Source organism: Scyliorhinus torazame, chromosome 10 (genome assembly GCF_047496885.1).
Source record: "Scyliorhinus torazame isolate Kashiwa2021f chromosome 10, sScyTor2.1, whole genome shotgun sequence".
Taxonomy (NCBI): domain Eukaryota; kingdom Metazoa; phylum Chordata; class Chondrichthyes; order Carcharhiniformes; family Scyliorhinidae; genus Scyliorhinus; species Scyliorhinus torazame.
The window spans coordinates 39,447,425-39,508,372 of record NC_092716.1 but is presented as its reverse complement, the minus strand read 5'-3'; the positions used below and the strand labels follow the sequence as shown (position 1 = coordinate 39,508,372).

The window sequence follows — 60,948 nt, the reverse complement described above, 5'->3', positions numbered from 1 at the left end:
CCCTTCGCCATCCCCTGCTCTGACATGACCTCTACCTCCGTTATCAAGGCCCTGCACAGTCTTTTCACCCTGTTCGGGTTCCCCGCCTGCATCCACAGTGATCGGGGCTCCCCCTTTATGAGCGACGAGTTGCGTCACTTCCTGCTCAGCAAAGGCATCGCCTCCAGCAGGATGACCAGCTATGACCCCGGGGAAACGGACAGGTGGAGAGGGAGAACGTGACAGTCTGGAAGGCTATCCTTCTGGCCCTACCGTCAAAAAGTCTCCCAGTCTCCCGCTGGCAGGAGGCCCTCCCCGATGCGCTCCACTCCATCCGGTTGCTCCTATGTACAGCCACTAACGAGACTCCTCATGAATGTATGTTTGCCTTCCCCAGAAAATCCACCTCCGGGGTCTCGCTTCTGTCCTGGCTGACAGTACCGGGGCCCGTTCTTCTCTGGAAGCATGGAGGAGCCATAAAACCGACCCCCTCATCGAGTAGGTCCTGCTCCTCCATGCAAACCCCCAATAGGCCTTTGTGGCACACCAGGATGGGTGGCAGGACACGGTCTCCCTTCGGGATTTGGCACCTGCAGGTTCCCCGGCGACCATCACCACCACCCCCCACCCTACACTGTCTTCCCCCACCCCTGCCCACCTCCCTCACGAACTGACACCCACAGGCCCACTGGCAACAAGCACCACCACCTCCGTCCATACACCAACCCCTCCGCCGACTCAACATCTGGGTGAAGAAGAAGACGACTGCACGCTCCCGGACGTGCAGGTCTCGACGCCGGCGCCCACACCACAGCCGGTACTGAGGCGATCACGGCGGAAGATCAAGGCCCCCAACAGACTTGATCTTTAAGACCTCTTCATCCCCGGTGGACTCCTTTTTAAAAACAGGGGGTGAATGTGGTAAACCACGTTATTGCATTATATGTATTGTATTGTGCATGCCTGGACTTGTCCAGGCTGGCTCCGCCTGTGGCTCCTCCACTCGGCCTTGTGTATAAAGGTGGCAAGTCTCCGCCTCCGACCCAGTTCGGGTCCAGAGGCAAGAGGCTTGCTGTTTAGTGTATTAAAGCCTCAGTTACATTCATCACTCGTCGTGTGTTATTGATGGTGTATCAGCAGTCTTGAGAATGCAGGCTGAAGTTGCTAAGTTTGCCATATCTGTGCTGATTTGAAAGAAGGGATACAAGTAATAGGCCAACACCCTAATTCAACGACCAGCAGATATTACTTCCCCAATTCTCATGACCCTACCTGCTTATACCAGATGTGTAGGGTTCCTTGCTTGGCTTGTTTCTCTCTGGCATTCAGGTTTATTAGAGCAGTTATGTTTTTGTTCAAACAATAATTTGAAACGTAAAGTGCAGCATAATCACTGGCTTTTGATCCCCGCAACAATGACGTCTCTTTTGTTTTTTTAAAGGCTTTTTTCTTATTAACATGATCCACCAGAAAAGGTTGGGAGCTGCAAATGCTCTAACTTTGGTTCTCAAACCTTTTTTTTTTGCCTATTACACATTACACAAGGAAACAGAAGTAACGATGTACATAGTTATTTTGCATAATGTAACTATACAATATATTCCTCATAGTATATAACATGGGTGTATTTTATTTTGTATAATATTGTTATAAGTAATAATATCAAATTTAATTTAAAATCCGATGATTCTTTCAAAAATGAGATGGAGTTTATAAGAGTAATTCCAACCATATATATACTCCTTTGGTTGGTTTGCTTTTTGAAGTTTCACTGTGTCTCTTGCCAATGCAAGTTGGCCACAAAGATGACCACTGATATGTATCTGTGCTTGCACTGTTCCATGCATGTGCAGAAAGCCAATGACACTGCGGCCCTTAGCACGGCACCGAAGTCCCAGGTTCAATCCCGGCTCTGGGTCACTGTCTGTGTGGGGTTTGCATATTCAACCCGTGTTTGTGTGGGTTTCGCCCCCACAACCTCAATAAGGGGAAGTAGATTTAGGACTGAGCTTAGGAGGAACATCTTCACCCAGAGGGTTGTGAATCTATGGAATTCCTTGCCCAATGAAGCAGTTGAGGCTCTTTCATTAAATGTTTTTAAGATAAAGATAGATAGTTTTTTGAAGAATAAAGGGATTAAGAGTTATGGTGTTCGGGCTGGAAAGTGGAGCTGAGTCCAAAAAAGATCAGCCATGATCTCATTGAATGGCGGAGCAGGCTCGAGGGGCTTGATGGCCTACTCCTGCTCCGAGTTCTTATGTGCAAGGTAGGTGGATTGGCCACACGAAATTTACCCCCTAATTGGAATAAATGAATTGGGTCCTCCAAATTTAAAAAAAGACACTGCGGCCTGTGTGTGGCTTTGATTTGTGCCAATCGTGCGAGAAGCAGGAAGAGGAGCACTCAATTCACTGCATTTCCATATTCTGTAGTATCCCGAAAGGGAATTGCATGAACTTTTAAACCAAGATTAGAATTTAAAAGTTGAACAGTTGCAAGGACAACGCTTCACTGATAAACAGTGAAATCAGAACTGCGGCGCACACAGACATCGGCGAATGGCACACCGTCGCTCGCAATTACGTCACATCGGGACAGCCGCGCAGCGTTGGCAGCGAAAAAAAAAATGCCCTTCACAAGATGGTGGCCCATCGGCCTGCCTATCGCCCCAAAGCAGCACGGGCAGCGGGGCAGGACATTACTCTGGGGCGGCACCATTTTGTATGAGAAATGGCGGCATGTGAGGCGTCAAAGAGTGACTCGGAGGCACACCTCGGGCGAGTAGGTGGCGAGGCTGGAGTTGCCCCGGACCCCGAACGAGTGGTGAACGGTTGGATACTGGAGTTTAACTTGCACTGCGCACTCAAAGCGTTCAGGGCTGGGGCGTACGAGGAATTTTGCGCCATTCTCAACGTGATAACGGGTGAGACGAGAGACGGCGAATTGTAGGAACTGGATTAAAGATTGGAGACGAGCGATTTGTTTACAAATTAGTCCCAAGCATTGGCGGGATGCGCGGGGAAAGGTGGCCAGCATCGAACAGGATACGCAGAGTTAATCCATGCTGATAGAACTCTGCTGCGTTTTCCGACGAGTTCCTTATTGAGTTTTAGAATAAGAGTTGAACAGTTTTTAACTTGCACTGAGTTTTGGGGATAAAGGATGCTTAAGTAAATTACACGATGAGACAGGACATCCAGAAACGGTAACTTTTACAAATAAACATATACCTTTAACCTCCACAGTTGCAGATTCTGGAATGCCGCCTTTGGAATGATTCCTGCACCATTTGATTTTTAAAAATAAATTTAGAGTACCCCAATTCATTTCTTTCCAATTAAGGGGTAATTTAGTGTGGCCAACCCATGCACGTCTTTGGGTTGTGTGGGCAAAACTCACGCAAACACAGGGAGAATGTGCAAATTCCACACTGACAGTGACCCAGAGCTGGGGTGGACCCTGGGACCTCGGCTAGGTGAGGCAGCAATGTTTGTTATCAGTAATAATATAACAATTATCACTACATTTGTTAATTGGCTCAAAATAACAGCAAACAAAAAGATGTAGGGAAGATGGTTGTTTATGTTCAAGCTGAAAGTGATTTAAAATCTAGTGGGAATAGGACCATGAAGAGGCCGTTCGGCCCCTCCAGCATGCTCTGCTATTCAACCAGACCACGGTTGATCTTCAATCTCAGCTATTTTTCCACACTATCCCCATTTCACATGATGTCTTTAGTGCCTAAATCTATAGATCTCTGTTCTGAATAAACTGAATGACTGAACCTCCACAGCCCTCTGAGGCAGAGAATTTCCGAAGATTCACCTCTCTGAAGAAATCTCTCCACGTTGTAGCCTCTTATTTTGAGACTCTGTCCCCTAGTTCTGGACACCCCAGCCAAGGGAAACATAAAATTTACATTTACCGTGAAGCCCTGTAAGAATTTTGAATCTCAATAAGATAATCTTTTGTTCACTTTTTAAAATATTTTATTTCAAACACATACATTCGCAAACAGTAATTCAACTGGCAACAGGTTACAAACAGTTTGAGAAAAAAAATCCCCCTCCTTTTAAAAAAAACTCCTATTCTCCCACCCCACCTCCTATTCCCCCTCCCCCTACCTTTTTGTGATGCAAATTTCTTTAAACAGATAGAAAGAGCTTCCGTCACACACAGAATCCTTCTTCCAAACCAATGAGTGCATATTTAATTTTCGCTAACTTCAAGAACTTGATCAGTTCTCCCAGCCATGCCGAAACCGCTGGTGGCACTGTCAATCTCCAACTCATAGAATATGTTGCCTTGCAATCAGCGAGGTGCAGGCCACCATGTCAGCCCCCTCCCTTCCCAACAGCTCCAGCAACTCTGAAACCTCAAAGATTGCAATCAAAGAGCACGGTGCCAGCTTGACCCCCATTATTTCCGATATTGTGTTAAACACTGCAGCCCAGTAACTCATCAGCTTTGAGCACTCACAGAACATATGCAAATAGTACCCCCTCCCCCCTGAACTTTTTCACTCATCTTCTATCTCTGGGAAAAACCTGCTCATCCAGGCCTTCGTCATGTGAGTCCTGTGCACTACCTTGAACTGGATGAGGCTCATCCTAGCACAGGATGAAGTTGAGTTAATTAGGTACATGGGGGGCAATTCTCCCAAATGGAGCCCAAGTATTCGCGCCAGTGTGAACGCCGTCGTGTTTCACGACGGCAAGAACCGTGCCCGGATACGACCTATACCTGTGCATGCGCGGGAGACTTCTTTAGCGCACCGGCCCCGACTCAACATGGTGTCGGTGTTCAGGAGCCGTCCGCGCAGGGAAGTAGGCCCGGTGGGGGAAGAGGCTGACCCGGGGATCGGTGGGCCCTGATCGTGGGTCAGAGCCCCCCCCCCCCCCCCCCCCCCCCCCCCCCGGACCATTAGCGCAGAGTTCCCGCCGGCAATGACCAGGGGTGAACGGCGCCAGTGGGACTCTGTCGTATCCACTCGGCCTATCTAGGCCAGAGAATCGGCGGCCGGCGCGCGCCAGTGCAAATGGCGCCGATACTTTGCACTTCGGAGAATCGCGCGTCGGGGCGCGGTTGCGGCGATTCTCCGGCCCTGTGCAGGGCTCGGAGAATCGCCCCCATGATCTCATTCCAGAGCCCCCCCCCCCCCCCAGCTCAATTCCCAATCCTGCCGCTTCTTCATTTCTTCCATTGGCACATTATCAGTTCCCAGTATCCACCCAGAAATGTCTCCAATCTGCCCCTCCCCTGGTCATCCCGAGTCAACAACTTCTCCAGAGCGGCCGTTCAGCAGATGAGGAAATGAGGATAGTTTGTTGCAAAGTTCCAGACTTGAATGTATCTAAAGTTGCTCCTAGGCAACTCAAATTTCCCATGTAATTCCTCTAGTTTCACAAACCTTCCTTCAAGAAACAGGTTCTCCACCGTTCTACTCCTTCCCTGCACCACCTACCATACATTGCATCCATCTTTCCCGGCATAAACCAATGATTCCTACATAATGGGGCCAGTGCTGACATGCCTCTTAGTCCAAAGTGGCGGCTCAATTAGTTCCATATTCTGAGCAAAGACGCTATTTTCTGGGATTTCTAGTATATCTGCCCAGAGAGAACGGGAGTGGGGCCGTCAACAAGGAGGCCTTCTCCACCCAAACCCACTCTGATTCCTCTCTCCTCCCCCCGCCCCAATTCTAAAACTTGTCCTGACCCGTCTGAATGGTAAAACTCCCAGATTTGCACACTCTTCTAAACTCTTGAGAAAACATACCTAGTGCTCTCAATCACTGCTCATAGGACAATCGCACCATCCCAGGAAACAACCTTGGTTGAATCCCCTGTGCCCCCCCATGGCAAGTATATCCTTCCTTGGGTAAGGATACCAAAACTGTACATAAGACCCCAAGTGTGGTCTCACCAAAGTTCTCTACAATTGCAACAAGACTTCTTTACTCTTGTGCTCAAATCCTCATACAAGAAAGGCCGACACATGATTTGACCTCTGTAATTCTGTGACATCCTAATTTCTTTCTGCACATGCAAAATAGCTTTCTGTGCCTTATAAGCAAAGAAATCCAGGTCCCTTTGCACATCTACACTTCCCAAACTCTCACCATTTAAATACTCTGCATTTCTGTTTTTCTAAGCAAAGTGGACAACTTGATATTTTTCTACCTTGTATTCCCTTTGCCACGTTCTTCCCGACTCACATTGCCCGACTGAATCTTCTTTACGCCTCTGCATCCTCTTCACAACTCATTTCCACCTAGTTTTGTGTCATCAGTAAAATTGGAGCAAGCCTGACATCATCTGTGGGAAAAATACAGAGCTAATGTTTCGAGTCCGGATGACTTTGTCAAAGTTAGCTCTTGGGAGGGAGGGGGGGGCAGAGGGAGTCGGACTCTCGGGCTGGAGGTGTGGTGAGGTTCACGTCGGGACGGGGCAGTGGGTGATTAGGTTGACGATGGGGTGGAAACCCATGCAGGTGAGGGGGTGGGATGCTTAGTTCGGGGAGTCTCGTACGGGGCTCGGTCTGGGTCCTTAAAATAGCTATGCTGAACTATTGGGGGGACATGTGATATGTGCGCAAGCTGCTGTGTTTTTGCAAACTCTGGCTCTGCTCAGCTTTCAATCTTTTTTTTTATCCTTCTGCACATTTCTTTTTGTCTTGGTCGACATGGTTTGTGTAATATACCAAGAGTTGTTGGTAAGTGTTTCAGCTTTATTGAGTCAAGTAGGCTTTCATTCCAGTTGACTGGTGGAGTACAATTGATTCCGTCTTCAAGGCCTCTGGTTAGGGTGGCCTTCCAAACTCTGGTTCGATGTGGTCCTGTTCCAGATATCGGCCGAGAGGGGTCGTCTCAGCAGGCTGGAAGCGATGAAGGGCGTGTTCCGATCGTTGAAATCCGTAGAAGATCCTGGAAGATGCTTGCCGTTTTAGATCCTTTCACTATCCTTGATGCCGGCTTTCATTGTGTGCCAGTTGAGTGATCGTTTATCCTGATAACTATCTCATTTCTCCAGTTTTGATCCTGGACTTAACTCTCTGATAATCATGATGTTGTCTGTTAATGTGGTTATTTTTTTTGCTTGCGGGAAACTGAATTAATTGGGGGTGATGTCTTGCACCATCAATTATCCAATGTTAATCCGGTTGTATCATGTTGAGCTGGATTTTGTTTGTGGGAGTTGTGCACATTTTCTTTTATCATTTTGTATTCTTGTGGGAAGGGTGAGCATAGTTGGAGCAGGGTGAAGGGTGGCCGATGTAGGTGGTACAGGCAGTTTTGTCCTCGCCTATGCTTGAGGAAGGTCCCCCATAGTCAGACCCAATTTGGCTGCACTTAGTCTTCTCTGGGCCCAGGCAGACTGTGTTTTATCCTGTTGAGGTTTGGAGTTTGTTGAGCTCCCTTTGGGGAGGGGTTGGTCTATTGTCCGGAATATCATCTCTCTCTTTGACTGTTCTTACGCTATCTGAAACTTTGTGGCAAGCCCGGCCTTAATATCCTCTATTTTCTGTGGTGTATCTGGTGGGGTGATCACTCTTGGGAGGCCCCCTATAGATCCTGTGTTTCCCATGGGACCAGATGGGCCCAGCCTTGGGGTGGTGTTGAATGGAGGTTTATGGTAGTCTTAGGGGAGAGTTCCTTCATTTTATTTTTCTTGTGGCGGCGCTGAGCTATGCCAGGCTGGGTGTCGCAGTCATTATCCTGTTTCTTCCTGTGGCGGGGCTAAGCTAGGCCAAATGTCACAGTCATCATCCCAGTGCCCCTTGGGCGATGGCACCACCATGGAGGGTTTCCCCGAGGTGGGCATTCCACGCTTGAGAGGCTTTGAGTTTGAGTAGGCTGAGGGCGGGGACCAGGCGGCGATTCTTTATCCTTGGTTATTTCCTCCAGCGAGTTAGGTGGGCCCATGTTGTGATTGTTTGTCCGGTCTTTGTTTTGTCGTAATATAGTGGATGTGATTGCTCTTCTCTTCATTTTCTTCGAATCAGATGAGGTGTTAAAAGTGTCACCGTTATCCTCTTAGTTTTGATGTCCTCATGGGTTAGTGGTATTGAAAGTTGGACCTTGGTGGCACGGACAAACAGCGACTGATTTTTGTTGGTATTTCGAGCGGTCAAATCCTTTTCTTGGGAAGTGGGGGCGGAGGGTGAAGGCTGGGTGGTACCAACCCTTCCTTCCAGGGGGTGCTGATTTGGGGTCTGCTCTGACGGCCTTCCCAACGTAGTGTGGGTTTCTGACTGGGACCAGGCTAGCTTCTTCTATGTTTTGGGTCTTGATCCCGAGGTTGCTGTCTGCCCTTTGGGGGCAGTGTCGATGTTGACGGTTCGGTGCTCTGTTTTGTCCTGGAGTGGGGTTGTGGGGTCCGTTTCTTCATTCTTGGCTCTTGTTCTTGCTCTCTTCTTCCTTTCTCTGTGGGAAACCATGGATTATTGACATGGGGTTGGTTGTGCCCGGTGCTCTTTTTGAATTTGCCTTTGTCTGCTCAAATGTGAGAATGGAGTAAGGGTCTGGAGGAGAGTGCAAATTATGCTCTAAAAGTTCGCCGATTTCACTTGGTTCTGGGATTCTCGGGTATTACTTTCTTCTTCTGTCATTCTGTTTTGCGCTATAGTTATGATGTGGGCTAAATTGTTGCTTGTATCCTGTTCGTGAGCAGATGCAGATGAGTCTTATCTGTGGGGGAAGCCTCTTGGGGAAGATTTGGTCCCTGAGTCATTCCGTCTTGTTGTTCCTAATGTAATAACTGTTGTTCTCGGCTGTAATTGTTGTACATTGACACCTGCAGCTGACTTTTTGTTTGTACTTTATTTGTGGGAGGAAAAATTGAGAAACTCCAATAAACTGATGTTTAAAAGAAGTGCTTGTATTCCTTCTAACTCAGAGTAACTATGAATGTGAAACTGGCAGAACCATCCGTAGTTATCAGTTTAAATCGCTTTGTTGGATGGTTCCCAATGCAGCGCAATTTTCCAGGCTAAGTTAGTCCTTCTGGACAACTACTGGGTAAACACTTGCCTGGCAACTTCCAAGAAGGGTTCCCACGCAATTTTAGGGTACCCCCCAAATCCGACTGGGGAGCTAGGAAGTTAGAGGCCGTTTTGATTTTTGTCCTGCCATTGAATTGTCATGATTGATCTTGTGCGTCTTTACTGGAAGCATTCCAGAAGTTTGATTTGGTGCCTGTAGAAGACCCATACAGCAAGCCCATACAGCAGAGAAGATACGATCGGTGGTCTGGTACACTTTGATTCAACTTAATGCCATGATGCTTCCAGGAATAAAATCTTCAAATGTGAAACCAGCAGACAGATGAAACCCTAACCTGAATGGTAGTCGCAAAAATCTCTCACTAAAAGCAAGCAATTGAATTTGTGAAATAAAATTCTTTTTTTTTAATGGTAACTGAAGCTAAACAAGGAATTTCCCCATCAGATAAAAACACAACTATCGACTTGGGAGATCTGAGACTTGCATTCTTAAGATCAAATTGACACCTTTAAAATGCTAAATACAGCAAAGTGTGTCTTTTCCACATTTAATATTAGGGAATGTTTTAAATACTGAACAGCCTCCATCCTTCTACCCAGCAAATTTCAAGTAACATTCATGCCACTCAAGTGCCAGACAATGACCATCTCCAACAAAAGAGAATCTAACCGTCTCCCCTTGATGTTTAATGACATTACTTTTGCTGAAACCTCCACCATCAGCATCCTAGGGGGTTAACATTGATCAGAAACATAACTGGACCAGCCATACCAATACTGGGGTAACGAGTAGGTTAGAGGCTGGGAATTCTGTGGTGAGTAATTCGCCTCCTCAATTCCAAAGCCTGTCCACCATTTAAATCAGGAGTGTGATAGTGTTTTATAGCACGGAAGGAGACCCTTCGGCCTATCGGGTCTGCGCTGGCCATCAAGCACCTATCCTAATTCCATCTTGCAGCACTTGGTCTGTAACCTTATATACCGAGGCGTTTCAAGTGCTCATCTTTATTTATTTTTATTTTTAAAAATGATAATCTTTATTGTCACAAGTGGGCTTACATTAACGCTGCAATGAAGTTACTGTGAAAAGCCCCTAGTTGCCACACCGCGGCGCATGCTCGGGTACACAGAGGGAGAATTCAGAATGTCCAAATGACTAACAGCACGTCTTTTGGGACTTGTGGGAGGAAACCGGAGCACCCGGAGGAAAACCACGCAGACACAGGGAGAACGTGCAGACTCCGCACAGACAGTGAACCAAGCCGGGAATCGAACCTGGGACCCTGACGCTGTGAAGCAACAGTGCTAACCACAGTGCTACTGTGCCGCTCTTAAATGCTTGTTTAAATGTTGTGAAGTTTCCTGCCTAAATCACCCTTTCAGACAATAAGTTCCAGATTCCCACCACCCTCTGGATGAGAAAGCTTCTCCTCAAATCCCCTCTAAAATATCCTGCCCCTGGTTATTGACCCCTCTACTAAGGGGAAACATTCCTTCTAGTCTCTCCTATTTGTGTCCCTCATAATTTTGTCCAACTCAGTCAGGTCACCTCAGCCTTCTCTGCTCTAAGGAAACCAACCCTAGCCAAACCAGCCTGTCTTCATAGCTGAAATACTCCAGCACAGGCAACATCCTGGTGAATCTGCTCCACACCATCTCTAGTACAATCACATTGTTCCAATGATATGGTAACCAGAGCTGCACACGGTACTTTAACTGTTGGGGTATTAGTGATAACAACAGAAAGTGCTGGGGGAAAATGCAGCAGCCTCTAAGGCAAGGGAGGCAGAGAACCCCTAATGTTATTTATTAAACCCAAACTCCCTCCCCCAGGTCCCATTAGTCAGTCAGCACCCTCCCTGCCCGCCCTCCATCTTGACACCCTCCCCTCTGGTGACTGGGCGGACCGGCTGCGGCTGCTGCTTCTTCACCTCTATTTTGTTTTTCTTCTTTCTCTGAACATTTCAGCATACAGGACTTGGTGACCGAGTGTGATGAGATACTCCCCATGCTTGGATCAGTACAGCTCCTCAGCACTGAAGAGGCTCAACTCCATCCAGCAACCTGCTTGATTTTTCACCCCATTCAACACCTTAAACATTCACTATTTCCACTACCAGCAGACACAGACAGTAGTACATACTGTTTACAAGATGCACTGCAGCAACTTGCCTTTGACAGGATCACCCAAGCCCATGTCCTTTATCATCAAGAAGGACAAGGGCAGCAGACTCATGCAAACGTCATGACCACCTGCAAGTTCCTCTCCAAGCCACACACCATCCTGAATTGGAACAATATCACTGTTCCTTCACTGTTGTTGAGTCAAAAACATGGAACTCCCCAACAGTACTGTGGGTGTACCTAGACCACATAGACTGCAGTGGTTCAGAATGGCTGCTAACCACTGCCTCTAGGGCATTTAGGGATGGGCAACAAATGCTGGCCTTGCCCACGATGCTTGCAAGGTATTACTAATATATTTTTAAAAACTGACCTGGCTCTACTAATACGTATGTACAAGTGAACATTCTGGCCTTTATTTAACTGAAGTGCATTTTATTTCTCTTTTCCTTTCTATTTATAGCTGTCTTAAGTCGGCCATACGTCGACACAGAGGAGATTGGACAGAAACTTCTAACAATACAATTTCTCTCCAAATTTGGTAAGTTAATGCTATTTATGCAGACAAAATACTCACAATTTGGGCACCGCATGATGATTCTGGAGACTTTGAAGTTATAATCATAGAATTTACAGTGCAGAAGGAGACCATTCGGCCCATTGAGTCTACACCGGCCCTTGGATAGAGCACCCTACTTCAGCCCACATCTTCACCCTATCCCTGTAACCCAGTAACCCCACCTAACCTTTTTTGGACACGAAGGGCAAGTTAGCATTGTCAATCCACCTAACCCGCACATCTTGGGATGGTGAGAGGAAACCTGAGCACCCGGAGGAAACCCATGCAGACAAGGGGAGAACGTGCAGACTCCGACACTGACCCAAGCTGGGAATCGAACCTGGGACCCTGGAGCTGTGAAGCAACAGTGCTAACCACTGTGCAATCGTGCCACCCTAATAGTTTGAAAGTGTCTTTTTTTTTAGTTGTATGTGGTCAGTGTGCATTTAAATGCAAAAACTTTCATTTTCAGAGAGTGATGTCATGCCACTAGAATCTGTTATGGCGATTCTGGACCAGATGAAGGCAGAGTTCTCGCTGTGTGAGGATATTTTCCAAGAGGTCAGAGAAACAGTGGTGAAGCAGGTTCGTTATTGTTTAAATAAATTAAGAACTTAAACTGTTTGAAACATCAAACATTGCAGGAGCAATTATTCTGTTCTGGCCTGCTCCTTTATTTTCTCATTGTTTGGTAGTTTTATGCAACATGAGTCTACACAGGAGAACAACTGCTTGTACCCACCTTTTCTTTTAAAGTCCAAAGTAAAAGAAAGGACCATCAAGGTGGTTTCTTTCATAATTAATGCATCTGTAGCTCAAAATAGAGTTCAAAAGAATCTGACTGGTTTACAAGAATCCCGTTTCTGATCAGCCATCTCAGTTAAGACAAAATCAACTGTGTTAAGTTCTTTTTTTTCAGAATCTGTTAATGAGAGAAACAAACAATCTTTTTCCACAAACCAGTGAAGAGTTTATATTAATTGTGACATGTTATACATGTTAAAATTTAGATGAGAATATAACATCTTAATCACAGAAGAATCACAGAGCGCAAATATATTGTGGATAGGTTATAATACTCTCATGGGAGGACGCAGTCAAAACAAATAAAACTGAGCCCCATTTTTATCTTCTTCAACTTCCATTACCAAAATGAAGGAACTTGCTTTTAAATAGCGCTGTTGCTTCACAGCGCCAGCGTCCCAGGTTCCATTCCCGGCTTGGGTCACTGTGTGGAGTCTGCACGTTCTCCCTGCGTCTGCGTGGGTTTCCTCCGGGTGCTCAGGTTTCCTCCCAAAAGTCCCGAAAGACGTGCTGTTCGGTAATTTGGACATTCTGAACTCTCCCTCTGTGTACCCGAACAGGCGTCAGAATGTGGCAACTAGGGGCTTTTCACAGTAAATTCATTGCAGTGTTAATGTAAGCCTACTTGTGACAATAAAGATTATTATTATTAAAGTTAAAGCATATTCATTGTCAAGTATTATCTTCTAGCTTTGCACCAAAATACACCAATAATCTTGTCAAATTCCCCATTTTATCTTTACAAAAGACTCATTCGGGAAATTACACAGGAAAGCTTAATAGTGAAATTGAAAACGGGCATGGACAATTTTGAAAAACATATACTTTTATTAACATTTTTAACATCATATACATACAAAAATGTACAATATTCAAATCCCCTATTGGTGACAGTGACCAACTTCCTGAAATAGGAAATAAACGCTCCCATCTCAGGTAGAACCTTTCAGCCGACTCTCTCATTACATACTTGATTTTTCCCAAGTGCAAAAACTCCCATCGGGTCACATAATCATGCCATGGCACTGGGCAAGGTCGAAGATTTCCAACCAAATAAAACTCGTCTTTGGGCTGATAGGAAGCAAAGGCAAGAACCATCCGCCTTCGCCCTTGTCTGCAACTCCGGGAAATATGAGATCCACAAAATAGCCACCAAAGAGCATGGTTCCAAATGAACCCCAAGAATTCTCAACATTATGCTGAAGAAGGAGACCCAGCAGCTCACAAGCTTCGTGCAGGACCAGAACATCTGTATGATGTCTTGGGCCCCGATAGCACCGCTTGCACCTTTCCTCTACCTTGGCAATAAAATCCACTCACTTCGTTCTCATGTCAAATGTGCCCTATACACCACCTTGAATTGAATCCGGCTGAGCCTAGCATACAAGGAAGAGTTGTCTATATAGAGCCTTGCTCCAGATCCCTCCCTCAAACACCTGGCATTCTCCCACTTCCTTTTAATCTCGTTCAACAGGACCTGCTCTGTCGACACTGGCCAACCATAGATCTCCCAACACCCTCCTCTACGTCCACCCTGAGAGAACTCTGTCCATCAAGGGCAGGGGCCAAAGGGAAGGAAGCGACCTCCTTGCACACAAGGTTTTGCACCTGGTACTACTGAAACTATACTTCGAGGAAACTTGTACTTCTCCAGCCACTCCTCAAAACTAGTGAACTTATCACCTTCAAACAAGTCACAAAACCGCTCTCAACTCTCCTCCCTCCAAGCCCCAAAGGACGAATCCAAGACCATTGGTATAAAACGATGGTTTCCACAAATTGGGGCCAGCACCGCCATAGCACCCAGTTTAAAGTGCCATCTAAACTGTCCCCATATCTTCAAGGTGGCCGCCACTACCGGGTTAGCAGTCCATTTCATCGGGGAAAAAGGAAGGGGAGCCATGATCAAAGCTGTCAAATTGGTGCCTTTACAGTCATTCATCTCCATCCGCCCCCATATGGACTCCACCGCTCTATACTGCCCCCACACCTTTTCTATGTTCACCGTCCAATAGTAATATAAATGGTTAGGCAATGCTAGGCCCAGTGACTGCCCATCCCTTTGTAAAAAACACCCTACGGACCTGTGGGATCCTATCCGGCAAACAAAAGACAAGATCATCTTATTGACTCCCGCAAAGAAAGATTTCTGAAGGAGAAGTAGAAGGCACTGAAACAGAAATAGAAATCTTGGGAAGTTATTAATTTTGACTGACTGCACCTTCCCCGCCAAAGACAACAGAAGGTTATCCCAACACTTTAGGTCATCTTTCACCGCTTTAACTAGGGTCCTAAAATTTAATTTCCATAGTGAGGCCCAGTCACGGGCCACCCGGACTCCCAGATAACGAAAATTAGACCTGGCCAAGTGAAAAGGCAACTTCCCCAGGTTGGCTCTGGAAAGCATTCGCTTTTGCCCAGGTACACCGAGAAGGAGGCAAACCCCTCTATTAGCTTCATTATCTCCTCTACACATACAGCAACAGGTCGTTCACATGTAATGGCACCCTATGCCCCCCCCCCTCTCCCTGTTCCCCTCCACTTCGTGGATGACCTTAATGCTATGGCCAGGGGCTCAATTGCTGAGGAGATTAGTCAGTAAATTTTTAAATCACGCCTCATTAATGGGGAAATGTCTAACCAGGGTAACGAGTCCCTGAGATTGTTGGCCATGATTTGAATGAAAGTCAAGTTAGTAAATTATTTTTGTACATTCAAATCTCGAGCATATATAACATTTTGATCCTTGCTTTCTAAAGGCAGTGGCTGAATCTATTAAGAAAAACAAATTTCAAGAAGCCTCTAAGATCTTGGAACAATATTTCAACAAGGACACAAAAGATCAGGTTTGTCTGCAGCTGCTTTATCTGGACTGATAAAATCTGATATTTTAGTGCTGGGTAATTTTGTAGTATTCTTACATTCCTTGCAGTTCTCAAATTCTTGCTTAATATTACAATCTTTAAGCAATAATGAAGGCATTCAGTGGGAGGCAATCTTGTAGCTAGAAAAAAGCGATTTAACCATAATCACTGTTGTCTTCTTTAAATTAGAAATGAAATGTTGTTTTTCATTAATCTTTTGTGAAGTAAAATGCAGATGTACATGGTGCACTTTCAGAATGTTACAATGTTTTGAAAATAAATGTGATTGGATTTAATAATTACTACAATTTCTTTCCTGCATCTCGAAATGAGTATATTTAATACAGTTAGAATTATGACAAATACATGTCCTTTATGGAATGCACAGCACGATGGCACAGTGGTTAGCACTGCTGACTCACAGCTGCAGGGACCTGGGTTCAATTCCAGCCTTGGCTGACTGTTGTGTGGTGTGGAGTTTGCACTTTCTCCCCATGTCTACGTGGGTTTCCGCCAGATGCTCCTGTTTCCTCCCAGTCCAAAGATGTGCAAGTTAGGAGGATTGGCCATTTTCCCCTTAGTATCCAAAAGGTTAGGTGGGGTTATTGGGTTACGGGGATAGGGTGGAAGTGTGGGCTTAAGCAAGGTGCTCTTTCCGAGGGCCGGGGCAGACTCGCTGAGCCAAATGGCCTCCTTCTGCACTGTAAATTCTATGATTCTATGAAACCTGTGGAAACATTGTATAATGTTGTTTCTTAATTTTTTTAATGCTATGAGTGGTTAATATTACTTGAGTGGCGGGCAGCACGGTTGCGCAATGGGTTAGCCTTGCTGCCTCACGGCGCTGAGGTCCCAGGTTCGATCCCGGCTCTGCGTCACTGTCCGTGTGGAGTTTGCACATTCTCCCCGTGTTTGCGTGGGTTTCGCCCCCACAACCCAAAGATGTGCAGGGTAGGTGGATTGGCCATGCTAAATTGCCCCTTAATTGGAAAAAATGAATTAGGTACTCAAAATTTATTTTAAACAAATATAATTTGAGTGCGCAACAATCTAAATCAAGGTTTTGTTTTCAACTGTGGTATCTATATGAATAGTTGGTGACCAGATAATGGTTGCTTTTGTCCTCTAGCCATTCCTCTTATTGAGAGGAGTCAGTCTGAGGCTGAACCGAACTGTTGGTCCTTGTTGTTGTATTTGATGCTGAGATGAGCTATCGATCACACCGAGACTGCCTGTTTCCACCTCTAGCATTACCTTATGACCCTGCCTTAGCTGGTCTGCGAAAACATTCACACGTGCCTGGGAATAGCCAAAGCTATACTGAATAATGCACACCTGGCCGGCCTGTCATATATTACCCTCTGTACATTTGTGGCCATTCAAACCTCTGCACCCACGTTCTAACTCACACCACGTCTATTAATCCATCACCCTGTTCTCAGGCTGAGAATTTAAAAGTATACGGTGTTGGTTTAAATATAAGTATAGGTGTAAGGGCGGCACAATAGCACAGTAGTTAGCATGGTTGCTTCACAGCTCCAGGGTCCCAGGTTCGATTTCTGACTTGGGTCACTGTCTGTGCGGAATCTGCACGTTCTCCCCGTGTCTGCGTGGGTTTCCTCCGGGTGCTCCGGTTTCCTTCCACAGTCCAAAGATGTGCTTGTTAGGTGGATTGGTCATGTTAAATTGCTCTTAGTGTCCAAAAAGGTTAGGTGGGGTTACGGGGATACGGTGGAGGTGTGGGCTTAAGTTGGGTGCTCTTTCCAAGGGCTGGCGCAGACTCGATGGTCCGAATGGCCTCCTTCTGTACTGTAAATTCTATGAAGAAGCACCCTTAGTCATCATCACCACCATTTACACCCACTTTGTCCTTTTTACCCGACATTTCTCCCAATCTCCACCTATCACTGGCCATCTATTTAGCTCCACCCTCCCCCTACCCCCAACAGTTTGAGTATTTCCTATTCTAGTTTTCTCTGGCTTTGACAAAGAGTCATCCAGACTCAAAACGTTAGCGCCATTCTCTCTCCACTGATGCTGTCAGACTTGCTGAGATTGTCCAGCATCATCTTCTGTTTTTGAGTTAATTTAAAGGTATGTCGAACGGAGCAGGCAGCACGGTAGTTGTGTTACCAAAAGTTAGTTAGTGTCACTTTTGCCAAAGGGGGAGATGATCACTTTTGTAATGATTAGGCAGTCGATACTTATATGGTATCAAAGGTTACAATGGCGGGTGAAGGCTGCATTAGTAGGTGAGATTCCCAGTCTTTGAGGTTTCCCTGTCACCTATCTTCTATCAAAGTCTGTTGTACAATTGCATTAGATGTCCCACACCAGATGTCTAACTCGAGGACAGACACACACATGCACACTCTTGGGATACGATCCAGGAGAGCGTTTTGACAGCTTTCTTCCTTGAAAGAGCTAAGAACACCAGCATCGAGGCCATGGTCATCCAAAACCAACTCTACTGGGCCAGCCACCTGCTTAGGATACCAGAGTCTTGACTGCCGAAGCAAATCTTCACCCGGCTCCTGAACAAGAGGATGACCGAGGAAGTGCTCCCAAGACCCGCCCTGGAGCTTTCCTCAAGAAACGCAACATAGACATCAATGCCTGGGAGACCCTTGCTTAGAAAAGACCTACTTGGAGGACCTACTCCTGATAGAAGGGACACAATTTTTCGAGAACACCTGACAGTAAGAGGAGGTCCAGAGAAACCTGAGAAAGGTCTACCGCCTGGAAACAGCTGCCAAGTGAGCGGTCAGAGATACGGCTTTAGGATCGGGCTTCAGTCCCGCAAGAACCCATGACCAGTGACATGGAGTTTCTTGGGTGGACAAATCGTTAGCGAGTGATCATCAAAGAAGAAAATCATTTTAAAACTTGCTCATTGAAACTGGAGTGTAAGACACGAGAGAAGTAAGTACGGAAAATTACACCGTATAGGACAAAATGGTAATTTGATTCAGTACAATGCATCATAACAAATAATTTAACCTAATATTTGCATTTGTCTGAATAACCCGAAAGATCTGAAGTTATATAGCCTTTCATAACTTCATGATATCTTAAAGCACTGCAGCCAATGAGGTACTTTGAAGTGCATTCACATTGGAATGCATGCAACTCGACAACCAGTTTACTCAACTGCCCCCTAAATAGCGATGTGACGATGACTAGATAATCTGTTCCTGTGGTGTTGATTTTTTTTTTCAAAAAATATAAATTCGGAGTACCCAATTCTTTTTTTTTTTACCAATTAAGGGGCAATTTAGAGTGACCAATCCAACTAACCTACACATCTTTTTGGGTTGTGGGGGTGAGACCCACACAGACTAGGAGAAGGTACAAACTCCACATGGACAGTGATCCGGGGTTGGGATTGAACCAGCAGTGCTAACCACTGTGCCTCTGTGCTGCCCTTCCTGTGATGTTGATTAAGGGATTAATTTTGGCCAGGGCACCAGGGATAACTTCCCTGCTCGGCTTTGTAATAGTTCTGTTGGATTTTTAATGTCAGTTTAATGTCTCATCTTAAACCTACCACCTCTAATTGCAGCACTTCCTCAGTACTGCACTGGATAGTCAGCCAAGATTTTGGTGCTCAAGTCCTGGAATGAGACTCGAGGCCACAACCTTCTGAATTAGGTGTGAGTGCTGCCAATTGAACCATGACTGACATTCTAATTGTTAGTACTGTCTCTCTCGGAGTAGGTTTAATCTCAGTAGAGAGACAATCTACTTTTTGTTGGGAACGACTTTAAAATAAATTGAAATGAGAAAGTCTAAACTGTAACAGTACTGTGAGGAAACACTAAAATACTTGTCATATCGCATTTTTGAAAAGAAAAAAGCTGTAACAGTTGGATAGTGCTTTATGCCTTTATGATTCCAAACATTTATCCTTTTTTTGGTTTTAGAAATTGCTTTCAGCAGTTAAAGAGAAGAATTCAGCCCATCTTGATCTGCATCTATTTTCAAACAGCAACTTGAAAAGGAAAATGCTGCTTTTTGCAGAAAGCTTAATTGACAACTCAGAGCCACTTCTTCTTCATGTATGTATTCTGATTTAGCTCCTTTGCACACTGCATTTCAAAAGGACTTGTTCTACAATTGTGTCATAGAATCATTTACAGTGCAGGAGACCACTCGGCCCATCGAATCTGCACTTCACACTGTTTATAGTTTTGTTCATTCGTGCACGTTTACCTATGCCCCCTTCATCAGCCAGGGGTCTAATGGAAGGTGCATGTAAAATATTTTTCTACTTTGCACCCATGTCATCTTTTGCAGCTTTTCAAAAATATTAAACTATGTAAAGTACATAAAAAATAATGCAAAAGACAAAGGTTTGACTGAGGAAAATGTGTTTTCAGCATAACTGAGAATTTGTGTGGCATGTTCATTTATGTTCTCTTTCTCCCCCCCCCCGAGCTGTGCTAATGTTTATTAAGTTTATAGTGCATAAGCTATGTATTTGTTGCTAACTTGTAGTAAGCGCATATTTAGGATTGTATGCTTTTGGATCAAAATTGTCCAATGCTTTCAAACGATTGTTATCTGTGTTGCCACCAACCAATTTCTTTTCTCTGTGGCTTCTATTGGACAGCTATGCAAAGAGTGCTAAAGAAATAGTAGTAGGGAAGACCTGTTATCAACTTGTGTTGATTCAAAAGGGCAGATATGTTTTCTAATGGCTATGAAATATTCAGAAGTTTGCTCTTGGACTGACATTTGCTTGCAAAGTATAAACTACAGAACAACGATACACATGTCAAGCGGATTCTGAAGGGAGATTTCACAAAACAAAGCAACAAAAATAAATATTTGCGTTTCCCTTTTAGAGTGCAAAAAACTCCACTTCAAGATCAATAGCAGAAATCCAGGGTGAAAAACCGAGAATGGACTCTAATCAAAAGGTGCAGCAGGAGAGTCAGACATCAGATCGGAACAAATGCTCTTCAAAACCAACGGATAAATGTCATATATGTTCTAACAGGTGATTGGAAAATTTTAAATCAACTTCAGCTACATTTGATAATTACTGTATATGCAAATATTTTTTTAAATTATCCAATCTGTCCCAAATACTCATTTGAGAAAATGATCTAGAGTAAAGTTACAACACTTCAGTAAATAACATTTCCAACTTGATTACTTTCTGTTAACAACAAAAATCTTAAAAGAAAAATGAACTTATCTATTCTACATTTAAGTGTTGGAATTACATTTCAAGAAATATAGGTATTCCTTCCTAACTGAAGATCTGTAAAGCAGAAATAATATTTGATGCAATGCAGTTTTAAATCCCAAGTCCTCTTTTAAAATCCATTAATAACAATTCAAAATAGCCCGTCAACATTTTAGATATGCTGTTGGTTGTCTTCTGAGTGTTACTTTTGTGATGATTTAAAAAAATATAAATTTGGAGTACCCAATTATTTATTTTCCCATTAAGGGGCAATGTAGCATGGCTAATCCATCTACTTTGCATATCTTTGAGTTGTGGGGTGAGACCCACACAGACACGGGGGAGACTGTGCAAACTCCACACGGACAGTGACCCGAGGCCGGGATCGAACCCGGGTCCTCAGTGCCGTGAGGCAGCAGTGCTAACCACTACGCCACCATGTCGCTCTTTCTTTTGTGATGATGAAGGAATTTCAGAAATATTGAATATGTATTTGGTGCAATAAGGGTTAAAAACCTTGGGTAATTGTGTGTGACTGCTGCAGTGGTGTTTTTAAAAATCCTTGTTTACAAAACACCTTTTGGGTGCCTGGGTGCAATTAAAGCATTCTAAAGCATGGGCAAATGGATTTTTGTTTATATTAAGAAGGTTCCCTATGGAGTAGTTAATTAGATACATTGTGTGCAGTTCGTAAGTTGACGTAGTTACTGGGAGGAGTCAGAGTACCAGCCATTTTGCAGAAAAGCAGGCAGTTTAGGTTTTAGATTGGCATGTGAACCGAAGTCGATCATCTGCTCTGAATGCAGTTCAGTTAAAGATCTGTCTTTAGATGGACTAGTAGGGTGGGTTTCTCCGCTCCCGGGACTGAACGCCGTCGCGTTTCATGACGGCGCGAACAGGGCCCGGGCACGACCTATTCTGGCCCCACAAGGGGCCAGCACGGCGCTGGAGCGGTTCACGCCGCACCAGCGTCCATCGTGCCGCGTCAACCCGCGCATGCGCAGTTGGGGCAGCCCAATCCTACGCATGTGCAGTTGGGCCGCGCATCCTGCGCATGCGCGGGGAACTTCTTATGCGCGATGGCCCCTCACCAACATGGCACCGGTGTTCTGGGGCTGCACGCGGAAGGGGGTAGGCCCGGGAGGGGGGGGGAGAGACTGCCCTGCCGATCGGTGGGCCCCGATCGCAGTCCAGACCCCATCGGAGCCCCCCCCCCCCGGTGAAGGTGCCCCCCACAGGCCGCCCCCCCCCCCAGCGTTCCCGCAGAGTTCCCGCCGGCAGCGACCAGGGGTGGATGGCGTCGGCGAGAACCAGCTGCTAGGCCCGTCTGGGCTAGAGAATCGCCGCTCGCGGTTTGCGGCGATTCTCCGAGCGGCCCAGCGCGAATCGCCTGGCGCTGATTTCGGGGGAGGGAGAATCGGGTGCGGGAGTCGGGGCGGCGTGGTGCGATTCGCGCAGCGCCCCGGCGAATCTCCCACCCGGTGTGGGGGGGAGAATCTCGCCTGTAGTTTCTTCCTAAACAGTTCAGTTAGTTGGAAGATGGAAGTCAAACTATGAATACAGTTTCTGAAGATTTGAGCTAGAGATCCTGCATTGTTCTGACAGGGTCAGGTCTCTTTCATTAAAGCAGTGTCAAAAGATCTCCCTTGTTCAAAATGGAGTTTCAAGACATCTCTACAGCAAGTATTCCTGAGTGCTAACTGTATTTGAAAGTGGATTAGGACCCGAGATGGTTCTGTTGTTTGAGTAGAAGTAAAGATCACAGTTAAGGGTTATTGTGCCTCTGTATTGATTCGTATTGTTTCGGGGTAATTGTAAGCTATTTTCCGGTGTGATGTTGAAAATATTTTAATACCGTGTTCGTAATAAAGCTTGTTTTAATATACCATATTATGTGTCGAGTTTGCACTTTCTCCCCTGTCTGCATGGGTTTCGCCCGGGTGCTTTGGTTACTCCCCATAGTCCAAAGATGTGCAGGTTAGGTAGATTGGCCACGCCAAATTGCCCTTCATGTCCAAAGATTAGGTGGGGATACTGGGCTTAAGTAGGATGTTCTTTCAAGGGCTGGTGTAGACTCGATGGGCTGAATGGCCTCCTGCACTGTAAATTCTGTGATATCCCTATTTTGGGTGAATCACTCATGGAGTGAGGTATCCTTTCCTCAGTCTTAGAAAATTGAAGTAAAACATTGGGGGTTCTGTCCAGTATCCTAGCCACCGTTGCGGTCTGGTCCAGGATCGTAATACTTTGGCAAAGCCACATTTATAACCCATCACTAGTTGACCTAGAAATTGTTTCAGTCCTTGTGTTGATGGGTGTAAAGTCTGAAATTCCAGATATTCATCTAGCAATGTTGGAAAAATGATCTGGGTGTCCACGTCAGGTTGATATTTGACTTGAAAGGGAACTTGGAGATGGTCTAAAAAAGACTAGACTTAAAATAATGTATTTACAAAAGAGAAACCTTGTTTTCACAGTTAATATAGAATATTTCAACCTCCCTCTCAAGCCACCAATGCAATTCCTTATAAAATAAATCATAGTTTCTGCTTCAATAATGGTTTTGCAGAAATCTCTGCATTCTAACTACCCTCCCATGAATGTCTTTCGGCTTTTCCTTTTATTGTTTTTGTAATGATTTTGTATTTGTACTATCTTGTTCTACTGTTAACCAACCAATGAAATAGTCTACCTACCTTATAAATGTTGCAAATTAAAATACCATAAGGTCACCTATTAATTTCCCCGCATGGAACAGTATGTAATCTCGTTATGATCCTGATCGGAGGGCTTATTGATTAAATAATTATGCATGTTTGTGAAGTGGTTCACACTTTCAAGATTGGTAGGGAGAGTGAAACGGTACAGGGACTAGCTCCTCTTTTCTATTGGTGGTGTTTGGTTAGTTTCTTCTGTCCAGAACCGAACTCATGGTTGCCTCCTTCTTTGTCTGTATGGCATCAACCCACTTCCTATGCTGAGTGTTATGGGGCTTCTGAAAGGGGAAGTGTTTTAAATTTAGAATATGTAACATTGCTTAGGAGAGTTAAGGTATTTGAGGGGTGGACAGATGGGTCTTCTCTCATTGCTGACTTTATTTCTCCCCCCCCCCTAATGTTCGATGTAATCCAATTCTCGAAAGTGCATAATGGATAACGCCCATGAATTGTAAAACCCCTCCATCCTTCCCCTCAGTTCAAATTTGACCTTTTCATGTGTCAAGAATTCCAGCGGGTCCCCCCGCCAAGCCAGGGCACAGGGTGGAGAGGTTGATCTCCATCCTAACAGGATCGGCCTACAGGCGATCAACGAGGCGAAGGCTACAACATCTGCCTCCGTGTCCGTTTCCAACCCTGGCTGGTCCGACACGCCGAATATGGCCTCCCGAGGGCCCAGGTCCAATTTCACGTGCACCACTTTACAGATAACCCGAAAACCCTCCTTCCAGTAATCCTCCAGCTTTGGACAGGACCAAAACATATGAACGTGGTTTGCCAGTCTTAATTTGCAACTTGGGAAGGGTTAGGATGGTGTGTGACCCTAATTGCACCCTTATTAGCAATCTGAAGTTCAAATTAATGATTTCTGAATTAAAAATTTGTAGCCATAAATGTATTTAATTGAATGGAACTCAAAACTCCATGCTGTTTAAATTGTCGTTTCTTTAAAAATAGTTATGTCTTCATATTTTTTCCATGAGTTTGTTTTGTACCATACACAGTTTTATGGGGAAAGTTGTATGCTTTGTTTAGAAGTCCTTTTTTTAAAGGCTTGAAATTTCTGTAGAGGCAGAACTTCAATCCGTCTGACCATCCAAAGCAGCTGTGCCACTGTTGTGATATATATTTGTATTGACAAATCAAAGTGTAAGGCAGGCTGTTCCACAGGGTAATAGGACTTGGATTTGTGCTTATAAGTTCCCATAGAATCCGTTTCTGATCGCCGCTTTGCTATGATGTGGGAGGAAGAGTGCTGTGTACAATTTTGATTTCTTTAGTTGAGAAAAGACATAATAACATTAGAAGCAGTTCCGAGAAGGTTGACTTGACTGATTCTTGGAATGAGGGGTTATCTTATGAAGCAAGAGTGAGCCTGCATCAATGGTGTTTAGAAGAATAAGGGGTGACCTTATTGAAACATATGAGATCCTGAGGGAAATTGCCCTGGTTGATGCTGAGAGGATGTTTCCCCTTGTGGGAGAGACTAGAACTAGGAACAGTTTAAAATTGAGGGGCCTCCCATTTAAGATGGCGATGAGAATATTTTTCTCCGTGTCATTGGTCTGTGGAATTCTCTTCCAGAGAGCAGTGAAGGCAGGGTTAATTAATATTTTTCAGGCTGAGTGAGATTGATTTTTGATTGACAAGGGAGTCAGGGATAGACAGGAAAGTGGCGATGAGACCACAATCTGGTCAGCCATTATCTTATCAAATGGTGGAGCATACTCAAGGGACCAAACGACCTACACCTGGTCTTAATTATTATGTTGATATGTATGTATGTTTGTAAGAGGGGGAAATGAGATGGAAATACACCCCAGGTTAGCCTTTCTCACGTATGTTCAGGATTAAAGTCCAATCAGTCCTTTAAAGCCAATACGCATTGTGCGAACAAATTCTGGGGAAGGAAGAAATTTGCTTCAGGTACGCTTGTAATATGTTGATTGCTAATATAATTGAATCGCTGAAGATAAGCACTCTAACTTAATCAGCTTTTTAAAAAATAGATTTTTTTTTCTCTCAACTTACAAACCCCAGTGTAGCTTTGTAGCTTTCATGTTCACTGTTGGCAAATTATTTGACTGGCGAGGAGTACATGCACTCGTATGAGCACTTGGCAAGGATTACTGGATAGAATTCAGGAACTGAAATCTGAGCTGAACTATTCCACCCCCTTTTTTTTAATGCCGCAGTTGGGGATAAAAAATGTATTGTTTTTGTTGAAATCAACAATCCAGAGAAACAAATAATCCTATAATGACAGTTCTTTTTAATTATTTCTAGGGTGGAACCTCAGCCTGGCCTTATTAGTAGTTTTGTAGCCCTACAAACCGCATTCTGCATCCTCCATAAGTTAAAAGTGGATCCGTTGACATCTTTTAAAGAGATAGATGTATTGGATTTTGAATTGCTTGGAAACAGCAAATTACAACAGATGACAAGATACAAGAAGCAGAGGGCTGAGGCAAATACTATTCAAAAATCTGATAAGCCGGCTGCAAAATGCATACAGGCTGTTTCTCGGTTTATTATAGATCCAGATAGTCAGGATGAGGTAGAACATCTTGATACCATGGACAAGGCTGAAAGCAGACACGGATTTCAACAAGACAGAGCGAAACCCATACAGTCGCGGAAAAGAGATAGTTCTTGTAAAGAAACTTTGCATAAGGAAGACACCTTGCAGCTGCAACATGTCAAGAGGTGAGCACTGTTCAACTATATAGCCTTTAAGTTCATGTATTTTTTCCCCAAAAAAGTACTCAAAGGAACACTCACAGTAGGTTAAACAATACTTGAATACAAGTTGAATTCTGAGATTTTTTTTACTGCTTCCATTTTCTGCTACAGGGGGCACTGGCTTTAGTTGGAATGGATTTCTGCAGAGGAATATGAGCCATCTGGTATCTTGTTTAAAAAGGCAATTTTTAATTTATGAACTTGGACTGTGAGTTTCTGGATTATTTGACTGTGGAGGGGTGTTATGGATTTTTTTTCTCCCTTCCCATCTATATGCATGAACGTCATTGTAGGGCTCTCTAGATAACACCAGGGAGTGGGAGCCCAGTTAACATATTTCTCTCCTACTTCTTGCTTCCGGCCAGTTGTGCCACCTTTATTCCCAGAGCCACAGATTTTCTATAATATGTTCTAAATTATAACAGAGGAATTGGATAGTTAATCACTTGCCCTGAATTGTCTGAAAATTGCTGTAATAGCCCAAATTTTACTGTGTGGGAGACAACAGATTTACATTACAAACAGTAATTCAACTGACCATTTCAATCAAGGTTTATACTTCACCAATACATCTTAACCTGAATCGTAGTTACAGTTGTAACCTTGCTGTGAGAAGTACTTTTATCTTTTTTCAAAAGAAATTGGACTCTGATTTTGTTTTGGTAAAAAGAAGAGATGGTCACTTGTACTTTTCCAGTGTGTGGGGGAAAAACAATCAGACCATAACATTTGGCTGCAAACTATTCTGGAAGAACATATATTTAATCTTCAAAATACCAATGTAAGTTTTTCTACCAGATATTCATAGAATCACTGCAGTGCAGAAGGAGACCATTTAGCCCACCGAATCTGCACCAACCTGTTGAAAGAGCACCCTATCTTGGCCCACGCCCCCACCCGATCCCCTCACCTAACCTTTTGGACACTAAGGGGCAATTTAGCATGGCCAATCTACTTAACCTCATCTTTGGGCTGTGGGAGGACTCCGAAGCACCCAGAGGAAACCCATGTAAACAAGGGGAGAATGTACAAACTCCACATAGCCAGTCATCCAAGGCTGGAATTGAACCCAGGTCCGTGGCACTGTGAGGCAACAGTGCTAACCACTGTGCCACCGTGCCACAGAACTGTTCTGGCTGTGACTTTGTAGTATCGCTTCACAAAAGGAGTTATCTCAGTCTCCAGTTATGAGGAGTGTGACAGTAGTTTTAACAGTATTGCAATAAGTTTCATCAGCTCTTTATGGTATTGGTCTCATTTTGGGAAAAGTAATAAAATTACCTTTGTACATTGATAACATGTATCACTCCATTTTCGGAATATGACCGAAACAGATATCCGATCTGACAAATATCGTGGTTAAAATAGTCTTTGACATTTGCTATATAGTGGAAAGATCCAGTTTTCCAGACCATTTTTGTATTGTTTGGTTTCTAATTATTTTAAATGATCAATTAGGCGTAACTGCTTGAACGATCCTGGAATCACTGAGGACAAGGAAAAGTGGAGTGATGAAGAATTTCTTTTTGATGTGCAACAAGACATTTCCATCAGTGAGTAAAATAGCACAGCATCCAAAACATGAATATTGATTTGCACACTTTTTCCCAAATCTTCACCTGGATAACTACATAACTAACACCACTATCTGTTATTTAATAAACAATTTGGTCACCCTGGATGTGGATGATATTGGCTGTGTTTATTGCTGATAGGTTTTGGTAGACTTTCTCTTTGAACTACTGGAGGTCTTATTGGTAATGGTGTTAGATAAGGAATTTCAGGATTATGGCGCTTGACCCCTCCAAGGACACCAGGTATGCTTCCAAGTCAAGATGGCGTGTGACTTGGAGAGCTGAACTTTGTAGGAAGTGAAGAGGCAGTGAGCAGATCATAAGGTGAGCTGTTAGTTCCAGAATAGCCATCTCTATTCTTGTAATCGGTGTGTTGATATAGCTTATCCAATTATGAAAGTTTGGATGCTGAAATAGTACATTTGGCATGGTGGTGTTACTAAAGGATAGGGAAGTGATTTGAGTTGTTTTGGAGATCCAGGTACTTGCAAGGTCTGAACGTTATCTTCCATTTGACATGCTTTGCCAGACTTTTTAAAATATATATATTTACTCCACTTTTTAAATTTTATACATTGCAAAAACAATAGCAGGTACTAACATGCCCCAAACCCTCCCCCCCCTCTCTCTCTCTCCTCCCCCGCCCCCCCCAACAACTGCCGGTGAGCAGCTCTTCGGTTGAACTCTTCGATTGCAGCCCTGACTGTGCACATCACTTTCTCGAGATGCAGAAATTCCATAAGATCCCCTAGGCATACCGAGGCGCTGGAGCAGTTAAACTCCCAGCACTCGCCTTCGAGCAATCAGTGAGGCCAAGACCAGAACATCAGCCCTCACCCAGGTCTGTAGCTCGGCACGTCCGATACCCCGAATATGGCCCCGGGTGGACAAGGCTTCGGTTCAATTTGTAAGATTGCCGACATGGTGCCAAAGAAGGAGACCCAGTACCCCTTGGGACGTAACTAGAGTACATGTACATGGTTAGCCGGCCCCTCCCACTATGATCACACTCGTCCTCTAACCCCGCAAATAGCCTGCTCATCCTGGATTTGGTCAAATGGGCCCGAAACACTACCTTCAAGTGTATCAGCACTAACCTCGCACATGATGACTGCGTTCACCCTTCACACCACACCACTCCTCGAGCTCAGACCTCAACTCCTCCTCCAATTTGGCATTAACCCCCTCCAAGGATACTGCCTTCTCTGCTGTATGCCTCCCATAAACTCCCACGGTACTCCCCTCCTCCGTCCCTGCCAGTGACAAAACCCTCTCCCAACAACATTGGGAACGTCGCAAAGTTCTTTGCAAAGTCACGCACCTGTAAATATCTTAATGTATCTGCCCGTGAAAGTCCAAAGTTCTCCACCAATTCTCAAAGCTCGCAAACTGTCCCTCCAAAAAACAAATCCTTCATCACAGCCACCCCCTACTCCTCCCAGCCCCTGAACCTAACGTTCAACCTCTCTGACTTGAACATGTGGTTCGCATGTTCAATCCTGGGTCACCTGCACCTGTGAATATTAAAAATGGGAACCCGTAACATGAAACGGCAACAGCCCTAGATTGCTAGATTGACCCCCCCTGGCAGAGTTGATGGGAAACCCTCGCTTTTCTCCCAATTCAATTTAGACGTCGTGAAAGCCCCAAATTACATCAGTGCCGTGATATCATTCATTATGGGTATCGGATCCATTACATATAAAAGACCACCTCAGAACGCCTCAAACGCCCCATTATCCTTATCTGGCGCCGCCACTAACCTACCACCCAAATCTGTACAATCTCCCGGGAGGCCGTCTGCTGCCTCAGCTGACCAGCCAAAAACCTACTGGCCTTTTCCCCATACTCGTACTCTACCCCCCTCAAGGGACGCAACTGCCGCACTGCCTTCTCAGTGGATGGCAAATCAAATTGCATATGCAACTTCTTTCTGCGAGCCAGAATCTCTGACATTGGGTCACTTGATTACCTGCCATCCACCCCCAGGACCTCATCCACTAACCATTGGCGTCCCTCTCTTGTCTCCCTACCTTTTTGTGCCTTGTGCAAAATTATCTCCCCTCGCACCACCGCCTTCAGGCCATTCTATAGTACTGAGGGCGATACTTCTCCATTCCTGTTGAACCCCACATATTCATCAATCACCTAAGCCACCTTCACACAAAATCCCAAAACCGCTAACAGGCCCACATCCAAACACCATGCCGCCTACTGGGCCAGCCCCATCTCCAAACCACATCCACCAGATATGGAGCATAATCTGATATCACTATCGTGGCACTATCTTTATTCCTGGCAGCAGGGCTCTCCCTATCACAAAGAAGTCCATGCGCAAATACATATTATGCACCAGAGAGAAAAAGGAAAGCGCCTTGCATCCAGGGTGCAAAAACCACCATAGATCCGTTCCAGCCATCTCCTTCATGAATGCTGCTAGTACCTTCGCTGCCCCCAACGGTGCCAGCGACTTTGGCTTAGACTGATCTAACTTGGGGCTCAAAATGCAGTTCAAATCTGCCCCCCAATCTCAACTGGTGCATATCCATATCAGACATCACAGCCAGCGCCCTCTTCATGAACTCCACATCATCCCAATTTGAACAAAGAACAAAGAAAAGTACAGCACAGGAACAGGCCCTTCGGCCCTCCAAGCCCGTGCCGACCATGCTGCCCGTCTAAACTAAAATCTTCTGCATTTCCTGGGTCCGTATCCCTCTATTCCCATCCTATTCATGTATTTGTCCAGATGCCCCTTAAATGTCACTATCGTCCCTGCTTCCACCACCTCCTCCGGCAGCCGTTCGCGTTCGCGGGGCATACACGCTCACCTAAACCATCGACTTGGCCTCCAATGTCCTTAAACTGACTGGAAAGTTGCATAACAAGAAATAATGAATTTTATAAACTCAGGAAGTAGAAGCACAGATAACTAAAAGATTGAGGTGATTAGAGCTGGAAAAATACATCTGGTGGAGGATAATGGATTGAAAAAGTAATATCGCCATTGATTTGGTACATGTGCCAAATTGATAAGTGGTAATGAAAAGATTAGAACTGACAGTGGAAATGGCCATCATGATAGGTATTCTGTAAAGCAATTTATAAATTTAGCAAGTCAGTGCTTTTAATGAATCCCAACTTACCTGATTCCTGAGTGACGGCTGAAAGCTACATGTCCAACATGCCCTGGGAACTTCCACACATGTGGATTACATGCGCAGTCCAGTGTTTTAGTGATCTTTGGGCCAGGGACATAATAAACTTCATTAGTGTCACAAGTAGGCTTACATTAGCACTCCAACAAAGTTCCTGTGAAAAGCCCCTAGTCGTCACACTCCAGCGTCTGTTCGGATACACACGGAGAATTTAGTATGTCCAATTCACCTAACAAGCACGTCTTTCGGGACTTGTGGGAGGAAACCGGAGCACCCGGAGGAAGCCCAAGCAGACACGGGAGAACGTGCAGACTCCGCAAAGACAGTGACCCAAGCCGGGAATCAAACCCGGGTCCCTGGCACTGTGAGGCAACAGTGCTAACCACTGTGCTACCGTGACGCCCATGGACATGTGCCCAGTGTGCCTTTGTGAGGGATAAAATGGAGCAAAAACACAATCGGGGACCCAGGAGTGGGGCATCATAACCGAAGAGTCCCAGTACAGGGTACAGGGAGAGGTCCCAGACAGCGAGAGACAATCAAGGAAGGAGCCACTGCGGGGAGGAGACCACTGCTGTAAATTAGTAGGGAGAGGAGCAAAGAAGGAGGCTCCAAGCAGTAAATGTTATGCAGTTGGGAAGCTTCAAATAATGAGGGCTCGGGAGAAGCCTCAGAGAGTGAAACGGCAGCAAAGACACGAATGCTGCAGGCCACTGGGACACAAGTAACCCTTTGGAGCACTGGTATTCTGCTTGTCGTGGCTGAAGAGGTGAAGTTGTGCTTGTGAGTTGGAGCTGGACTGCAGAATCGGAGTCCAGGGGAACATAATCTCGACAAACCAGATTGAAACCCTGTGAGGTGCAGAGTTGTTGAAGCAGCCTTAGTCGGAGAAACCTTTGGAGGACTTCTGAATTTCAAGGCTTTATCCTTAAAAGGGAAGAGTGAAGACTTGCAGTCCTTCATAAGGGAGACGTTGTTTCAAGGAGATTGTTTGACATATCGTGGATGCTGACAACTGAGTAGGCTGCCGAGAAATCAGTGGGATCTGACCTGGTCACATCTGTCATTATGATGCAGTGTGGTGCATTCGACCGTAGGTTGCCTATTAATTCATATGTGCCTCATGTTCATTCTGAATGTTGGCGTACACAATGGCCATTTACTTTTCTGACTTTCCATAATGGAAGTTTATTTTGTTCATTCAGAAACTGGAATCTTGTGGCTTTAATCTCTTAGCAAATACCTGAATCTCAAACTTTGTTCATTTTCAACAAAAGGTTACTGGTCCTTAAGCGGATCCTACCAAAGAATTTGGCCATCTGGTCCAGGATTATAACAATGCCAACATGGTTTTGCAAACGGATGACTTTGCCTTGCACTGGCCTTGAAATTACTACTTGGCATGTGTGTTCTATTAAAAATGTACTGCATAAATCGATGATAGAGGCAATTGTGTACTGGATTCCCACAGCGGTGCATGGAGAGGAGGACTAGAAGTGCTCGCAAAGGCAGAAACAGACGGACAGAGAAGGCTTGGGCTAAAGCTGCAACAGGAGACAGCATGGCGGAGGACCGGACCACTGGCTTGTCGACCCAGCGGTCAACGGAGCAGCTGATGCAAGTTATCCAGGAGGGCTTCGCCAAGCAGAAGCGGGATTGTTGGGACTCGATTTTAAAGAGTCAATTGCGTGGCTGGAGCTTAGATTGGATGCCCAAGATCGGGCGATCCAGAAAGTAGAGAAGGCACTGGCTGATCAGGAGGAGCATCAAACTGCGGTGGAGTTGGAAGTGGGGATGCTGAGAGACCAGCAGAAAAGGCTCCTGGAGAAGGTGGAGGACCTAGAGAATAGGTCCCGCCGGCAGAACTGGAGGATCGTTGGGCTCCCGGAAGGGTCCGAAGGAGCGGACGCTGGGGATACATAGCGGGCATGTTCGAGAAGGGATGGGGCATTCTCCCGACCCCTGGAGGTGGACAAGGCTCACAGAGCGCTCGCGAGGAAGCCGCAAATGGAGGACCCCCCACCCTGAGGGCAATGGTGGTGGTGAGATTCCACAGGTATTTGGATAAGGAGCGTATTTTACAGTGGGCCAAGCAGACATGAAGCTGTAAATGGGAGAGCAGTATCCTGCGGATCTATCCGGACCTGAGTGCGGAGGTGGCCAGGAGAAGAGCGGGGTTTAACCAGATCAGATCAGGTCGACCCTTTTTAAGAAAAAGGTGACGTTCGGACTGCTGTATCCGGCCCGCCTCTGGGTCACGTACGAGGAGGAACATTTTTATTTTGAGTCGCCTGAGGAAGCACTGGACTTCGCGAAAAGGAAAGGACTGGCAGCGGACTGAGAACTTTTGAACTTTGCTGCAACGTTCATGTTTTTAAAAGTTTTTCGTTTTTCGTTTTGTGGACCCTATTTGTAATGCCTTCTGTATTGATTTGGGGCCAGGTGCAGAGCTGAGTGAGTTAAAGTTTACATTTGCACAGTTGGGGGATGGAGGTGTGTTTGTTTAGATGTTGGATCTCTTGCTTGATCTTTTCTTTGTTTAGCGGGGTATTTTTTCTGTCGGGCAATTGTGTTGGGATTGTTTGTCATCTGAATAGGTGGGAGAATGTCTGGCTCCAGGGATGGGGGCCACCAAGCTAGCTGGGCAGGCGAGCTCACGGATGCGAAGTGGGGGGTGAGCAGATGTTAGGCTTATCAAAGGGGTCGATTTACATTGTGCTGTTACTGGGGGGGGGGGATGATCAACAAGCGGGTGGTGTTTGAGGCGGGAAGAGTAATTTTGGATGTGGGAGGTCGGTACATTATGGTCAGTGGGAAATTGGAGGGGGTGCAGGTGGTACTAGTAAATGTGTATGCGCCAAATTGGGACGATGTGGAGTTTATAAAGAGGATGCTGGGGAAGATACCGGACCTGGATTCGCATAAGTTGGTCATGGGAGGGGACTTCAACACAGTTATTGACCCTGGTTTAGACCGGTCAAGCTCAAAATCGGGCAGGGTGGCAGTAATGGCAAAGGAACTAAAAGGGTTCATGGAGCAGATGGGGGAGGTGGACCCATGGAGATTTGTGCAGCCGTGGATGAAGGAGTTCTCCTTCTACTCACACGTGCAGAAAGTGTACTCCCGGATTGATTTCTTTATTCTGAGCAGGGCTTTACTGACGGGGGTGGTGGACACTGCGTATTCGGCGATCACAATCTCAGACCATGCCCCACACTGGGTTGACCTACAGGTTAGTAAAGACAGTACCCAGCGCCCGCACTGGAGGCTGGACGTGGGACTTTTGAGGTGTGCGGGCGGCTGAGGAAATGTATTTAGAACTACCTGGAAGTCAACGACATGGGGGAAATTTCGGCAGCGGTGGTCTGGGAAGCATTGAAGGCGGTGGTTAGAGGGGAGCTGATCTCGATACGGGCCCACAGGGAGAAGGTAGATAGGGCAGAGACGGACCGACTGCTAAAGGTGATACTACAGGTCGCCAGGAGGTATGCGGAGACCCCAGAGGCAGGGCTTTTAAGGGAACGGAGTTCGGCTTGTTAACCACAGGGAGGGTGGTGGTGCAGCTGAGAAAGGCGAGGGGGGGCGATTTATGAGCATGGAGAGAAGGCCAGCAGAATGCTTGCACGGCAGCTTAGAAAGAGTGAGGCAGCCAGGGAGATAGGGAAAGTAAATGATGGAGATGGGAACCTGGTTGGAGACTCAGCAGGGGTGAAAAAAGTGTTTAAGGAGTTTTATAGTAGGTTGTATGAGTCAGAACTCCCAACGGGGCTGGAGGGGATGAGGCACTTCCTTGGGGGGGCTGAATTTCCCGAAGATGGATGGGGAGCTGGTCGAAGGGCTGGCAGCCCCGATCGGGTTGGAAGAGATATCGGAGGGTCTGAAGGCCATGCAGTCGGGTAAAGCCCCGGGGCTGGACGGGTACACAGTGGAGTTCTATAAAATGTTCTCTGGGATATTGGGGCCGTTGTTGATGAGATCGTTCAATGAGGCAAGGGAGAGAGGGGTGCCTCCCCCCGACGATGCCACAGGCCACGATTTTCCTGATCCTGAAGCGGGACAAGAACCTGGAGTTGTGTGGTCCTACTCTGGGTTCAATCCTGGCTCTGGGTCTATGTCCGTGTGGAGTTTGCACATTCTCCCTGTGTTTGCGTGGGTTTCGCCCCCACAACCCAAAAATATGCAGGATAGGTGGATTGTCTACGCTAAATTGCCCCTCAATTGGAAAAAATGAATTGGGTACTCAAAATTTATTTTTAAAAATATACTGCATTGACCCAGATCTCAGAATCAAAAAAGATGGTTGTTTGAAGGATCGAGTTTTCTTGCAGGATAGGCTGAGATGTTTCAAAATTGAGTCTTCGTGCTGTACCATTGGAAGGAGATTACAAGGTGATAGGTTTAAATGGGAAGCTTCCATTATTAATAAAGTGACAGGAATTTATAATGGAAAACGTTAGAAGGATGTGTACACTCGTAAATTTCTGTCCTCCATAAAGTAACAGCAGACACTGTTACATTCTTTTTTTGAACACATTATGGCTCAGCACATTAATTGCAACGCTTTTTATGGTCACCTTTTTATCCATTTAATTTTCTTACACAGGAGATGGAAGAACCTCACCGACAGAAAGTAATGTTTCATTTGCATCCAAACGGCAGGTAAATTCCTTAAACTTATAATTTGTACACTTTGGTAAGACAGCTTGTGTACTGAAATTAGCTTGTGATCATTAATCGACAAATCTCAAAATATGATTTTAAAATGTATCATTAATTTTCTGAAGATGGGTTAGGAAGGGCTCTTTAGTTAGACTAATAAGTAAAACATGATGTGGAGATGCCGGCGTTGGACTTGGGTGAGCACAGTCGGGCGTCTTACAACATCAGGTTAAAGTCCAACAGCTTTGTTTCGAATCACTAGCTTTCAGAGCGCAGCTTCTTCCTCAGGTGAATGAAGAGGTGGGTTCCAGAAACACACATATAGACAAAGTCAATGATGCAAGACGATACTTTGAATGCGAGTCTTTACAGGTAATTTAGTCTTTACAGGTCCAGACGGAGTGACTGGAGAGAGGGATAATCGCAGGTTAAAGAGGTGTGAACATTTTCAGACCAGGTCAGTTGGTAGGATTTTGCAAGCCCAGGCCAGATGGTGGGAGGTGAATGTAATGCAACATGAATCCAAGGTCCCTGTTGAGGCCATACTCGTGTGCGCGGAACGTGGCTATCAGTTTCTGCTCGGCAAATCTGCGTTGTCGCGTGTCCTGAAGGCCGCCTTGGAGAACGCTTACCCGAAGATCAGAGACTGAATGCCCTTCACTGCTGAAGTGTTCCCCGACTGGAAGGGAACATTCCTGCCTGGCGATTGTCGTGCGATGTCCGTTCATCCGTTGTCGCAGCATTTGCATTGTCTCGCCAATGTACCACGCTTCGGGACATCCATTCCTGCAGCATATGAGGTAGACAAATGTTGGCCGAATCGCATGGTTGTGTACCGCGTACCTGGTGGGTGGTGTTCTCACGTGTAATGATGGTACCCATGTCAGTGATCTGGCACGTCTTGCAGAGGTTGCCATGGCAGGGTTGTGTGGTGTCCTGCTCGCTATTCTGAAGGCTGGGTAGTTTGTCTACCTCATATGCTAATTCTTCTCCTGCTCCCATAGTTGCTCGCCACAAGTAGGTCTTCGAAGAGGCTGGTGAATTGCTTCCACATTTTGTGGAACCCGTCCCCTGATGGCGAATTTTATTTTTTCTAGTTTCATAGATTTCATAGAATTTACAGTGCAGAAGGAGGCCATTCGGCCCATCGAGTCTGCACCGGCTCTTGGAAAGAGCGCCCAACCCAAGGTCAACACTTCCACCCTATCCCCATAACCCAGTAAACCCCACCCAACACTAAGGGCAATTTTGGACACTAAGGGCAATTTATCATGGCCAATCCACCTAACATGCACATCTTTGGACTGTGGGAGGAAACCGGAGCACCCGGAGGAAACCCATGCACACACGGGGAGGATGTGCAGACTCCGCACAGACAGAGACCCAAGCCGGAATCGAACCTGGGACCCTGGCGCTGTGAAGCAATTGTGCTATCCACAATGCTACCGTGCTGCCCCAGGAACTCCGTTGGGTTGGATAGCCAGTCTGAGGCCCTGGGTGGTGCTGCTGACCTCCAACTGAGCAGGAGTCTCCACCAGGCAATCAGGGAGGCAAAGGCCAGGGAATTGGCCCCTCTTCCCACAAAGAGCTCTGGATACTCCGAAGACTGCCACTAAAGGGCATGGCCCCATCTTCACCCACACCACCTTGGACAAGTCCTCGAAGAAAGTGGTGACGAACCCGCTCAGCTTGGGGCAGGGCCAGAACATGTGGGTGCAGTTGGCCGGACCCCCCTGACACCGCGTGCGTTTATCCACCACCTCTGGGAATCACGCTCTTGCGTGTCCTGGTCAGGTGCGCCTTGTGCATCACCTTTAGTTGTTAGACGCAGCCCTACGTTTGAGGCAATGGAGTTTACCCTGTGCAGAGCTTTGGTCCAGAGTCCTCTCCCTATCTCCACGCCCAGTTCCTCCTCCCATCTTTCTCGTATTTCGTTCAGTGGGACCGTTACCCCTTCTAACAGTTGTCCATATATGTTAGCACATTTACTATCCTCGACTAATTGTCTAGTAGGATGTGTTTGGGTATCTGGGGGAACATGGTGGTCTCCTTGCGTAAAAGCCCCGTATCTGCAGGTAGCAAAGTTTGTTCCATTTCGAGAGCTGAAGCTTCTCCACTAGTTCCCCCAGGGTTGCCATTTTACATGTCCTCCTTACCGTCAGCCCCCCTTCGTCCTTTCTCCATGCTTTGTAGGTCGTATCTATCTTCGCCAGGACAAATCTATGGTTTCTGTAGATGGGGTCTGCAACAGACGTACCGCTGAGTTTGAAGTGGTGTCTGAGCTGGTTTCAGGTCCTTATTGTGGCTATTACCACCGGGCTCCAAGAGTACCTGGCTGGGGGAATGGAAGTGGGGCAGTACCCAGTGTCCAAAGGGATGTCCCAATACAGGAGGTCTCCTCCATCTGCACTCAGGGGCTGGCTCTCCCAACCAGCCCTGCACCCTCTGTGTTTGCTGCACAGCGGTAGATTAAGAGGTTCGACAGAGCCAAACTCTCCATGCGCCACTCTCCTTGTAAGATGGGCTTACGTATCCTAGGCTTTTTCCCCGCCCAGGCGGAGGCCATGCTCAGTTTATCCACCCCGGTGAAGAAGGATTTGGGGATGAAGATCAGGAGCGATCTGAATAAGAAGGAGGAACCTTGGCAGCATGTTCAATTTTATCATCTGCACTATTTCCACCGGGGAGAGTGGGATGAGTTCCATCTCCATTGGTCCCTCTTCACCTCCTCCATCTGGCTGGACAGGTTCCACTTATGGAGCCATGCCCAGTCGTGAGCAATCTGGATCCCCAGATACCTGAACTGGTTTGGGCGAGTTTGAACAGCAGCGTCCCCAGTTTTGCCCCCCCCCCCCCCCCCCCCCCCCGCCCGGAGTTCACCGGGAAGAATTTGCTCTCGCTCAGGTTTAATTTGTATCCAGAGAAAGTTCTGAACTCCCTTAGGAATTCCATTCTCTTGCCCATGCTGGCTAAGAGGTTCAAGATGTAGAGCAACAGGTCATCCGCTAGTGTTAAACTTTGTGCTCCCTGTTTTCTCTCTGAATGCAAGTCCACCCCTTCTCTGATCTAAGAGTGATGGCCAGAGTGAACAGCACTAGGGACAGCGAGGAACCCTGCCTCATGCCTCTGTGCGGCTGGACATATGTAGAGCTGGTGATGTTCGTCTGTACGCTCACTGTGTTTTATCCATGAGGTGAACGAGGCCCAAACCGTTCAAGGACCTTCATGAGGTACCTCCACTTTACTCGATCAAAGACCTTCTCAGCATCCAGGGAGATGATCGATTCTGGTGTGGGGTCATAATCCCGTTCAGCAGGCGTCTGATATTCACCATTAGCTGTCTGTCCTTGACAAACCCGGTCTGATCTTTTGTGATTACTTCTGGCAAGCGGCTCTCCAGTTGCCTTGCCAAAGTTTTCGCCAGGACTTTATCGTCAGTGTTCAGGAGTGAGATTGGTCTGAATGACCTGCACTCCGTTGGGTCTTTGTCTTTTTGGGGGATCAGTGAGCTTGAGGCCTGTGCCAGCATGGGCAGCACCCCCCCCCCCCCAACCCCTTGACAGCAATTCCATCCGGTCCCGGTGTCTTCCCTGACTCTATGGAATTAATGCATTCCATGATCTCTCCAGTCCTAACGGTGCTTCCAGTCCTTGTCTCTTTTCCTCCCCCGTAGCTGGTATGTCCAGCCCGTCGAGGAAATGTTTCATCTTCGAGTCCCCTTCCGGGGAAAAGGTTGCAAAGGCTCCGTTGATCTCATCTGGAACCATGACCTCCGTACCGTTCCTGTCCCTTACCTATGCTGTCTGTCTTGTGGCAGCCTGCTTCCCTCAGCTGGTGTGCCAGTAGGCGGCTGGCCTCGAGCTCATAAAAGGCCCCCATGTCTGGCAGAGCTGGTTCATTGCTTTCCCAGTGGAGACCAGGTCAAATTCTATTTGTAGTTTTTCTCTCTGCTAGCAGCTCCACGGTTGGCCCGTGGAGTACCGTCGACCGACTTCCAATATGGAGTTGAACAGCTGCTGCCTAGCTGCCCTTTCCTTCCTGTCTCCAAGAGCCCTATACGCTATTATTTCGTGCCTGATCAGAGTCTCCGCGCATGTGGAGCCTGAGACCTCCTCACTTTGGTTGCAGGTTATATACCTGTCAATAGCTTGTGATATTTTTTCACAGAACGCCGTGTCGGTGAGGAGGACTGTGTCCAGCCCTATGGGGGGGCACTTGGCCAGGCCAGTCTCCAACCTCTTATCCATGTAATGTGGAGCATGGTCGGAGATTACTATTGCAGAATATTCCACCCGCACCGTCTTACTCACTACAAAGAAGTTTATGTGGGAGTAGGCTTTGTGGACGCGGAAGGAGAACTCCTTCTCCCTTGGGTGGTTCTCCAACTCCCTCCCCCCTGTCTGCTCCATGAAGATAGTTAAATCTCTTGCCATTCCTGATTTGGCTCCCGTTCTAGGAATGGATTTGTCCATTTTTGGGTGGTCCCCCACACCCCCCAATAATAAGTTGGGGAAAGTCGAGGTTGGGCATTTCTGCCATAGCTTTTTTAATGAACTCGGCATCGTCCCAGTTTTGGGAGTATGTATTAACAAGTGCCACTGGGGTCCCTTCCAGGGTCCCGCTAACCTTACATATCAAAGAACTGATTAGACTCCTGACCCAGCTTTTCTTTACCTTCCGTGACCTCTTTTAAGTGCGTCTTCTGCAGAAAAACTATGTTGACCCTCAGACTTTTTAAATGGGTGAAGACTCTGGATCTTTTTAGCGGTCCGTTGAGTCCCCTTGCGTTTCAGGCACCCCCTCCCTCTTGGGAGACACGCCCTCCCTCTTCCCATGCACTAGTCTGCTCGCTAGTGTGATGACTACCCCCTGGGAAAACTGTTTACCAGTTTGATTTTCTCTCTTTTCCTCTCTTCCCCCCCCATAGCATATCCCCTTCCCCCTTGGTTTGTGTGGGTCCACGTTTTCTTTGGTCTCCCTCACTGCTTCGCGAGTCTTTTGAACAAACTCATTTGCTGCCTCCGCATGTTGAAATAAGTTCTTGCCGGGTACAACATGCCGAATCGCACTTTACTTTTAAACTTTGGTCCCATTGAACTCTGCCTGCGTTTGGCCAGGTCGGTTCCTGGTATATGTGGATCGTGTGTCCTTCCCACTTGCATGACCGCATGCTCCTCGCCCAGTTCCAAACCAGTTCCTTATCTGGAAATTTGAGACGTTTCGCTATTATTGCCCGCGGTGGTTCTCCCAACCTGGGCTTTTGTTGAAGTGACCTTTGGGCCAGGTCCACTTCTGGGGCTTGGCAAAGCCCTCCTCCCCAACCAATTTCCGAAGCATCTTCGAGACAAATTTCTTCGGGTTCTACCCTCTGCGCCCTTCGGTAGTCCAACGATCCGCAGGTTCTGCCAGTTGGACCCATTTTCTTCTCCTTTAGTGCCTTCTGGGTCGACCCCAACCTTGCCACCTCGACTTTGAGCAAGGCAGTCTGCTCGTCCTGGTGGGTGGCTGGCTCCTCCAGATCCTGCACCGTCACCTCTTGTGCCTCCAGGTTCCTCTCCGCTCTGTCAATTATTCCCTTTATAAGGGCCAGCGCATCTCTGTTGCCAACTTCATTGCTGACATGAGGTCCTCTTTCACCGCTTCACTATGTTTTACTATGACAACTTTACTTTTACTTTCACTATGTCAGCTGAGATGAACTCCATCAGCTTCCCTTGTCAACGATTTGGGATGGAGTTGGCAATCCTGTTGGGTCCGTCACTCTCAGTTCTGGGTCGCCACACGGGTCCCCCCTTTATGGGGTCGGGGTGTTCCTTTCTCTGCTTTTGCTAACCTTTCAGTTTGGCTGCTGGCTCACTGGCATCTCAGTCGGTTGAGTGGTAGGTGGAGGTTAAGTTGGGGGAACGTGTTTCCTTTTTTACCTACTGTAAATATGGCAATCAATGAGGTTGCTCTTCTTTCTTTGGATATCAATATTATATTGCTCAGAGTCGCCAGGTATCAAATGATACCACCACAAGGTTCAACCTGATATCGATCAAAGAGCCAAACCAATTAGTTAGTTCAAGATCAATGGTACTTTATTTACACGCACAATTAATCATGCAACATCGACACTACTAGTTCAACTACACCTATCAACTAGGACAAACTGGACTTCCGGGTGCGGTGATGACCAGCTAAGTCGCACGTTTCGGCAGCTCCCGGTGGAAAGGACTTTTGGGCTCTTGATAGGAGCCCCAACGGCAATTTTAACGGCTAAAAACACTGTGCGGTAAACCAGAAGGAAATCCCCCCTGGACACGGATGGAAAAAGGAGAGGAAAGTGGCCGGATTGCGGCGGATCCTCTAGAGCAGCGGCAAGGAAGGCAAGCACAAAGCAAGATGGCGTCGGAAGGAGGCAGTTTAATATGGGGCCCTGACCAACAAGAGTTCCTGCGGCGTTGCGTGGAAGAACTTAAAAAGGAGATGAAGAAGCAGCTGTTGGCCCCGATATTACAGGCGATTGAAGGGCTAAAGGAGGAGCAAAAGACCCAGGAGCAGGAGCTTCTGGTCGTGAAGGCAAAGGCTGCTGAGAATGAGGACGACATACAGGGCCTGGTGGTGAAGACAGAGATGCACGAGGCACAACACAAAAGGTGTGCGGAAAGGCTGGAGGTGCTGGAGAATAATGCGAGGAGGAAGAATTTAAGGATTCTTGGTCTTCCCGAAGGTGCAGAAGGGGCGGACGTCGGGGCATATGTGAGCACGATGCTGCACTCGTTAATGGGATCGGAGGCCCCGACGGGCCCGTTGGAGGTGGAGGGAGCCTATCGGGTTATGGCGCGAAGACCGAGGGCTGGAGAAATTCCTCGAGCCATAGTGGTGAGATTTCTCCCGATATAAGGACAGAGAGATGGTCCTCAGATGGGCAAAGAAAACTCGGAGCAGTAGGTGGGAGAACGCGGTGATCCGCGTATATCAAGATTCGAGTGCGGAGGTGGCGAGAAGGAGGGCAAGCTTTAATCGGGCCAAGGCGGTGCTGCACAAAAGGAAGGTTAAATTTGGAATGCTGCAGCCGGCAAGACTGTGGGTCTCACATCAAGGGAAACACCACTACTTTGAAACGGCAGAAGAGGCGTGGACATTTATTGTCGAGGAGAAACTGGAATAAGCGGGCTAGAAAAAGAACGTTTGGGACAAAGTGGTGGGGCGAATATGTGGGGTGAAGAGGGGGGGAAAGGGGGAAGAGATGATTTCCCAAGTTGTTAATCCTGCGACCCTGTAACTTTTCTCTCTTCCCCATGCCGGGGGGGAGGGAGGATGAGGAGCTGGGGGCGCCGGCCATTGGGGGCGGGGCCAAATGGGAAGCGCGGGCTTTGTTCCCGCGCTATGGTAATCATGGCGGGAACAGGGAAGCAGGAAGGAGGGGGCCTCGCACAGTGGGAGCCGAGGTCACGGGGGGAAGCCGAGGTCGGCCAGAGTTTGCTGACTTCTGGGAGCAACATGGGGGGTGCAATTACGCTAGTGAGGGAGGGGGGTTAACTGGGTTGCTGCTGCTGGGGAGAAGGGGGAGCTGGTATGGGGTGGGGTGGTCGGGGCGGGAGGGCACCGTTGGGGGGAGATACGGCTACGTGGGAACCGGGTGAGGAGCTGGATTGAAAAAGGAGATGGCTAGTCGACAAGGGGGGGGGGTAAAGAGCCCCCCGACCCGGCTGATCACGTGGAATGTGAGAGGGCTGAACGGGCCGATAAAGAGGGCACGGGTACTCGCACACCTAAAGAAACTTAAGGCAGGTGTGGTTATGCTGCAGGAGACGCATCTGAAACAGATAGACCAGGTCAGACTACACAAAGGATGGGTGGGGCAGGTGTTTCATTCGGGGCTAGACGCAAAAAACAGGGGGGTGGCTATACTAGTGGGGAAGCGGGTAATGTTTGAGGCAAAGACCATAGTGGCAGATAGTGGGGGCAGATATGTGATGGTGAGTTGCAAATTGCAAGGGGAGGCGGTGGTCTTCGTGAACGTATATGCCCTGAACTGGGATGATGCCAACTTTATGAGGCGTATGTTAGGACGTATCCCGGACCTAGAGGTGGGGAAGTTGGTAATGGGTGGAGATTTTAATACGGTGCTGGACCCAGGGCTGGACAGATCGAGGTCCAGGACCGGAAGGAGGCCGGCTGCAGCTAGGGTGCTTAAGGACTTTATGGAGCAGATGGGAGGAGTAGACCCCTGGAGATTTATTAGACCTAGGAGTAAGGAGTTTTCGTTTTTCTCCTATGTCCACAAAGTTTATTCACGGATAGACTTTTTTTTGTTTTGGGAAGGGCACTGATCCCGAAGGTGATGGGGACGGAGTACACGGCTATAGCTATTTCGGATCACGCTCCACATTGGGTGGACCTGGAGATAGGGGAGAAAAAGAACAGCATCCACCCTGGAGAATGGACATGGGATTATTGGCAGATGAGGGTGTGTGTTTAAGGGTGAGGGGGTGTATTGAAAGGTACTTGGAAATTAATGATAATGGGGAGGTACAGGTGGGAGTGGTCTGGGAGGCGCTGAAGGCAGTGGTTAGAGGGGAGCTGATATCTATTAGGGCACATAAAGAAAAGCAGGAGGGTAGGGAAAGGGAGCGGTTGTTTAAAGAACTTCTGAGGGTGGACAGACAATATGCGGAGGCACCGGAGGAGGGACTGTACAGGGAAAGGCAAAGGCTACATGTAGAATTTGACTTGTTGACTACGGGTAATGTAGAGGCACAATGGAGGAAGGCACAGGGTGTACAGTACGAATATGGGGAGAATATGGGCCAGGTTGCTGGCCCACCAACTGAGGAAAAGGGGAGCAGCGAGGGAGATAGGGGGGGTGGGAGATGAGGAGGGAGAGATGGAGCGGAGAGAGTGAATGGAGTGTTCAAGGCATTTTATCAAAGATTATATGAAGCTCAGCCCCCAGATGGGAAGGAGAGAATGATGTGCTTTCTGGATCAGCTGGAATTTCCTAAGGTGGAGGAGCAGGAGAGGGCGGGACTGGGAGCACAGATTGAGACAGAGGAAGTAGTGAAAGGGATTGGGAGCATGCAGGCGGGGAAGGCCCCGGGACCAGACGGATTCCCAGTTGAATTCTATAGGAAATATATGGACTTGCTGGCCCCGCTACTGATGAGAACCTTTAATGAGGCAAGGGAAAGGGGGCAGCTGCCCCTGACTATGTCAGAGGCAACAATATCGCTCCTCCTAAAGAAGGGAAAAGACCCGCGGGTCCTATAGGCCTATTTCCCTCCTGAATGTGGACGCTAAGATTCTGGCCAAGGTAATGGCAACGAGGATAGAGGATTGTGTCCCGGGGGTGGTTCATGAGGACCAAACTGGGTTTGTGAAGGGGAGACAGCTGAATACAAATATACGGAGGCTGCTAGGGGTAATGATGATGCCCCCACCAGAGGGGGAAGCGGAGATAGTGGTGGCGATGGATGCCGAGAAAACATTTGATAGAGTGGAGTGGGATTATTTGTGGGAGGTGCTGAGGAGATTTGGCTTTGGAGATGGGTATATCAGATGGGTACAGTTGCTGTATAGGGCCCCGATGGCGAGCGTGGTCACGAATGGACGGGGGTCTGATTATTTTCGGCTCCATAGAGGGACGAGGCAGGGATGTCCTCTGTCCCCGTTACTGTTTGCACTGGCGATTGAGCCCCTGGCCATAGCATTGAGGGGTTCCAGGAAGTGGAGGGGAGTACTCAGGGGAGGAGAAGAACACCGGGTATCTCTGTATGCGGATGATTTGTTGCTATATGTGGCGGACCCGGCGGAGGGGATGCCAGAGATAATGCGGATACTTGGGGAGTTTGGGGATTTTTCAGGGTATAAATTGAACATGGGGAAAAGTGAGTTGTTTGTGGTGCATCCAGGGGAGCAGAGCAGAGAAATAGAGGATTTACCGTTGAGGAAGGTAACAAGGGACTTTCGGTACTTGGGGATCCAGATAGCCAAGAATTGGGGTACATTGCATCGACTTAATTTAACGCGGTTGGTGGAACAGATGGAGGAGGACTTTAAGAGATGGGACATGGTGTCCCTGTCACTGGCAGGTAGGGTGAGGCGGTTAAAATGGTGGTCCTCCCGAGATTCCTTTTTGTGTTTCAGTGCCTCCCGGTGGTGGTCACGAAGGCTTTTTTCAAAAGAATCGAGAAGAGTATTATGAGTTTTGTGTAGGCCGGGAAGACCCCGAGAGTGAGGAGGGGATTTTTGCAGCGCAGTAGGGACAGGGGGGGGGGCTGGCACTACCGAGCCGAAGTGAGTACTACTGGGCCGCCAATATTTCAATGGTGTGTAAGTGGATGGGAGAAGAGGAGGGAGCGGCGTGGAAGAGATTGGAGAGGGCGTCCTGCAGGGGGACTAGCCTACAAGCTATGGTGACGGCACCGTTGCCGTTCTCACCGAAGAAATACACCACAAGCCCGGTGGTGGTGGCTACATTGAAAATTTGGGGGCAGTGGAGACGGCATAGGGGAAGGACGGGAGCCTCGGTGCGGTCCCCGATAAGAAATAACCATAGGTTTGTTCCGGGGAGAATTGATGGGGGATTTGGAGCATGGCAAAGAGCAGGGGTAGCACAATTGAGAGATCTGTTCGTAGATGGGACGTTTGCGAGTCTGGGAGCGCTGACGGAAAAATATGGGTTGCCCCAAGGGAATGCATTTCGGTATATGCAACTGAGGGCTTTTGCGAGGCAACAGGTGAGGGAATTCCCGCAGCTCCCGACGCAGGAGGTGCAGGATAGAGTGATCTCAGAGACATGGGTGGGGGATGGTAAGGTGTCGGACATATATAGGGAAATGAGGGACGAGGGGGAGATCATGGTAGATGAGCTGAAAGGGAAATGGGAAGAAGAGCTGGGGGAGGAGATTGAGGAGGGGCTGTGGGCTGATGCCCTACGTAGGGTAAACTCATCGTCCTCGTGTGCCAGGCTAAGCCTGATACAATTTAAGGTGTTACACAGGGCGCATATGACTGGAGCACGGCTCAGTAAATTTTTTGGGATAGAGGATAGGTGTGCGAGATGCTTGAGAAGTCCAGCGAATCACACCCACATGTTCTGGTCATGCCCGGCACTACATGGGTTTTGGGTGGGGGTGGCAAAGGTGCTTTCGAAGGTGGTGGGGGTCCAGGTCGAACCAAGCCAAGGGTTGGCTATATTTGGGGTTGCAGAGGAGCTGGGAGTGCAGGAGGCGAGAGAGGCTGATGTTTTGGCCGTTGCGTCCCTAGTAGCCCGGCGCAGGATATTGTTAATGTGGAAGGAAACCAAACCCCCGGGTGTGGAGACCTGGTTAAACGACATGGCAGGGTTTATAAAGTTAGAACGGATTAAGTTCGTACTGAGGGGTTCGGCTCAAGGGTTCACCAGGCGGTGGCAACCGTTCGTCGACTACCTCACAGAAAGATAGAGGGAATGGAAAAGAAGAAGACAACAGCAGCAACCCGGGGGGGGGGGGGGGGGGGGAGGAATCGGACGGACTCTCAGGGATGTTATTGTATATGTATAGGCACTTGTTTTAGGTAAGGTATATTGGACTGTTAGATTGTATCTTTGGAGAGTATTTATTTTTGACAAGGCAGTTGCCATTTAGTTTGGTTTTTCTTTCTGTTCATATATTATTTATTTATTTGTTTAAAACTGGCCACTGTTATTTATATTGCTTTATTGTTGTTTAAAAGAAACACTACGTACTGTTATGTTTGGCCAAAAAATCTTGAATAAAATATATATTTTTAAAAAAACTATGACAATCTGTACTTAGTTCAGGCACCCGGCTTAGGTCAGAGGAACATTGTTCGATTCTGGGTCAATCGGGTCAGTAGAAGTAACTGGTGCTCAGCTGGGCTCAACCGTTTGGTAGCGGGCGCTGAACTTGAACTTGCTTCTTGTGGTGCTGCACTTGGAAGTAGACGTTGCCGGAGCGCCAGGTCCAAGAGAGGCCGGAAACATGATGGTGTCTCTTTTTATCCTTGGGGGTTTTCGCACTCTTTTGGGCGGTCCTTCAGTTTGAACCCCACTAATTGGGTAATACTTGATCACTGTTCGATTCGAACCAATAAAGAGGCGGGTGCCTTGATGGCTGGGCGGGTCCTAAGCGGTCATTGACCCTGTTGTTTACGCTTCCCGAGTACAGGGAGTATAATAGAACATAGAAAAATACAGCGGCGCCGAAATGTCTGGGATTGTATCGGTCGCTCAAGTGTCAGTCCTTTGGCGGAGATGGGCCATCAAATGCTAATCGGTTGGAGGTTTCGATATCGTCTGGATTCCTCACTCACAAATATACATTCAGGCCCTGAGCCTGCCTGAACTTTGCATTGTCCATTTTTCCCGTTATGCTTAGCGACCTTCCCTGTTCCTTATTGTAAGTGGCCATCCCAGATGGCTACAAATATTTTGGTACTTTTGGTGCCCATTTGACTGGTTAGCAAGGTTGAATAGGAGAGAGCCACCTTTCGTGCGACCATTCAGTTTATGGCCACCACCGGAAGTGGCCCCCCCCCATATGCTTTATTAACCACGTTCTCAACTTGAGCTGTTATCTTCAGTATTTTGTGTACATATATCACCCCCACCTTGGGTGTCTCTGCTAAGCATCCCCTTTGGAATTGTATCCTTTATTTTATGTTGCCTTTCCTTGTTTTTATCACTTCATGCTTCTCTGCATTGTATTTCCTCTGATATGTGTCCATCTATTCCACCGAACTGACTATATTCCCTTAAGTCTATCATATCCTCCTCGCATACTTTCATATATCATATGCAAATTTTGAAATTGTGTCCTGCACACCCATAATTATATATTGCAAGCAATAGTCCTACCTGGGGAACCTTCCACCAGTCCAAAAAGCAACCATTCACCACTACCCCCTGTATCCTGTCACTTAACCAACTTTGTATCCATGCTACCACCATCTCTTTTATTCTGTTGGTTTCAACTTTTCTGATAAGCCTATTATGTCCTACTTTACCACCTAATGGAGTCCATGTGCACCACACCAACTGCATTACCCATAGAACCCCATGATGGGTTTCCTTAATTAATCTTCATTTGTCCAAGTGACTGCTAATTTGGTTTGGAAGTATTGTTTCTAAAAACTTTCCCCCAACCAAAGTTAAATGGACTGGCCTGTAGTTGCTAGGTTTATCCTTTGACACTTTTGAAGAAGGGTGTAACATTTGCAATTCTCAAGTCTTTGACACGACCCCTTTATCTAAGAAGGTTTGGAAGATTATGGCCAGTGCATGCATAATTTCCACCCTTTGCTCAGTATCCTCGGATGCATCTCATACAGTCAGATTTATTTAGTGCAGCCAGTCTTCCCATTACCTGCACTTGAACAGTTTTGAGCTTGTGCCGTATCTCAACTACCTCCTCTTTCATTATGACTTTGGCAATATCTTCTTCCTTGGTAAAAGCAGCAAAGTACTCATTCAGTATCTCAGCAATGTCCTTCCCTTTTTGATCCCTAATTGATCCTACTACTAATCTCTTTGCTTCTCCTATTTCCTTTTTCACTTCTCTGAAATTTCTGTATTCAGCCTGCTTCTCACTTGTATTATTAATCTGATATTTGTCATGCGCACCTTTTTTCTGCTTCATATTCTCTATCTCTTTCAATAGCCAGGAAGTTCTGGTTTTGTTATAACTTTGTCCCTCCTGGGAATGTACCTCTACTGTAATCTGGATTTTTTTTGTCCTATTACAAAGCTAACCTGAACCGTATGATGTTAAGTTCACTGCCCCCTAGATGTTTCCCTGCTAACTACTGATCTACTGCCTCATCTCATTCTCTAGAATCAGTTGCAGGAATGTACTAGAAACATTCTGATGTAGAAAATTCTCCTGAAGACGCCTGAAAAACTCGAACACATCCCCACCCCATACTATTTTCAATCCTAGTCTATATTAGGATAATTAAAGTCCCCCATATAATTCATTATAATTACTCTACAGCTTTTGCACGTTTCTGTAACTTATTTATAAATTTGTTCCTCTATATTTTTCCCACTAATTGAAGAACTATACAGTGGACCTGGGTGTATAATGGCACTTCTGCTGTTTCTTTGCTGTAACCAAGAAGATTTGAACCCTCTGGAATATTCTCCAGCAGTGTAATGCTCTCTTTAATTTGCCATCCCTCCCTATCTTTCGTGATCATCTTGTATCCAGAAACTTTTGGTGCCAAGTCCTGCCCTTTTTTAAGCCAGGTCCATAATATTGCTCCCGCGCCATACTCCCAATTGGCTACCTGGTGCCTGCAGCTCACCACCTATATTTGCCACACTTTCTACATTCATGTACTTGCACTGAAAAACCTGCTTTAGACCTTATTGTATTCCGTCTTGCTTTGACCTCCAGTTCGTTTCTTACTCGAGTGCTGCTTATCTCTCCCAATTCTTTTTAATGTTGTCTTCTGTTTCACATTCCTCTATAAACTTTAATTCCCTGTAGTAGCACAAGCCAATTGTCCTGAAAGGACATTGGTCCTGTTCTGTTCAGATGCAACCCTTCCAGCCTGTACAAGACCATCTCCCCAGAACCGGTCACAATGTCCCAGGAATTTAAAGCCCTCCTTCCTGCACCATCTCGCCACCTATACATTCACCTGCTCTGCTCTATTCTCCTATTTCTGTATTCATTTGCGCATGATTGCAGTGTTAATGTAAGCCTACTTGCGACACAAATAAAGATTATTATTACTGTTGGCATTTGGGCACATGGGGAAGGCTGTCCCACAAAGTGGGATTTGCTTTCTTTTTCTTCTGCCACTCTGCCTCATCATTAAGACATCACTGCTCAAAGGTTGATGAACAAATTGTCACCATTCTGAATGATTGGCAGCAAATTTTACCCCTCATCATGGTCAATGCTACTGTGTTGCAAGGAGAGCCCCAGATTGTCTTTGAAGCACCTCTTTGTCCCTCATTGGCCATTTGAGAGTTGAGAAAATAGGACATAGCAGGGAGGACGGTTTTTAGCCATCTGAACACAGTGTCAAGTCCATTGGATAAGTTTGGCCTGAATGCTTTTGGAGCAGTGTCCAAGATGGACACTGGTATTTGTTTGATAGTCCTTCCATTGAATCCAGAATATGTGGCAGAGACATTGCTGATAGAAATGTTCTTGCATACTTATAGGTAACTTGACACTGTTCGGCTCTTGCTATGATCTAAGTGTGGTGACGACACCTGCTCTCTGCACTAGGACCTTTGTTGGCTTTCATAAGACTTTGTGGTTTGATACATTCGCTGCCGCAGTTTACAGAAGGTTGAGCTGGCACAGCTGATCTGATGTTGGAGCATCTTGTCAATAGTGGCCTTTTGTGAAAAGTGGCTGCCAATGCATGGAAAGGGCTCAACATATTCCAGAGGTTCCTTCAATATATTTGGCACAGGGCTAAATCGCTGGCTTTGAAAGCAGACCAAAGCAGGCCAGCAGCACGGTTCAATTCCCATACCAGCCTCCCCGAACAGGCGCTGGAATGTGGTGACTAGGGGCTTTTCATAGTAACTTCATTTGAAGCCTACTTGTGACAATAAGCGAATTTCATTTCAGTAGAATATTTGGCTGACCAGTTGTGGGTTGATTGGCGTTTTATTTTGGTAACATTCAAGGCCAGGTTTTTTGCATGCTGGATTGAAGAGATTGAGTGCAGCTTGCAAATCTTGACCGGTCATTTGAGATTATCCATGAGTATTCCAAAATCCCAAATTTGAAAATTTCAAGTTTTCTTTGTTTGTTTGACACTGGACCCAGTTCCTCTTGACTGCACTTCACCTGCTCACATTCTCAGTCACCTCTACCCATGCCTGTTCTCTAGTCTGCGACATAGTTGAATTTTCTTTATTTTGAACTGAAATTTGAAATTCTCAGAACCCAGATGAAAAGGGGTAAAATGCATGGATTTCAAGTCATTGTTTTATTCTCTTGATAATAAATATGGTATGTGGATGAGCCTTGTGGATTAGAAATCCTTGTGTTTGATTTATCTTTGCTGAATTAATTGATCCAGCCATGGTGCCAATACAATCATCCTCCATGCCCCAGGAGGAAAGAAATGCCAGTTCCAGTTCCTGATTATTATTCTTCAGCCACCACACATGCGCCTGTGGATGTCTGGTGGGATGTGATGCGTCCTCCAATCAATTAACCTGCCAACTTACTGTTCCGGGTTTACCTCTAAAGAATGGCCGCTTGAGCAACGTTTGCTTTATTTTGATACATATATCATTTGTATATAAGTATTATGTGGAACTGATTTGGCAAATACGTTAGAAATAATCTGTAATCATTAATTTTTCCCATTCAGCCTTGATTTTGCTCGAGTGTGGTGTGATTGGTTACTGCAAAACAGATTTTCAAGCCACTCTTGTCCTCTTCTTTAAAAACTGCCTGTATCAATATAAGTTGTTATTCTGTAACAAATGTTTCTAATTTGTAATGTTTTATATCATATTTTAGAAATGGACAGTTGAAGAAACTGAATGGATTAAGCAGGGCATACAAAAGTTTGGAGCAGGAAATTGGGGGAAGATACTGAAACATTACCCGTTCTGCAATCGTACAAGTGTCATGATTAAAGATCGATGGAGAACAATGAGAAAGCTTGGAATGACTTGAAAAGACAATGCTGACCATTTTAAACCGTTGCACTAAAGGCCATATATGAAACGTATTGAACATGTACTGGTCTTGTACTATAGGAGAATTCGGAATCTTTATTTTTCATGGTAGATTACACTGAAAACCAAGCGCTTGATTGAATTGGTATTGACAGCAGCCTTTTTTAGTTCTATTAAGTGTGAATGGTCAGGGCAGCACGGTGGCGCACTGGGTTAGCCCTGCTGCTGCACGGCGCCGAGGTCCCAGGTTCGATCCCGGCTCTGGGTCACTGTCCGTGTGGAGTTTGTACATTCTCCCCGTGCTTGCGTGGGTTTTGCCCCCACTACCCAAAGATGTGCAGGTTAGGTGGATTGGCCATGCTAAATTGCCCCTTAATTGGAAAATATGAATTGGGTACTCTAAAATTAAAAACAAAAGTGTGAATGGTCGTTTGGGAGCCTGTATGTAAGTCAACTTGCATGCAAGCAGTTTTACCCATCTGCCTGTACTGCACCAACTAAGGAGAATGGCGACGTAGCTTTTTTTTTCTACCTTTTCAGTTAAATATTTAGTCCTTGCTGTGTTTATGTTAATTTTGTGAACTGTATTAATTTTAATTTGTAATATTTCACTTGCAACTTGTGCCCAGTGCTCTGACTTGTCAAGAATAATCAACGTCAATAAAAGTGCAGAACCCCCCACTAACCTCTGTAATATTTGGACACTGGTCATCTACAGATAAAATATCAACAGTGTAGAATCTTGCAGAGAAAAAAAGTCCACCAGTACAATTGCAGCACCAACTTTACTTACATTTTGAGTGGTTTGTAATTCACTCGCACCTGCAACAATTGAGAACGACTGTTTTTTTGTTTAGCTTGGTATGAACAAATGTGACGTTCCAGGTAGAGTATCCTACATTGTGATCATTGGTTGTTTTTATTGTCTTCTCTTGCACTAGATTTTCTACAGAGTATTTTTACTGTATATACTTGCCTTATTTGTGAGCACACCATATTCATAGCTGCAGTTTCCTATGAATTATGTGCATTTAATGTTCTTGTTCATAAGAGTATCTTACCATTGTTGTATCTTGTTATATTGACATATATTCATAGGAGGAACCCTTTCATTAACTTGTCAGGTGTTGCTTCCTGGAGAATTTAGTTTCTCAGCATAGTTTCCTGCTCACTGCTTTTATTTTGTTAGCTTCGTGTTTTTAGCTGTACAGATACTGTCAGTTTTTATTGTATGAATCTGATTTGACACAGCTTTTTTTAAGATTGCATTTTCTTGCCATATCAAAAATGTAATGAAGAAAATTAAAGGTCAATGCTGTCAACAGAGACAGAATCAATCGAAATACATATTAAACTAAATATAATAAAAAGCTTCCAATTAAGTCATTATTTTATGATGGCGGCTCTGAATTTTCTAATCTAGCAGAGATCCCAACACCTGTTGTGGAGTTGAGGGGCTTGCCAAAGCACAGTGGATAGCAATGCTGGTGAAATTTAAAAAAAATCTTTTTAACCTTTTCCACTTTGCAATTGAACAACATTAGTGTGACATTGTCTTACTCATTAATGATAGAAAATACATTGGATAGCAGATTCCCATTATTAACATTGCATCTAGAAAATTCAGAATAATTTTGGAAGGAGGCAGGTTAACATTTTCATTTCCTGACTACCAAGAATCCTGCAGAAAATTGGTAATGCTTGGAAAAACTGAGTGATTAATTCAAAGTATAATTTTGTAGCTGTTTTGGAGTTTTCCAGTTTTTGTATCAATGTTTTCAAGATCATAAGGATTCTCTATTTTTTCCATGAAAATCATAAATCAGTGACCTAATTTATAATCTCATCAGGAATTCATAGCAAGAGCAAACTGGTGACTAGATTTAAATTGTAGTGTCCTTTTTAAAGAAAGTTGTGATATAGAGAGTTTTGTGTTTGTTTTTTATTCGTTCATGGGGTGTGGATGTCGCTAGGTGGGCCAGCATTTATTGCCTATCCTTGAGCGCATTTAAGAGTCAACCACATTGCTGTGGGTCTGGAGTCACATGTAGGCCGGACCAGTTAAGGATAGCAGATTTCCTTCCCTAAAGGACATTAGTGAACCAAATGGGTTTTTACAGCAATCGACAATGGTTTCATGATCATCATTAGACTTTTAATTCCAGATGTTTTTTTTATTGAATTCAGATTTCACCATCTGCCAGGGATTCGAACCTGGGTCCCTCGAGCAGAACTCTGGGTTTCTGGATTACTAGTCCAGCGACAATGCCACTACACCATTGCCTCCCCTTGTGTCTCTCAATTAAATTTTTTGGTGTGGATGCAGGTAATTTTCATCGTGCCAATAGTCTGCAGGAATTTCTACGAGTAATGGACAGCATGGTGGCACAGCGGTTAGCACTGCTGCCTCACAGCACCAGGAGCCCAGGTTTAATTCTGGCTTTGGGTGACTGGAGTTTTCACCATCCTCCCCGTGACTGCGTGGGTTTCCTCCAGATACTCCAGTTTCCTCCCACAGTCCAAAGATATGCAGGTTAGATGGGTTACAGGAGAGCGCAGGAGGAGAGTGGGCATCGGTGTAGGGTACTCTTTCGGAGGGCTGGTGCAAAGTCAATGGGCTGAAGTGACTCGTGCACTATAGGGATTCTAATGTGGAGAAATAGGTACAGTCCTCTTCTAGTTAAAATTTGTTTGTTTCATAAGGTGCATATTTTATGGCAAGATAAAAATGTTTCCAAATTCCTATATTTCAACATTGCTTATTAATACAACAAAGATGTTTGCAAATATAACTAAATCAAGTATAGGTCACTTGTATAGTATGGGCATATATTTGAAGCCTGAAAGGTTGTTTCTGATTTTGTCGCATCATGTCAGTGGAAAATGTCATGAAATACTTCTCCTTTTTAATCCAAAATATATCGAGGGTTTAAGATGTTGCTTTCAAAAATGATTCCACCTCATACTCTGTTACCTCTAGCTTTGTCTCCAACAATAGAAATCTCTACCTTTTTGTACTTTCACAGTGGCATTGTATTCCTCTATTTTATCTTCTCTTGAGTTACGATGGCAACCATTAATGCTGTGTATTTGTTGAATTGAAGGGATTTAATATAGGTGTTCAAAATTATGAACTTAGGCACTTGGATTTACTTAGTGCTTTGTGATGTCTTCAGAACATCCCAAAGCACTTCAAAGATGAAGGATTAGTTACATTTTGAATTAAATTATTTAAGCAAATGTAACAGCCAATTTGCACACACCAAAAGCCCAGATATGCAAATGATGAATAATTTAACTTATTGGTATTCATTGAACTAGTACGTGACCAGACTTGGCCTGACCTAGGGTGAAAGTAACTTAAATTGCTAACCAGTTCAACCCCCCACCTATTACTATATCTTTGGGAGTAGCACACCCAGAGCCCAGGATTGATATCTCCCAGTCTTATTGCTGAGACTGTAACCATTGCACAGTCTTGTATGCAATTGCAGATGTTCCTTATTGGCCAGCAAACCACCCCCACCCCAAAGTGCTACAGCTTTAACTTGCAAATCTCTTACAATGCTGTTTCCAAGTGGGGGAGGTTTGTTCTCAATGATTAACTGGCAATAGGTCCAACATGTTCCCAATTCCTAGGTTTTGCATTAATTTCATTGATTTACAATTTAATACAATTCAGGCAGATTTCAGTTTGGTTACAAACCAAATAGAAATTGCCATTTTCTGCAGCCCCTGCTGACTGAGACTAATATTCAGGTTTCCAAGAAACCTGCGATCATCGAGCTACTGCAAGACTGATCTTGGCAGTGAAGCACCCCTCCGCACTCCCTGCAATTGACTATCTTGCTGACCTAACCAGAGTTCACCCATGAAGACTAGCCATTTGGCTGAGCTATTGAAGGGTTTTGATTACTGGGGCTAATTTGATTTCCTCGCAATTGCCCAGCCTTCAAACTCCAGTTGTGTTGGATTTTAATTGAGGATGATTCTGATCTCATTTGGCCATTTTCTTACCAGTACAAGGTACTGGACAGTGCTGGCTTACGTTCACCTCTGGCCCTACATCCTTTTATAAACTGGACCAGTCCACCATCCACTGTCAGACTAAAGAACATCTCTTTACTGCCGTTTTTTTTATTTGCCTACTCTCAAGTAACTTTGCTGCACAATTAATTTTTATTAATTATTCTTGGGATGTGAGTGCCACTAATTTGTTTTTAGAAATTTAGAGTACCTAACTTTTTTCCCAATTAAGGGGCAATTTAGCGTGGCCAATCCACATCGCTTGCACATCTTTGGGTTGTGGGGGTGAGCCCCACGCAACTCCGGGGAGAATGTGCAAACTCCCCACGATGGTGAACTGGTACTGGGATCGAACCCGGGTCCTCGGTGCCGGGAGGCAGCAGTGCTAACCACTAGGCCACCATGCCACCCTGTGAGTGCCACTGATTAGGCCAGCATTTATTGTCCATCACTAGTTGGCCATAAAAGTGTGCTGAGCTGCCTTTTACAGCTGCTGCAGTCCAAGTGGTGGAAATATACTCAGTGCTGATGGGAGTTCCAGCAGTGGTGCAGGAATGGCAATGGAGTTTCAAGTCAGGATGGTGAATGACTTGGAGGAGAACTTGCAGATGGTGGTATTTCCAAGCATCTCCTGCGCTTGTCTTCCTAAGTTATAGAGGTCATGGGTTTGGAAAGTGCTGTCCAAGGAGCCTTGGTGAATTGCTGCAGTGCATCTTGCAGATGGTGTACACTTCTACTGCTGTGTTTTAAAGATAGAAGTGAATGTTTCATTGTCGGAGGCATTGTCAATCAAGTGAACCTTGGATGGTGTCAAGCTGCTTGAATGTTGTTGAAGCTGCAGTAATCTTGGCAAATGCAGAGTATTCCATTGCTCACCTGACTTGTGCTTGTAGATAATAGGCTTTGGGGAATTGGGAGGTGAGTCATGTAGAATTTATGTTCCTGACCTCTTGTAGTCACAGGATTTATATGACTGGTCCAGTTAAGTTTCTGGTCAATGGTAACTCCTGATGTTGATGGTGGGGGATTCAGCAATGGAAATGTTGTCAAATGGCAGGTGGTTATTTCTGTTTTGTTATTGATTGTCAATTTCTGCCTTGACCTCGAGGACATGCACTCTCAGCTCATCTGATATTCAGCTCTTTTCGCCCATGTTTGGGGCAAAGGCTGCATCTGCTATTTTAGCTTTGATGTAATGGGCTCCTAATTTTCACAAGCAATTTCTTTTCCCGCAGTTTTTTTAGGTGTTTTTCAAAGTCCAAAATATTACAACTACTGGGACCAATCTGTACTTCATGTTCTCAAAAACACCTTTTAGATTATTTAAGCATGGACTATCCTTGAATGCACAGTCATTTGCATAAATGCAGGCCGTTATAAGTAATACTGTTTGAATGCGGTGTAGTATTTTCCACCCTCCAATCCTTTTGCAAAACTCCCATCTCCAATGACAATTGGAAAGTCATAGCTTTCCCTCCATTTTACTTATTTGTTAAGACTTCAATATATTTACAATTTATATTAATAACTTATGGAATGGGTGGATTGTCTTATGAAGAAAGGTTGGACAGACTGGGCTTGTATCTGCTGGTGTTCAGAAGAGTTAAGATTGAAATACAAGATCTTGAGAGGTCTGAACAGGATGGGTGTGGAAGAATGTGTCCTCTTGTAGGAGAATCTAGAACTAGGGATCACCCATTTAAAGCTGATGTGTAATTTTTTCTTAGGAACTGGACTCTAGAATTCTGATAAGGCTGGTTTAGCTCAGTGGGCTAGACAGATGGTTTGTGATGCAGAACAAGGCCAGCAGCGCGGGTTCAATTCCCGTACCAGCTGAGAATTCAGAATTCTCACTCTGTAGGCGCCGGAATATGGCGACTAGGAGCTTTTCACACTAACTTCATTGCAGTGTTAATGTAAACCTACTTGTGACAAAGGATCTTTATCTTAAGGCGGTGGAAGCAGTGTCTTTGAATATTTTTAAGGCAGAGGTGGATAAATTCTTGGTAAGCAAGCAAATAGGTTATTGGGGGTAGGCGGGGTGCAAATGTGAGGTTACTATCAGATCAGCCATGATCTTATTAAATGACAGAGCAGGCCTGAGGGGCCGAATGGCCTTCACCTTGTTATGTCATTTGTTCTTGGACACATAAATATATGCTCAGGGTATCAATGTTCAGTTTTGAGAAGCAATGGACATATCAGTGTAAAACTAGACCTCTGGCAAAAGTTTGGAATAATTTATTGATTACGTTAATAGAGGCAAACAAGTTTGGATTATTCGCAATTCAGTCAGATGCTGTGATTGGGAGTTAATATTCTAGAGGAGTGCGTTTTGGTGAATAAATTATGTTTTCTTATTTTTGACATGTTCTTGAGGAAATCTGTGATCACTATAATATGTAGATTTATAAAACAAAAATTTAAATGACTGCCTTGGTACTTAATTTTGCAGGGTTAATGGTGGTTTTGCTTTCTACTCCTGTTAAGAGAGCAGCTGATCATAAATGCAAGGTTATTCCAAATCCCAGAAGGGAAACTTGAAACAACTGCCCTCGACCATATTTTGCAATTTGATATAATGTGAGGAAAGATTTGAAAAGCAGAACATGATGTCACAGACAGTTCTGTGATAATTCTAACTAAAATACATATTTATTGAAGAACAAAATAAATAATAAAGTCAGCTAGGAATACACTGAACTAAATCAAGGGCTATACACAGTATCCCTTTCTTTACCCAGTTCCTAACACCTTGGGCGGGAGTCTCCAGTTGGCGATGCTGAAATTGTGAGAATCAAAGTTTACGTCGAAATTGGGGGCAGTGCCGCTTTCGCGATGCTCCTCCCCTCCAAAGCAGGGAACGCCGTATCGATGGCCTCAGGACGTTGTCTGAGGCCCTCCCTCCGATGCTTTGCCCCCGACCAGCCGAGTTCCCGATGGCGTGGGTCTCTCATGGTATTATTTGTCGGGAACTCGGCATGGCGGCTGCGGACTCAGTCCAGTGCCGCAACAGTCAGGGGAGAGCCGATCCGGGGGCAGGGAGGACTTTGGCAGGGGCTGGGGGCACTGCTGGGCGATGGTCCGGGGGTCGTGAGCCAGGCAAAGGGGAGGCACTATTTGGCAGGTCGGGACCGTGTGCGGCCGGCGCCCTGTTGCCCGGCGCGGCCGCTGCAGGCCCCCGCCGTGCGCAGCCACAGACCCGGCCATATCGGCAGCTACAGCCGGGTGCTCTATGCTGCCTGCATGCTAGCCCCCAGCCAAACGGAGGATCGGTGAGTGTTTTGCGCTGAATGTTCGGGTGTAAAACGCCGCCGTCAGGACATAGCCTGAAAATCGGAGAATCCAGCCCCTTTATTTCCCTAGCTTCAGAGCTAATTCTCCATGAACAATATCTTACAGGGTTTTCAAAACTATAAGCACAATCAGGTAACGGGTACCACACCAAGTAGTTATATCTTTTGGGCCTGCTTCGGATATCTGACAAAACAACTTGTTAAAGCAAGCTTCCTTTGCAGACATGGCTTTCTGGGAGTTCAAACAGCTCTTCCTGCATAGGTTGATTTCCTTCTGATGTACCCATCTTTCCCTTTTGATCTTTCCTTATCTGAACTAACCTTTTCAAAAGTCAGCCTTAATTATCCTCAATTTTGTGAGTCCACCTTTTAGAATGTAATTGTAAAGTTCACACCTTGCCGCCTCTTTTGAATCTCTTGACATCTTACACAAACCCTTGATCTATTCCTCATTGTCACCAATGTTCCTCCGGTAAACATCTGTTTGCAGTGTTGCCAGGTACATCAACATATCAAAAGCACTAATTCCATTAACCTAGCCAAACTGTCCCTGCTATTAAATAACTTCAATTTTTAAAATAGTTTTTAAAACTTAAACCAGCAGAACCTGGGGTCATTTTACTGGATTTCCTTGATTTGTCATGCTAGCACAGTTTTTCTTCACATTCTCAGCTCCGCATCCACTATTCTTCAGTTTTTATGGTTGACCCTGATGAATTAAGTTCTGTATCATAGCTCTGTGGGTTTGTTGTTTGGAAGCTAATAACAATCGCTTATTGTCACAAGTAGGCTTCAATGAAGTTACTGTGAAAAGCCCCTAGTCGCCACATTCCGGTGCCTGTTTGGGGAGGCTGGCACGGGAATTGAACCCTGCTGCTGCCTTGTTCTGCATTACAAGCCAGCTATTTAGCCCAGTGTGCTAAACCAAGCTGCGATCAAATCAAAAGTTTATCCTTGTCTGATATTGTTCTATGTGTACATTGACGAGGACTTTTCCTTTGCAATACTTACCTTACTTCCACTGAAGCAGACCTTTACATTTAGGCCTGATGTGTCACAACTTGAGAACATATTAATTTTTGCACTTATTCAATGTACAAAATGATGATGGGAATAAATAACCCTGACCTCACGCCCAAATTGGATGTAAAGCATGATGCCCTAATCTCAAATAGGTAATCAAATCATCAGATATCCCAAGTGCCTGAGCAAAGCATCAAGATAACCCACCCCCTTCTGAAAATAATGTTGTGGAGATGCCGGCGTTGGACTGTGGTGAGCACAGTAAGAAGTCTTACGACACCAGGTTAAAGTCCAACAGGTTTGTTTCAAATCACTAGCTTTCGGAGCACTGCTCCTTCCTCAGGTGAATGAAGAGGTAGGTTCCAGAAACATTTATATAGACAAAGTCAAAGATGCAAGACGATACTTTGAATGCGAGCATTTGCAGGTAATTAAGTCTTTACAGAGCCAGAGAGAGGGGTAACCCCAGGTTAAGAGGTGTGAATTGCCTCAAGCCAGGACAGTTAGCAGGATTTCACAAGACCAGGCCAGATGGTGGGGGATGAATGTAATGCGACATGAATCCAAGGTCCCGA

General features: G+C 45.8%; 1 protein-coding gene across 2 annotated transcripts; it reads left to right on the top strand.

Annotated features, from left to right (window-relative positions):
- Positions 1-2,634: 2,634 nt before the first annotated feature.
- On the top strand, positions 2,635-53,398 carry terfa (telomeric repeat binding factor a). 2 transcript variants are annotated; one of them, XM_072517954.1, is made up of 10 exons: positions 2,639-2,902; positions 11,570-11,647; positions 12,138-12,250; positions 15,229-15,315; positions 19,257-19,391; positions 20,181-20,335; positions 25,531-25,950; positions 27,445-27,539; positions 35,322-35,377; positions 51,868-53,398. In XM_072517954.1, exons 1-10 carry the CDS (start codon positions 2,710-2,712, stop codon positions 52,024-52,026), a joined length of 1,491 nt encoding a protein of 496 aa, XP_072374055.1. In that variant the 5' UTR covers positions 2,639-2,709; the 3' UTR covers positions 52,027-53,398. The 2 variants fall into 2 exon arrangements, with proteins under 2 accessions (XP_072374056.1, XP_072374055.1); XM_072517955.1 differs by lacking the exon at positions 27,445-27,539 and having other exon boundaries at positions 2,635-2,902; positions 51,868-52,024.
- The last annotated feature ends 7,550 nt before the right edge of the window (positions 53,399-60,948 follow it).

Bases quoted from the DNA above. Each gene is read 5' to 3' on its own strand.
- terfa (XM_072517954.1), top strand. From the start codon at position 2,710: ATGGCGGCATGTGAGGCGTCAAAGAGTGACTCGGAGGCACACCTCGGG. The intron at 25,951-27,444 runs GTGAGCACTGTT...ATGATCAATTAG, and splicing joins CAGCTGCAACATGTCAAGAG to GCGTAACTGCTTGAACGATC. The intron at 35,378-51,867 runs GTAAATTCCTTA...ATCATATTTTAG, and splicing joins CATTTGCATCCAAACGGCAG to AAATGGACAGTTGAAGAAAC.